The 56,878-nt window shown below is 39.3% G+C and overlaps 1 protein-coding gene across 1 annotated transcript; it reads right to left on the bottom strand.

The window, feature by feature from the left end:
• Positions 1–13,291: 13,291 nt before the first annotated feature.
• LOC134204554 (calbindin-32-like) lies at positions 13,292–42,099 on the bottom strand (the record flags this gene model as incomplete). Its single annotated transcript, XM_062679365.1, has 6 exons — positions 13,292–13,327; positions 27,646–27,691; positions 29,351–29,406; positions 29,516–29,599; positions 41,673–41,729; positions 42,013–42,099. Coding segments are annotated over 6 exons (366 nt in total), but the record flags the coding sequence as incomplete, so codon positions are not given.
• Positions 42,100–56,878: the final 14,779 nt, after the last annotated feature.

Genomic DNA, 56,878 nt, shown 5'->3' with positions numbered 1-56,878 from the left:
TCAAAATGTTGATTTTCATCATTTTCAAGATTTGTCAACCAAAGGTGTTCTAATGGTTGATTCGAAGAGTTTAGCGGATCAACAATTGCTATTATATCTAGAATGGACTATTTCAACACTACCAACATTAGGGCATATCACAACGATAGGACGTTTTACTACACGTTTTTAAATACAATTGTCATGTTTCTATGTAACATTCAATTGATCCTAATGAACAATCTTATCTCACTTAGTATGTGTCACGAAAATATACTTATAGGATCTGTGATATTGAAACAACTAAAGTGATGAGACTTTTGACCACAGTTTAACTGATTTATACGAATCAAAAAGGCAAGAGCTGCCTGACGGAATCGACCAAAATTAAGGAAGCGACTTTGCGTGAGGACTCAAAGGATAATTTTTACCCTAGAACACAGTCGTCAGCTATCGCATTAATCAATCTTCAATCACTTAATGTGGAATCGAGCTTTATCAACTAATGTTCCATTAATCTAAGTTCAATTCGAAATTAACCCTTGACGATAGTTTAAGAAAGGAATCAAACAGCTATAACATAAATCAACCTTTTTCCCAAACGATAATAATAAAATAAAATTCAAAACTTATTCTCAACTGCAGATAGATTCTAGATAACACTTGGCTGGATGCAGTCGTAGAAAACGTGCTCGCCCCAAAAACTGCGGGAGGCACCATCTCGCTGGTGAACAATGTGATGATCGCAATGTGTTTCCGGAATGCGGGATGCACTAAAAAACAAGCGATTGTAATCCTTCCACTTTCTCATACTCAGGGAGAAAGTATAGCAGAAGTAGCGTGAAGTACGAGCAAATCTGTTATATTGTTTGACTACTCCACCACATCTTCTGCCGCAGCGGAAGGGCCCCGCCTAGATTCAGGTCAAACGATAACCGACGAAAGGGTGCATGTCATCCGAGTCTGGTGTGTTGCTCCCATTCGGATTCCACTGAAATAGCGCCCGTGATGTGGAAAACGGCGGCGGTTGACAGTGTGGAAATTCCTTCTCGTAGTTGATTTTGGATTTGGGAGATGTTGAAGAGAAGGAGAATGTCGGCGTTGAAGACAATACGGTTACACATCATTGTCACAGCTTCAACGAAATTGAAATTGAAAGGTTTACAATCGACAGTTTTCTTTTATCAATTCAGGTCTGCCGATTATGATCAGACGTAGATCATTGAACTTAAAAGGCAACTAATTCTAATAATAATATTGATTTGAAATGAGTTAACTGGCTTACATTTTTTGAATCTTTACTAAAACTGGCCTAAAATAGATCTCAATCGAATGTAGGACAAAAAAATCAAGTCAATATATTTATAATAAACAGTAAAGTACCTAATGCAATATTACTATCATTTTTAATGCTAATCAATTGTTTAAGAAGTTTTCTGTTCTTCTCGCTTCTTGATCTCAATTTAATACATATGATGTTCATCAAATCCTCGTGGCAGAATGTTCCAAAAAGAGGAACAAATTATTACAATCCAATCCAATTCTATGTAATGATACACTAAAAGTCAAGTCAGATTGAAGCGTAACAGATCAAGCTAAATACAAAGTTAGTAGGTGATACTTAAATAAATGATCTCTTTCGATTATTTTGAAAACTTATGAAATGCCTGTCAATACAAAATCGTATATGATAACAAATGACAAACTGGTCAACTTCGTAATAGTGTATCATAATATAGGTTGAATGTTCTTTCCTTCAAAAGTAAAATAACTTAGATAAATTGAAGTGTTTGTATTTTGCATTTAAGTAGGGAAAGGAAGAATATGCTCAGCTAACAAAGACTGCTTTAATGTCTAATCTGTAACGATTTTCGTGTATTTTTACCTCATGCAACAGTTAAACAATATAGGGACAGCAGGTATTTCCGTCCTTCGTCGTAGGGGCTAAAACAACGAAAGCAACGACCATTTGCTAGAACTCCACTATTATAGCAGAACGTTTCTCCTGAGCTTACGATTTGGGTAAGAGTTTTACAAAAGGCGTCTTTTTATTGGTTTCGAGACTGACGAACAGACGAAAATACCTGCCGTTCCTAGTTATCTGATGCCATCTAAAATTGTAGAAAATCTCAATCATATTCATAATAATATTATCATATAATATTATCCACATTTCAAAAAGTGGTGTATATTTCGCTGCGAAAATCATGAGGCAAAACGCCTTCTTGCTGGGAGCATTATGGAACAACGCACCACGCCTTGTCGAATCAGTATTCTGGTATGGATAGTGCCAGTGCGTGGAGACGCATAGACGTTGTAGGTTAGTTGCCCTAGGGCGTTTTACCTCGCCGAAATGTTAGATGTTCGTCAAAATGTGGAAAATTTCGGTTTTCCAGCCTTTCTATCTGATATTTTGAATTCTTTCGCCTAACCTACATAATATTACGCCTAGTTTCGTTACGGCCATGCCAAATACGGTAAATATGAGGAATACCGAGCGTTTTGCCTCGGGAAGCATTTGGGCCTCTTCCCTATTTGTACTTTGGAAGCCTCAAACGACGCTACTCAAACGATAGAGAGAGAAACAAATTTACTCCACTCTTCAATTGTTTTAACAATGGCGTTTATGAAACAATTTTAACCTCATTTTATAGAAATAGGACTTCAACATAGAAGTTCAATTCCAGATTTTCAATAACTTATCTGTTTCAAAAAAGATTCAAACGTCGATTTGACGAATCTGATCACACGATGCAGAAGCCTTCCCTGTATTGATGGTGTTGGTTGCGTGGAGTGCTGTCAGATTCGTCAAATCGACGTTTGAATCTTTGTTTACGAAATCAGATAAGTCGTTTTGAAAATTTGGTATTGAATTAAAGGTTATAACCTACGACCTGTCAGAATACAAAAGTTCTCCACATCAAACTGAAATCGGTGTCATATTTACAGGCCAACATTGAGAAGGGTTTCGTAATCATGAATATGAGAACTCTGAATCCATTGAGTGGAAGTAGTATAGCCCGAATAAACGTAACGTCACTTATAGAGTTTCCATCCGGACATCCGAGCAAAAATCCGAGAGTAAAATTCGATTCTCGATTCGGATATTATTTTGAAATCCCGAAATCCGGATACCTGAGACAAAAATACAGTTTCCTTTCCGGTTCGCAAACAGTTAATTTTCTTCTTACAAAAGTTATTTGTTTAGAACGCGAAACTCAACTCTAGGTGATAAACTCATCATATTTTTATACCTTCCTCAGACATGATTTTCCAAGTTCTTATTTGGAGGCTCAGGCGAGTATACGGACAAGGTTCGAGATGCACAATCGATATCATCTTATTATTAATAGTAGAGAGGAACAGACATGAAAACATCGGAGATAGTTAATAGAACACCTTCACAAAAATATTAGGTTCCCCATACCAATAATGGAAGGCTATAGACTGATACTTTTTCAGCAGCTACAGCTCTCATTAATTAATTAAACTACAAGATCTTACAGTACGAGATCGGCTTCTATTTGGCGCCTGCCTCCCCATATCCCGTCTACAGCGAGGTTGTGTACACTAGCCGATATTCGGTCGTTAATCTCCTCGCGCCGTCCAACATTGAGTCAGTCTTCCTGAACTTCTTGCTCCAAAACAATTCTTGGTCCAATCTATGTCCTTCCAATCGACGTTCGAACAACAAACTTTCTAGCACATCCGAGTACAAGTGGTCCGACCCGGATGTTCGCTATTTTTTTTGTGTATCGCTTCGATCAAAATCAACTCTGTCAACAGGTGCAATCAATTTGTCCAATTCTCGGCTTCTGTCAAAATTATATCCAACTTTAATCGCGTAATCTATTAACCCCATTACCGTTAAATTATCGAGTTAACTTACGTTAAATTATCCAATAATAATTGAGTTGATTGATGTTTATCGCAGAGCGAATGTTGAACTCAATCAACTTTATCGGCGATAACGATAAATTAACTATTAACATCAAGATTAGGAAACGATCTGTTCAAGATTAGAAGAGCTGCAGCTCTTGGCAAAAGTATCAATTAGTAGTGCCATGGGTTGGAGGATACTCGTATAGTGTTCCCCATCTCCAATAGGTTATGGGCCTAGATCTCTACTGCGCATCTTCCATCTTTCGTCACTAGGGTATTAAATGCAATCCCAGCAACTGCTCAAACCCAATGCATATTCAAAACAATGCAAACAGTCAAGCTGAGTTCAACCGCCAGCGAACCTTCTTCTCGGACTCGGCGATCATATATTCCAACGTGAATATTATTTGTTTCTGAAGTCGATTTTTTTCGAAAGAATCGATTCAAATTAGAATTAAATTGAGTTCCAATTTGAAATCTGTATTATCTGGCCTTTCCAAAATAAGAAACTTTATTCCTGAACATTGAATAAAATCGTTTTTTAATCAAAAATAAGTTTCCTAAGGAACATCGAAAATCCGGATCCCGGATTTCCTGGATACTGAACAAGTTCATCCGAACTGGACAAAAAATGGTCGGAAATGGAAACTCTAGTCACTTAATATAACAGCGCCTTGTCCTTGATTATGAGGCGAAATTAACTCATGAAGCCTCGCTTAGACAAGTGCGTTGAGGCGATTTCAACAACAAAAGAGGAACGATGAAGGTTAGACCCGAAGAGTACCAATTGTGATAAAATGGAAAATTAATAGAAGTCCAATCAGGAACTGTTTTGAGCAACAAAGAAAGGCCTTATTCTGATGAACGAGGAGCACTTCCTTGGTTGCTATCAATCGCATATCCAAACATGTTACAACTACCATGTAGCCAGCGGAACCGGTTCTGCCAATTCCGAAAATCTAGAATTTTGTGTAACGCCCAGTTTTTAATGCGAGAGATATCGTTGTTCGAATTACTTGGTATCATTCATTAGGTCGATAACTCAAATTTGAGTAAAGATGCTACTTCAATAAAATGATGATTGCATAAACTAGGAGTCGTTTGTCGTAAAATGCACTTAGATAGATAGATAAACTGATTCGCATCTGTCGTATTAAAATTGATGGAAGGCCGTTAACTTTCGCGAAATCATCATTTTATTGAAGTAGTATCTTTACTCAAATTTTGAGTTGTCCTGTTTTTAGAAAACGAGTCGATTCCACTCAATTTGAGAATTCATTTTACGTGTAGCGATAAAAAAACTGAGAATATCTAACATTTTCTGTGAATGCAGTAGTAGGGGATTCAGATCAATTTTAGAAAGCCAATCACCTTCCTGGAATGAAAATGCGGTTTGTCGTTTGGCCGAAAGCCATCTGCTCGAAAATTATTTGTAGAATTACACATTCGAAAGTCATTCGCCCTCGCCACTGTTATTAGGCCGAAAACAGTTTGGTGACGATGTCATCCCTAGCACGCATGTCTCTGGGTCACTGCAACTCATATGTGACCAGATTCAGTCACAACGTTGCTGAAACCATTTTTGTCTGACTTGTGCTGCCGGGATATAAACAACATATTAAGTAGTTCTAAAATGTCATTCGGCCAAATTGTCCATTTTTTTTTTTTGTTCGGAGAACCACTGCGTCCATTTCATTGAACTTTTGTAGTATACCCGTGTCATTTGTTTAGTGATGTCTTTCTATCCATTTCTATTGAGAAGAAAGAAGTAGTCATTTTTATTCATATGTTTCTCAAGTTAATGTAAGGCCTCTTTAGATTAAGGTTCGCTATTTATACCCTTCGAAAACATTATACCACTCTCAAGGCGCCCTCAATCAGGTTCGGCTCAACAATAAGTGGGATAATACTGATTTTGACCATGCATCGGTACTGAAGTTCAAACATATTTTTGCTTCTTCTTATGAGTTCCGAATTGTTTTGTATAGAGATCTGATTTCATTTGTTTGGCATTTTGAATCTCACCTTTACACAGAGCTCTAATCAGTCAGAGGTTCAGCAGATCCACCAAATTCGTATCCGCTTTTTCCTAAATAATCAGCTCCTGGAGCTCGAGATTCATGTCGTCGGCTTGAAAACCAGCCTAAGGTTGAGTTGGTTTTTTACTTACTCCATTGACTCCATCAAAAGGAGCAAAAATGGGTCATCTAAAAGCAAATTATAGTCGTTCCATTCTCTTCCGACCATCACTCATAAGTATTAACAAGAATAGTAAGAACTAGAGCACATGTGGTAGATCTTAATCCGTATGCACCACGAAAAAGGTGTCTACCCAGCATTACAGGTCTCGTTAACTGCCTGGCTAATTGTTTCACCCCAGGCCATTCATCCCTCGGCACGGATCGCTGACACCTTGGGATTCGAGTTAGGGACGTCATATTGTCAGCTTCGGTGTTGTACGAGCGATATGACCGATTTAACCGTTACGCACTACTTCAGAGTATCCATATCCCAGCGTAACGGGATATTGTCCACTTAATCATTATGATTTATTGGCATTTATCTGTGTACAAAATTAACTGCTCAAACTAGGAGGGACCAAAACAATGAAGAATGGAAAGGATCCTCAGTAACATTTTGTTTTACGCTGATTTTATCACACTCTTGTAGAGTAAAATATGGACTTCAAGACCGTTATAAAATTTAAATGTTACTTGGATAGATATCGTGAAGCGACGAGTGTGAAGGGTCAAAATTTGAATATTTTCTTAGCAGAGGGTCAATCGTAAGAATATTACGCTGAAACCGCTATTATTCTACCATGCGAAGTAATATGTCGTTTGGCCGAACGGCTCATTTAATCGAAAAGTATAAAATAAGAAGTGAGGAATAAAAGTGAAAATGAGAAGTGAGAAGAGAAATAAAAGTGAGACGTGCGTGCACATAATGTAGTTTCTCAAACAAACGAAAAAATTCTGTACATGACTGGCTTGGTAGTCATATGGCTACCTTGTGCCTGCAGGAGGTCGGGTTCAATCCAGGTCCGATCCATTCTCCTACTTTGTAACTTCTCTATATTTCTCATGTTCTAGCAATCGCTAGAACTGGAAATGGACTCCATGCCGTTTCCATTTCTATACTATACCTTCAACTTGACTATTCTAGTAGAAACTGCTAGAATTGGAATGAACGAAAAGCTCGTTCTACATCATAAGAAATTCTATCTGTGCTTTCCCTATCGGTCATTAGCAGCTCGTTAACCAAGACGAACCTCTGCCCTCGAGCCAACCCAATAATTCCAACAAATTCCGCATGAACTCGTGGCAAGTGCAGAGGTATATTCGGCTTGCAGTGGGTGAGATTGCATCATCATTTCCTCCCCTTCCTACAGTGACCTGCATTCTGACGTGGCAGGCGCCAGTGTGACTCAACAAATGAGATCACCAGTACTTTGTCTGAAGATGAGAGTGCTAGTCCTAAACGTTTGTTGGTTCTTTGTGCAAGAACAGCTGATCTGGCCATAATGGAGTAGCAACTACAAGTCAATCAAGCTCAAACGAAAAAAATCTATACATTCCTGAGCAAATTTTTTATCGTATGTTTTGGCAGAATACGTATTTTCGGACAAAGATTCAGAATATGTATATAAAAATCCGCAAAAAATGTCACATATGCAGTTTCTCAAATAAATGGCTCAATTGTTCAGTAACATTGGCACATTGGCTGTCATATCCGTCCGGCAAAATGACCTGGCCAAATTGGAACACACATCCTTTATCTTAAGGAGACGACGATAGAGGGTTAGGGATGCTCTTCATAAAAGGAAGAGGATGTGGGAAGAGGTATTGTTTAGTTATCGATCAACTTAGTGTAACTCCTGAACCCCATGGCGATTTCAACCAAATTTGAAATTTCTTTAGAGGACGACGATAGGGGCTAGGGATAATAAGCAATACGTAACTGAACGGAAGTAATTGATTAAATAATTGCATCCTAATTATTGCGGTAGTGCTAAGGTCCTATTGTTGTGGTATCGCTCTCCATAAGAAATACAGGCAATACCGCAACAATAGGAATGACCGTAAAAAAATATCGCAATACTTGGCAACTGCGTCCTATTATTGCGGTAGTTTGTTTTTATTGTATTAAAAACAAAACGACATAAGTTCAGCACAATTGAAGTAATATTTACGAAACTAGAGTTTAGTGCTCAAAAATTTCATCTCCACAAAAAAGTCCCCATGCAAAATTTGAGCTCAATCGGACTTTGTTAAGTGTTTAACTAAAGCGGTAAAAGTTTGCCGGAGGAATTCTTGTAGGAATTCCCGGAAGAATTCCTGGAGGAATCCCCGGAAGAATTCCTGGGGGAATTGCTGCAGTGATTCTCGAAGGAATTCCTGGAGAGATTCCAGGAGGAATTCCTTAAGGGAATCCTTGAGGAATTCCTGGAAGAATTCCGGGAGAAATTCTCGGAGAAATTTCCGGAGGGATGTCTGGAGGATTTCATTTTCAAAATTCCCGGAGGATTCCCTGGAGAAATTTCCGGAAGAATTCTGAAGGATTTCTGGAGGAATTTCCGAAACAATTGCTGGTGGAGTTAGTGAATCAATGACAGCATACATTATTCCAGGAGTTTCCGTCGAAAGTTCCTTCCGTAATATTTTCAGATTTTTATCAGGAATTTTCAAATTCGAGGATTGTTCCTGGAATTCTTTACGAAATGCTTCCCGAATACGGCTTCCTACAGGAATTCCTTTGAAAAATCTTCTGGGAATCTCTTTGAGAATCCCTTCAGGAATCTCTGTGGAAAATCTTCTAGGAATCACCCATTCAGAAATTCGCCCAGAAATTCCTTCAAGATTTCTTCAGGAATCCCCTCGGAGATTCCTCCAGGAGTACCTCCGTAGATTTTTCGGAGATTCCTCCAGGAATTGCGGGGATGCCTCCAAGAATTCCTCCGGAGATTCCTCCAAGAATTCCTCCGGAGATTCCTCTAAGAGTTCCTCAGGAAATCCCTCTGTGATTTTTATTCAGGAATCCCTTCTGGAGGAATCTCCAGAGTAATTGTTAGAAGTATCTCAGAAAGAATTCCTGAAGGAATCGCCGAGGGAATTCCTGGAATTATCTACAGAGGATTTCCTGAAAGGATCTCCGGAGGTATTCTTGGTGAAATTTTGGGAGGAATTTCTGGAGGAATCTCTCAAGGAAATTCTTAGAGGAATCTCGGGTGGAATTTCCGGAGGGATTCCTGGCGAGGGTTCTGGAGAGATTCCTGGAAGAAGTCCTTGAGGGATTCCTAGAGGAAGTCCCGAATGATTCCTGGATGAAGTCCCGTAGGGGTTCCTATAGAAAGTCTGGTAGGAATTCCTGAAGAAGGTCTCGAAGAGATTCCTGGAAGAAGTCCCTTAGGAATTATTTGAGGAAGTCCCGGAAGGATACCTGGAGGAAGTTCTGGGGGGATTCCTGGAAGTCCCTGGAGGAAATTTTGAAGGGATTGCTGGAGGAACTCCCGGAGGAATTCCTTAAAGAATTGCTGGAGGAATTCCTTGCAGAATTCCTGGAGGATTCCTTGGAATTTCCTGGAAAATTCCCAGGATTCCTTGGATAAATTTCCGGAAGAACTTTGAAGGATTTCTGAAGGAATTTATTAGAGCATACATTTTTCCGGGAATTTCTGTCGGAAGTTCCTTCCGGAATACTTTCAGATTTTTTTTTTGGAATTTTTATCAGAAATTCCTCCATAAATAGCTTCTGAAATCGCTCGGAATTTTTTTTCTTAGAACTGTTTCTGAAAATCTTATTAAACTGCTTCAAGAATAACTCCGGAGTTTCTTCGAAATTTTTCGTCGAAAAACTATTCAAGATTTCCTCCTTTGAGAATCCCTACGGGAATTCGTTTCAAAAATCTTCTGGGAACTTCTTTGAGAGTCCCTTCAGGAATTGTTTTGGAAAATCTTTCAGAAATTTCCCATTCAGAAATTAACCAAGGAATTCCTTCGAGATTCCTCCAGGAATCCCTCCAGAGATTCCTTCACGAGTTTCATCATAGATTCCTCCGTAGATTCCTTCAGAAATTCCGAGATTCCTCCAAGAATTCTTTCGGAAATTCCTCCAAGAATTCTTTCGGAAATTTCTCCAAGAATTTCTCTAGGAATTCATCCAGAGATGCCTCCAGGAATCCCTCCGGAGATCCCTCTGTGAAATGTTTCAGGAATCTCTTCCGGAGGAATCTCCAGAGAAATTCTTAGAAGTATCTCCCAAAGAATTCCTGAAGGAATCGCTGAGGTAATTCTTGGAATAATCTCCAGAAAAAATCCCGGAGGAATCACCGGAGGAATTCTTGGAGGAATCTCCGGACGAATTTCTAGATGAATCTCCCTAGGAATTTATGGAGGAATCTGTGGCGGAATTTCTGGAGAACTTCTTGGAGAGATCCTCGAAAAAAGTCCAGGGGAAGTCCTTCAGGGATCTCTAGAGGAAGTCCTGTACGGATTTCTGGAGGAAGAGACTCTTGGAAGATGTACCTTAGGAATTATTGGAGGAAGTCGTGAAGGGTTCGAGAGGATTCCTGGAGGAAGTCCCGGAGGGATTCCTGGAGGAAGTCCAGGAGGGATTCCTGGAGGAAGTCCTGGAAGGATTCCTGGAGGAAGCCCTGGAAGGACTCCTGAAAGAAGTCCTGGAGGAAGTCCTGGAAGGACTCCTGGAAGGATTCCTGGAGGAAGTCCTGGAAGGATTCCTGGAGGAAGTCCTGGAAGGATTCCTGGAGGAAGTCCTGGAAGGATTCCTGGAGGAAGTCCTGGAAGGATTCCTGGAGGAAGTCCTGGAAGGATTCCTGGAGGAAGTCCTGGAAGGATTCCTGGAGGAAGTCCTGGAAGGATTCCTGGAGGAAGTCCTGGAAGGATTCCTGGAGGAAGTCCTGGAAGGATTCCTGGAGGAAGTCCTGGAAGGATTCCTGGAGGAAGTCCTGGAAGGATTCCTGGAGGAAGTCCTGGAAGGATTCCTGGAGGAAGTCCTGGAAGGATTCCTGGAGGAAGTCCTGGAAGGATTCCTGGAGGAAGTCCTGGAAGGATTCCTGGAGGAAGTCCTGGAAGGATTCCTGGAGGAAGTCCTGGAAGGATTCCTGGAGGAAGTCCTGGAAGGATTCCTGGAGGAAGTCCTGGAAGGATTCCTGGAGGAAGTCCTGGAAGGATTCCTGGAGGAAGTCCTGGAAGGATTCCTGGAGGAAGTCCTGGAAGGATTCCTGGAGGAAGTCCTGGAAGGATTCCTGGAGGAAGTCCTGGAAGGATTCCTGGAGGAAGTCCTGGAAGGATTCCTGGAGGAAGTCCTGGAAGGATTCCTGGAGGAAGTCCTGGAAGGATTCCTGGAGGAAGTCCTGGAAGGATTCCTGGAGGAAGTCCTGGAAGGATTCCTGGAGGAAGTCCTGGAAGGATTCCTGGAGGAAGTCCTGGAAGGATTCCTGTAGGAAAACTTGGAGGAAGTGCTGGGAGGATTCCTGGAGGTAGTCCTGAATGGATTCCTGGAAGAAGTCCTGGAAGGATTCCTGGAGGAAGTATTGGAAGGATTTCTGTAGGAAGTCTTGGAGGAAGTCGTGGAGGGACTCCTGGAGGAAGAGTATAATGAAATATTGTACATTATATTCAATATTGATAATGGCTTACGATTATTTAAGAGAAAATTTTTTTTCGGGGTTACACTAGATATCGACGTTTCATGCATTTTTAAGACATTTGGCATAAAAAAAATCAATTTTGAAATTTTTACGTGCCATATGATACATACATTTTTTCACCGATGTTTATTTTTGAAAATTTAGTATTGTTTACCGCCGAAAACAACAAACATTATTTATTCAGACCAATGATATTTTAAAGTGGTGTTTAAGTGATTGATAAGTAACCAATATATCAATTTTAATCCAACATTTTTATTTCAAGAGGCACATTTTATAGATGCTTGGCCTATGCATACAATTCATCAACTAAATTCATTGTTTTAGGCTAAATTTCCGAACATGTCCGTTTTACCTAATCACATATAGTTTCTCTCAATTCTAAATGAAGGGGTCCTACGGTTTCACAAAAGTTATCATAGATCTTTATTATCTGCCTTATGTTGCTTTACCCGGCGTAACAGGGCCCGAATATGAAGTGTTATAGGTGGGTATGCCTCGTATGAAGTGGTTACAAATTTAAAAATATAATCGATTAAAATAATTTCCAAATACCCAAGTTCTGAAATTTCAATAGAAAGGATTTTTTTTTGTTTTACGCTTCCAAATGTTTCGAGTTAAGTAAAAAGTTTATCTAGCTTTGCATAACCTTATAACCGGATTGTGGTAAATAAAATCAGGATTATAAAGTATGGGAAAAAACATTCACTTCACTAATTACACAATGTTAATTGGATTTAAAGTGATATCCAATACTCTATTGTATTGCATCTTGTACAAACATGTAGCGAGCTACCTCGTATTGTAAAATATGTTGATTCCATTCAGCAGTAAATATTTTCGGGATGATCGTGTGATAGCGAAATGAAACTCATAATTTGCTGAGTGTTGTTGAGATGAACTAGAAATCTCGATCGGGTCACAACACGGATCATAATTTATGTCACTACTCACTGGAATGATGTCATCATGGTGGATTATGGTGAATTAAGAAATTATGATGCTACTTGCTACTTGCGTAGATGATTAAATGTTGATTGAACAATAATAATCTAATTAACATTCCGGCGAATGACAAGCACATAATTTAGGTCACTAATATTAGGAACACATGCAGCTATATATATAAAGTGGATATGAAAACATCGAACAGTGGAACATTCATTGCTAAGCTACTAATGGACCGTAATTTAATGGTTCTTCATCGATATCGATGGCGCTTTAATGCATTTGATTTAATTTAACGGAGGTTATTTTCTTGTTCAACGTTGGAGTGCGAATCGATAGTGTTAATGTGTGTATGTGCTGCGTAAGTTTGACCAAACTCTACTTGGATAACGTGTTTTCATATCTCATTGAAGTAGAATCAACAGTGCCTACAATGATAAACTTTCAAAACATCGCCTTTACATTTAAGCTACCACGAAGTACAATTAAAACAAGTTTTCAAAATCCCCAATTTTCAGTTGCAAAACTCAACCGGCAGAAGCCAAATAATCACGTTTCGAAAAATGCAGCGAATCCATCGTAATCGCAAACAAGAAGCGCAGGAATGCAAATTGAAATGAAAGAACTTTTTTTTCCCAGGATTAAGAACTATGCTGCAACATGAAACAATAACAACCAGCGGATAGAGAGTAACGCCACGCTACGAGTGAACAATGGTGAATAATCAACAAAAACAAAATGGACAAAAAAAGAAAAAGGAAACGAAAGCTCGAAGTATTCGCCTATTCGCCCTCGAGAAAAGGGCCAAACGCATCAGGCAGTACTCACTTCTTCGTCTATTCTGCCCTCCTGTGTGGGTGGTGACGTGGCGTTTCAACGTGTGCATTTTCATTTTCACAGGTGCAGAATTGTTGGTTTGTGGGTTTGGTGTTGGAATATTTTTTTGTAACATTTGTTTATTCATAGCGCACGGTGGTAGTTCAACGGGAGGAAGTTGGTTCGTGTTTGAAACGGTGAGTTGTTGCAAAAAGTGTGTTCAGTAGGAGTGCAGTAGTGGTAGAAAAGGCATAGGAAAAGCAACGTTTTAGCGATTTTTTAGAGTTGTTTTTATAGGCGATATGGTTTAATATAATACAATTTGGTTTTAATTAGATTTGCAATAAATATTTTCGTCAATGTGTACATGTAGCTTAGCTTATGAAATTAAACATAAATCATTTACTTCAATATAAAGTTGATTTCTGGTGTTGGTTGCCAGAAATAGTGACGAGTTCTTTAAAAATGCAGTGTGGTTTACAAACTACTATACTGCCGAAGAGATCATTATAATAAGAAGTTCTCACATTAAAAAAAAATTAGTGCACATGACGAAAATATTACCATTCAAACCTGAATCTGAAAATTAAACGTAAATTCATTTACTGATGTTTACACGCTTCACAAGACTTAAGCACACTTACATTTTGCGCTCTCACGTGTTTATTCATTGACATTCATATATTTACAGGCAAAGGAACAGAAAGGGAAAAAAAGTCCAGGCTAGATGGATCACGAAAGCACACATGATGGAGAGTTTAATCAAAAAGTGTTTCCGTTTAACAGACTTGCCGGGCAGGTACTTAGCAGTTGGAAAGTGGTGAAGGTGGAAAGCAAGTTAACAAGAGAGGTACTTCAATGGAAATCTGGTGCACATCAAGAGAGCAAAGTAGAAGTAGATGCAGATGATCGACTGTAACCGGAACGGAAGAAGATGTGGTTGCTTGTTAAGGGTCGAACAGCACTCGGAAAGTAGTGGGTATGCAGTCAAGTGGGTGGCAATAGTAGAGAAAGCAGTACATTGAAGAGAGGGGTAAGTTAGAAGCGGATCAAAATATTCGTCGATTTTTTTTTTACTTTTGGAAAGGAAGATTCAATATTTTGTAAACTTTTTACATGATATATGGGCTTCAGTTATACATATGGTTGAAATATTATTGTACTTTATATAATTTTCTATACTTTCCATAATTTTGACATTATTTCTTTATGGATAGTTTGGATATATTTATTTAGTTCAGTAAGTTGATTCCTTTCAATACGATTTTTTAGCGGAAGTTTGCACAATTTTCGAAATTTTTATAATTACTTTTCTTCGTCGTAGCCAAAGATAATCACCAGATAGGTACTGGCCTTAGAAAAACCAACAATTTTGCTACTTAGGTAGTTTTGGTCGCTCCATGGTAGCCCAATGAATCAAATACTATGATTGCACTGCTTATGAAGCCAATCTGTAAAACTGCTTCCTTGAAAAGTTCTCATAGTAGTATTTATTCTATCGCAAAACACAATATGCTCGATGACAAGAAATACGCACGTGTGAAATTTATTTTCATCGCGCTCATGGAAGTAATTGATTATTTATTCAGTCGCTAAATGAATTATTAAGCGATCTGTTAAAAACATATAAAAAAAAATCATCTACGTTGAGCATATGACCCAGTTGAATAAAAATCAATGTTCAATAATTTGCAGAGAGATGTCCAATTTAATTTCCCAAGTCTGCAGAAACACTAACTTCCATTTCCAAAACCAATTAATTAAAATTGCATTCAGCAGTTATCATCCAATATTTATTACATTTTCCGTGGCAAACCATCTCGCACCAATTATTACATTCAATCACCGCCTTCAACAATTAACTCGTACAATGACCAACGACCAGCTCGCGGAAGCGAATGTGAGCTCTCAATATCCCGAGCACCCAGCTGACGCGCTTCCGAAACGAATTGATTGCACAAAGTGTGCAATTTGTTTTCCGAAACTCCTGCTATCCCCACTGGATCTTCCCCCCACTGATCCGCACCGACGAGAAATGAAATTTACAGCTGCAATCTTTTGTTTATGACCCCTTGCTGGGACCCCCGTTAGCGGTGGCCCGGTCTCGGCAGCAGCTCCGGGGAAGTCAGTGAAAGGATTGAACAACAATGGAGGCGCACGCTACTGCCCGCAGCTCTCGATAACAGCACTGCTGCAGCGGATGTCAGCGTGACGACTAGCGGGCGGTACCCTGGCGTGAATTGATGGCCTTTCGATTCTTAAATATTCGGACGCCTTCGCAGTGGGGGAGGAAGAGTGGAAACTTCTTTTGTTATCGACTCCCTGGGGCGGGACGATATTGAGCATTGTTGGTCGTGATTGATATTCAGTTGGGCTTCAATCGAAGGCAAATCGACATTGCTAAGTCCGGAAGCAGTTGGGCAGTGTCGATTCTTTAAAATTACCAGCGATTTGGTCTACGAATTGAAAGGAACTACACTACTAGCGTACAAGTAAATCTACTGTAATCCACACACGAATCATGGTTGGCCTCTAATTGGGAATGGGAAACAGCACATGAACACATATTTTCGTGAACAATGCATATTGACTATACAGTTATGTATTTGGCAGCAATTACCAACAAAAAGCTACTGATTTGATTCAATAGCCTGAACAATGTGCTACCTGTAGTAAAAGTGATTTACGTTCCATCTATTGACTAACGATGCTCCTATCTAGATCTGAGCACTGATGTACACAGCAATTATTTGGCTGCAAATGAACTAAGTATCGATTCCTTTTACCAATCGTGTATTATAGATTACGAGTTTGCGAGGTTTATTTTCAGTAGTTAAATATTCCGATCCACCATTGTTCCAATAATTGACAAAGTCATGGTCCTGACATCTTATAGTGGACTAGGCACTAACTATCTGTTTTCTCGAAAGTTTTATCTCGAAGTTATTTTTTTTAAATGTGACGCGATTTTTAATCGCTTCTGAACACCGTTGATACCAATCTTTTTCATATTATAACCGACACCACTACTAGCCAAGAATAAACATATAATTTGAGTGTCGATGTGATAATATAGACTGTTCCAGAAATAATAAGCACATTAAAAATAGTCGGCATTTTGCATGCATGTAATGTAATAGATAATATCCATTTAATGAACATGATGTAATTTTTCCGAACTTTTTGCGTCAAATTTAGGAAATATTTAGCTTCTATTTTGGGTCAGAATAATTGACTTGCACAAATTGACCATTTTTAGGGCGCCTTTTTTTTGAAAAATCACATGGTAAAAAAAAAATGTGGAGCTGTTAGATCAGTCGAACTTCATTGGAAGTGTATAGAAATGCTAGTCTTGTCGTCAAGAAGTGGTTGCAAATATGTTGCGAAGGTTAGAAAACCTCGAAAAACTGACAAACTTTATGTAGGTAAATAATGAAAAAATTATACCAGCGTGGCATAAAAATTCGTCAAGAATCCTAGACATAGGCCAAAACTGATTAAATAAAGTAAAAATCATGTTAAATAAATGAAAACGAGGGCTCGACACCCTGTGAATTTCAAATGCCTCTAATTCTTCTGCGGTTACAATATTTCAAGCTTTGACACGTGTAATGCTAGATAAATTAGTATAAAGACCATATTCAATGGATTTAATTTGGATATTGATGCGAAATTTGAAAAAACTACTTGAAACTGTGTTGTGCAAACACCTGAAATCCGTATGAAGGAAAAATGCATAAAACTTAACTTATATTCCATAAAATCTGCCAAACTAAACACCAGAAGAAAGTAGACAAGATAATGAACTATACGTAGCCAAACTATAAGTAGCCAAAAACAAAAAAAAAGAGAAAATTCCGACATATAAAAATCTAAGTTTGCTTATAATTTAGCCGGGCAATACTAAATACTCATCCTACTTGGTTGACATGTGTACAAAAATACATTTGCGAGAGTTAGTTCTGAAAATGTATTGCGAGAGATCGGCTGGTACCTGGTGCTGGGAATTTGATTTCATCAGTACCCGCTAAGCTGCGGTGGACGACGGAGGACCTTCGTAGCTTAGTAGGGAAAGCACCTGTCATGCGAACTGGGGTCGTGGGATCAAACCCCACCGAAGGGGCGGTTACCCTCCAATACCTTTTCCGAACTAAATCTATCACATGTTGTACATATGCATAATCAAGTCTCAGACATAGTAATTAATTTCCACTCCGGGTGGCTCATATAGGCAATTAACTTTGAATGTATAATTTTTAACTATTAAACTATTTTAGCAATAGTGTATGCTTTTGTTACACTGAAGAGAAAGACGGCGAAGATTGGCTTAACAATTACCTCCACCAAGCCAAAGTACATGGTTGCGGGTTGAAATTGACGTGGACCGTGTGGTGTTGGTGTTGAGGTAGTGCTTGATGGGGATGTGTTTGAAGTTGTTGGAGTATTTTTATTACCTTGGGACGCCTGTTACATGACATGACAATGACGTTTCCTATGAAGTGAAGAGACGTACTGCTACTGCGATTACGTAACCAGCTGAGGTCCCGCAACATGCGCCATACTGCCGTAATCTGGCAAAGTGACGTATACGCCATTTTCCAAAAAAATTGTGTTAACGAGTAGGGGAGGAGGTTCGATTGTGGGCACCCTTTTGTGTTTGGTCCATAACTTTGGCCTTGGTTGATCTTATGTCGACATTTGCATAGCAATCGAAAGCTAAACTTATAACCTTACTACTAGCAAAGAAATTAATATGATTTCATCGATTTAGAAAAAAATATTGACAATTTAGAAAATTTGACATTTTTGGACATTTTCATTTCGTGGTTCGGTTGTGGGCACCCTTGAAAACTTCTTCTTCTTCTTCTTCTTCTTCTTCTTCTTCTTATTGGCATTACATCCCACACTGGGACAGAGCCGCCTCGCAGCTTAGTGTTCATTAAGCACTTCCACAGTTATTAACTGCGAGGTTTCTAAGCCAAGTTACCATTTTTGCATTCGTATATTATGAGGCTAACACGATGATACTTTTATGCCCAGGGAAGTCGAGACAATTTCCAATCCGAAAATTGCCTAGACCGGCACCGGGAATCGAACCCAGCCACCCTCAGCATGGTCTTGCCTTGTAGCCGCGCGTCTTACCGCACGGCTAAGGAGGGCCCCTTGAAAACTTAGCTAAAAATAAAGAAGCATGAATAAAAACCACCCAGATTTAAAGACAAGGAATAGTTTATTCATTCTAAAAGCCAGGAGACGCTAAAAAAACTCAAATCAATTCACCTAGCAGTGAAGATGCCTCCCTCGGTGCATTAAGGAGGATGCCTTTTTGGAACGAGAAGAAAAAAAAATTCGCGCAATCGACATTGGGCCTCAAAATAGATTAAATTTACTGTGTAAATACGCATTAGAACTCACTTTTTGAATTAAATCCTTTAATTTATGACACTTTGAAAAAGGCCAAAAAAAAAACTTTCGTGTTGTTTTTCTTGTACGAAAAATTTATTTGTTTCTAGTTCAAAGTAGAGATGCCCATCCGGTTTGATATTGAGCATAAAACATCATGCTATTATAGCAAACAAATGACGGTTGTCAGAATGACAGCATCTCTTATCTGTCATAGGGGTGCCCATAACCGAACGGTGCCCACAACCGAACCTCCTCCAGTACCAATCGTACTCTTCAACAGAAAAATGGAAACAACATACATGTGTAAAATGGCGCATATGTCACTTTTTCAGATTACGGCAGCATATATGGTATCGATATGATGTTCGTTAGTAACGAGCTTTCAGCAACTTCAATGTGTCATCATACATGATTTTTTGTTGTTGATAATAGCAATAGCATTTACTCCGAATTACTTACGAAATTGCTTAGAGTTGCCTTTTGTTTGTTCGATCGCTTCTTTCGAAAGTCTGCTGTGTTTAGAGTCTTGTAAATCGTTTTCTTTTTTGCTCATATGCCTATTTTAATCTGCCATGAGCTTAATAGCTCGCTCCGTGTGATCTTTGATCAGAATGATTACAATTTCTCGATCACGATCCCTTTGATTTGTGATTTGTGCTCCACTTATTTACTGGTTGGTCAAAAAGCTAATCCCAAAACCCAATATTATGAAAAATTCCATAGTTTTCATGGTAGCCAGCTCATCAAGCGAAAGTGCTCAGTTGTGCCACGTTTCGTTTTATGTTTTTATGTAGAAAGGAAAAACGAAAAAAAACAATTTACAGAACTTACGAGACGAGCCAATCTTGTGCTGAAAGTTTCGTTAATAAAGGTAAAAAAAGATTTACAGAACTGAACAAAGCAGGCTTCCAAAAAGTAAGGCTAAAATAAAAACTCCCCCTAAAAAATTACAAATTTTCCAAATGTATAAACAAATAATGATAAACAATAAATAAATGTGAAATTTCCACAAATATAGCAAAAATTTCAATTATAAAAAAAAAAATCCAAAGAAAAAAAATCAAAATTAAAAATACAAAATTTCCAATAATAAATCAATTTTAGCAATAAACAATTCCAAAATTATCCACAAAATATTTTTTTCCACGAAAAATTAAAAATTTTATGCAAAAAAAAATAAAGAGCAATAATTTCTAAAAGAAATATAAAAAAAAACAATAAAAGTGAGAGTTTTTCCATAGATGACCTCTTCTTTAAAAGCGTTTAAAGTTCATGGAAAATTTTATCAATTTTATTACTTTTTTGTATTTTTTATGGAAATTTTCTTATTTTTTATTGCTGTTTATTTATTATTTTGGGGAAATTATTTAATTTTTTATGAAAAAAGATTTATATAGTGCAAAATGTTGTAATTGTTCATCGTTCATATTTATTTATTTATTAAAAAAATATATTTTCAGTGGAACATTTTGATTTATTTATGGATAATTAAACCGTTTGTTTGAGAAACTGCATATGTAACATTTTTGGCCAAAATGAGATTTTTATATATTCTGAATCCTCTTCCAAAAATACGTATTCTGGCAAAAAATACGAAATTTTTTTTTTTCAGGAATGTATGAAATTTTTTTCGTTTGTTTGAGAAACTACATATGTCCACGCACTTTGAAGAGCAATTATGGAGTACTGCTTACAGTTTTTGCACTGGAAGTGCCTCAGGGTGTTGAGTTTTGCCAAAAACTATTGATCTGTATCGAAGAAATCAGAAGGTTCGGTGCCAATTTGTCCAAAAACAGTTTTTTGATGTTTTCTCGAAATTGTGTAAAATGGACTTATGCAGTTTCTCAAACAAATGATTCAATTCTTCTTTTATAATTGCAATTTTATAATTGCAATTTTGGCTTTTCAAAGTGCTAATTTATTTTTATTTTTAGAAAATTTCTCAATTGCTTATGGAAATTTTGCAATATTTGTGGGAATTTTCTATTTAATTCTTATGCCCTGATTTCTTTATTGGCAATTTAAATTTTTTTTTATGGAAAATTTCTAATACTTCATGGAAATTTGATTTTGCTGCACTTTTGAAAGCTACTAAACAGACAAAAGGCACAACTGCGCAATGTCGCTAGCAATTCAAAGTAACCGCATTTTTTTTAAATTATTTTTGTTTACAAAAATCATAATAAGTGCTAGTTATATCATGTCAAAACCGGGGAAAACCGAATGCCACTTGATCGAAGACCGAAAGTACCATTCGGCCAAAAGAGTTATACAGCCGTAGACGTCATTTGGCCGAATAGGTAATTTGGTCGAATGAAACATTTTGCCGAATAGGTCGTTCGGCCGAATATTTTATTTGACTAAATAAGTCATTTGACATCTTGCTTCTCACTTCTCAACCATCATTTCTCACTTCTCACTGCGAAAAACGTCGTTTCTCTTCTTACTTCGCTCTTCCCACTTTTCGAGAAGTAAGAAGTAAGAAATGAGGAGTGAGAAGTGAGACGTCTCATTTCTCACTTCTCACTTCTTATTTTTCTCTTCTTACATTTCACTGTAAAAAGTAAGTAGTGCCAAATGAGAAGTGAGACGTCTCACTACTCACTGTAAAAAGTGAGAAGTGCGAAGTGGGACGTCTAACTTCTCACTTCTCACTAATCATTTCACACTTCTCACTGTGAAAATTAAGTGAGACGTCTCACTACTCATTTCGTACCTCTCACTTTTTACAGTAGGAAGTGAGAAATGAGTAGTGCAAAGTGAGAAGAACAACGTTTCACTTTTCCTTTCTCACTAATCATTTCACACTTCTTACTGTGGAAAGAGAGGAGTGCAAAGTGAGAAGTGATTAATTATGTCTCATTTCTCACTTTTCATTGTGAAAAATGAGTGTTGCTAAGTGAGAAGTGAGACACCTAGTCACTTTTCTCAGGAATAGGTGAGAAGTGAGACATTAGGAGTGAGAAGTGAGACGCCTCTTTTCTCACTCATTACTTCTAACCCGCCTTGGGAAAACTCACTCACTCCCACGAACCACACCAATTTAAAACCCCAATCCATTAGCGAACACATGATTGCAAAATGAATGCTACTCAAGCCAACAGCGAATCAACAAACGATTCATACTTACTGAGTGCCCCCAGCAGGAATAAGCGAAACCACTATATAGTGCGAGAAGAAATCGAGAGATGAGAATGAACCGATGAGTAGTGAGTGCAGCAGAAAACACTGAGTTGGATTCAGAAGATTGATTCAATTCAGACTCAATGATTCGTTTTGCAGCCTCAATCTTTCTCACCACTCAATTGCGATTTCATTCGTTAGCGAACGGAATGTAAACAAATACTCGGCTAGGCATCATTTGCTAGTTCAATCAAAGTTAATTGCCTATTTCCGGGGATTAAGCCACCCGACTTGGACGTTAATTTACAATGTTATGAAAACTCATATGTGGATATGTACGTTATGTGGAAGATATTGATTTGGAAAATGTATTGGAGGTAACCACTTTCCCTTGGATGGGACTCGAACCCATGACCCTACAGTACGCTAGACTGGTGCTTTAACCAACTAAGCTACGAAGGACCTCCGTCGGCCTTCGCAACCTAGCGGCTACTGAACGAGCTCGAGATTCCCAAATTGGACGCATAGTCAAATCACTCGTATTCCATTTCTCAAGCCATCACTTCCACATGTGTATGGTACACGTCCACATTAGAGGAGCGTGAGTATTTAGAATGTCTGGCGGCTGTACACATTCTTCATCAGCAACTGTACTGATCAAGTGAGGTTGTGTAAGCTATTTGCCAGTCGGTCGTCAAGCTCAGACCCGACCACATTGCGTAGGCAAGAGCACGCAACTCAGGCTCAGTTCAATCAAAGTTAATTGCCTATTTCCGGGGATTAAACCACCGCGAAAAACCAAACCGCGTCCAATTTGGGAATCTCGAGCTCGTTCAGTAGCCGCTAGGTTACGAAGGCCGACGGAGGTCCTTCGTAGCTTAGTTGGTTAAAGCACCAGTCTAGCGTACTGTAGGGTCATGGGTTCGAGTCCCATCGAAGGGAAAGTGGTTACCTCCAATACATTTTCCAAATCAATATCTTCCACATAACGTACATATCCACATATGAGTTTTCATAATCATTTGCTATCTGTGGGAAAGATTCGGAGATGAATTTTGTCTGTTTGTTTTTGGCATGATTCGTTACTAGCTGAATCCAAACGGCAGACAATCGGAATTGCAAATATTGGAAGGGGTCGTGTACAGTTGCCTGATTGTGTGTAGAGGTGAGTAAAAAAATAACGCTGAATGAACCGATTTTTCCCATACCTGCTTCTAACTTCAGATTTTTCACTTTTGCAGTGAGAAGTGAGAAATAATGATGGAGAAGTAAGAAGTCACACGACCTATTTGGCCTAACAATTCGGCTGAATAACCATTTTCCTGAATGACTTGTTCGGCAAAATGCATTGTTCGGCCAAATGACTTATTCGGCCAAATAACTAATTCGACCAAATGACCTTTCGGTCAGATGGGTTTCAGCCTAATGGTTTGTTCGGTCTAGTGGCAATCGGCCAAATGGTTTTCGGCCAAACGCCCCTTCTCCTCCAAAATCTCGTAATTAACGTATAGTTTACAAACACCTTGGGTTTGCTGAAAGCCCATTACTAATGAGGAGCAATAGATACCTATGATGCGTACACTAGAGCTGTGTGCATGATGCAGTAGAAGGTGACCTCTACTCCTATTGATTTAGGTTCGTTAAGGAACCGCTTAGCGTCCACCAACCAGTTTAAAAATTTGAAGGGGTTCGATTCTTCATTAATACGAACATTTTTCAGCTTCGAAACCATAACATTTTGCACTTTTTTCGATAAGGGTCGGTCTACTGGGTACGGACTTTTTGCCATCCTCAACTACTGAAGTAAGTAGTCAACGGAGGTTCCGCAAATCGCCCATTGCAGTCGCCGGATTTTCGCGGTGTGAACGATGGATGATTTTCCCAACAGCTGATGTAGCTCGTGGCTCCAAGTAGTGTCCGCCATCTGCACCCCAGCATAGATGATACGCAGCACTTTCTTTTCGAAAACTTCCAGTGCGCGTTGGCTTCCTTAAGTACGATTTTGTACGTGGTCCTGAATGACAACTGTTTCACCATTTTCCATTCTTCCTACGTTTTGATCCAAAGATCCGATCCGTATGAAAGATCCGGATCATTAGACTGAATGATACAGATCTGATCCGCTCAACGATGTGATTCGTTTTTCCCATCTCTAATATACGGTGCAGCGCTCTAGTCAGTGCCTCACCACCTTGTTCAAATAGTTCTCCTGGTAGTGGGTCAACACCAGGTGCCTTGTTGTTTTTCAGCTACCCAGTCTTCTCCTGGATTTCCTGATGATCGGGAGTTAGAAAACATATGTCCTTGGCGCGTGCTTCGAGATTAGTCACTATACCGGCATCGTTGTCTATCACATCACCATTCAGATGCACATGTACCGCAGTGCGGACGTTGGTAGTGTCGGTGAAGAATTTACAATTTACAGTCGTTTAGAACGTGATCGATTTTGTTTCCCAGTTTTTGATTAGGTGATCTCCATGTGACCTTGTGGATAGTCTTGCGAAAATGCTTCGGTCTTCCATTACACGGAAGGTTGCAAAGCTTATGCATCGTGTGATCCTTTGTCATTCGATACGGTATGCAGACTGTCCGGTCCGACCATCGATCAATGTATTTCCACCCTTCATTCCTGAGCGACGATGTCTATTTCGATGTCCCACAATGGTTTATCTCCTGTCGTCGGGTCGCCCTCCGTGTGGACAGTTCACGTTGATGATGCTGTAGTTGAAAAAAGAAAAGCCTTTCATTCTCAGCTTGTACATCCTTGGTTGCCACCCAATTACGCGTTGACTCATCTTGCTCAGCATTATGAAGCCGGTTCCCAGAATGTTGCTGCAGTTGCGACATTGAAGTTGCGGGGATGTTATTCATCGTAGATTATCATGTCACAACCTGCGGAACCTAGTGACTCGCAATTCCATGTTCCAAGCTTGTGAACGTGATATTTTATTCGTCGCCTAGATCGTTGACGATTGTATCGAGTCGTATTTTCTCTATGTAGTGCGTAAAGATTGAGTTTACGTAATTATTGGTGTAAGGAGCAGGTTCGGAATTCTCACTCATATGAATAAAAACCTGCGATTAATCCATTAAGCGGAGTGTGATTTTTCATGGTCCCCTGTGAGGAAGTATTCTCACACAACATTTTTATCCGGATAGAATGGCGGGTGATAAATTCGTGAGCGCCGGATAATTTAATTTTAATCCACAAATTTTACTTCTCGTCGCCTCACCAGATAAATTTTATAAGCATATTTACAAAAATTTGGGACCGCTACGGGATTCGAACCCAAAACAATTTTAAAATGTTTAGAGCGCCCACTACAACCACGCCACCTTATGAATTGATTGAAAGCGATGGGAAAAACTGCTGTATTGAACCGTCTGCTTATCGTGGCGCATCGTCAGATTCAATCAGCTTGGAGTAGCTTAGAGTAAGCAGCATTTGATTTTCGCGAAACATGGGAAGAAGGATAACATTTTTTTGCACCATCGCTTGTGCCGGAGTTTATCGCACTGTAATTTATCCGGTTAAAATGCATGGTGGAGTGATCTGTTGTCGGGTGAGTGAGTGAGAAATCCGAACCCTGGTAAGCAGTATTTAGATTCATACCGAGCCAGGGCTTGGGCTAGTACGCTTTGAGTGACACACTGCTTGCGAATACATGCAGCTTTTTACAGAAGTTTGACAGAGCCCACTGTCAAATCCCACCACATCCAACGAGAGGCCTTCAAGTCTCAGTGGCCTTGGGTAGGATCGTCAAGCCCTTGTGCCCCAATAAGTCTTCAAAGACTTTTAGGATTATACTTAACTTTCAGAATTGATCTCGTTACTGAACGAAATATTCAGCAGTCTCTGAATCTTATAAAGCCTTCTACCAATAGTTTTTTTAAATTATTTTTTTATTTATTATCTCTGCTTTAGATTATTGCTGATCATTGCTGAATCTTTTCTTAGCCCTCAATATAATTCAATCATTGAAGATCATTCCCTGTCATCAGTCTATCAATATAAGTTAAATTATAACAAACTGACGGCGCCAAACTCTACGCAAGGCAAGGTACGGTACGAAGTGGAGCAGGTTTGGTGCCATGTCGGGGGTAATTTTCTCCATCAGATTGATGTCGGATTGGAAATTTAATTTTATATCCTGTTCACATGCCATTCATTCCGATGGTCAACCGACCACTCAAAAGCCCGAAAATGGGTTAAACTGAACGGTCAATAGGGTGTCCTACAAAAATTCAATCATAGGGCAGTCATAATTTTCAACTTAAAGATGTGAAAAATTAAAATTTAAAAACAATGAGATAATTTAAAAATTAGAGATTTTTTGAAAAATTCATTACATTATTAAGTTTATGTCAACTGGAGTTTCAATGAGTCTAGGAGGTGAGAAAGGGTCATCGTGCTTACCGACATATAACATCAAAAAGTGTTAAACAGGTCTCTTATAGTTTAGTTTACTTCCCCGTAGAGCTTAGAAATAGGTAAGCGAGGGTGTGCTGGAAAACTATCACTGCAGTCTGCGATGATGAACATGAATTTGACTGACGGGGAAATTTCCACGATTGCTTTGATTAATATTCGGTGGCTCTCCGTTGTGATTTATATAAAGCCTACTTCGATGCTTTCAAAACTATTGGATATTGCCTTTCCACTAATCACTCCAAGTACCATTTCACTACCACACATTGCCTTCAGATGCATTGAAAATATTCCACAAGTATTCCAAAGTAGTTGAAACAGTGATCCATTCTCAACTACATTTGAACCATTCGTGCTTATTCTGTATTACATATTATCTTGAATCTATAATAAAAACTGACCCTAATTTCCGCCACCTAATTTCAAAATTACATGAATTTTGGTGCACGGGAACAATGTCAAATTAATTTCGAAAAACTTATTCGCGTATTGAACACCCTTAACTTGATTTAACTATGGGCCGAGCTGTCAACCTGTAAATTACACGGTCGTCTCGCCTAAGACGTGTCAAAATCGACAATTCTCGAGTCATCCGAGACGCAGAATAAGAATAAGTACTCCGTCGACGGTATATTTATTATTTCATTTAGATGTATTTTTTCATTCAATATTTAAAAAAAAAATTTATAACTTCACTTAGATGAATTTTTATTTTGATCAGATCAATTTGTTCCATGTCCACTCAAAATCAGTATATATGAAATCAGACAATTCTACGGAAGTCAAATGTTACCCAAACAAATAATAGTTGATCATTATTATAGTTCGAAGTAAATTATATGTTGGGAACACCCTAATAGTGGGAGACGCCTACCAGACCAGACACGCAACGCAACGGTGGTGGAGTCGGAATACAAACGACTGTCGACTGGATTAGTATGGCCACTCATTCCGGGGGGTGGATTGATGGCAGATTAACTTTTCCGGTTCATGGTGTACGCAACTACTACTGTAAATTGATCCCACCAGAGTGGACTGACAGGCTTTACGGCATAACAGGATGGATGCATGGCCAAGCGCATTAACATACGCACGTGGAAAGTTATGTATTTTAATTTGGTTGGAATTAATTTAATTGTAAATTTCCATCCGACACAGAGAGATGATATTAATGGTTTATGCAGAATGGGATGTGATTAACTACATGTTTATCATTGAAATATGTGTGTGGGATGAATCTCGATGACAATTGTTTCCGTGAATTAAATATTATGATGGATTGGAATATATTTTGATTCGAAATGTATGATATAAGTCGAAGCCAATCATAAACAGATAATTATTTCATTTTGTACTAACATCCAGTTGAGAATAATAAAGAAGATACTCTTACCTTAAACACTTGTCGACAAAGAAAGTTTTCCTTAACAGGTAACAATCTGCAAAAATATAGAAAACAAAAATTAAACAACATTCTGGACGCTTGGTATGTAATATTAAAAAAAACCGCATTTTATTTTATTAAAAAGCGTTGTTGCTCAACGTTAACACAGAAATTTGTTCACTTTTTTTAAAATTATTCGAAGATCCTTATATAAAAAGTCCAAAATTCAGCCTTACTTATATTTTTATTGGTGCATCAAAAGATTGTGGGCTTTTTTATATTTTTTACATGGAATTGTCTTCTAATTCAAAGTTCAAAAAATGGCGAGCAATAATATGTCCTTAAGACTATAATCTACACAGTATAAAAATGTTACAGCATATATGATGTAACAAAAAGGCTCCGTTCAATTCGACTCATTTTTCCATCACTTTTTAAAATTACAGGTCGTCGTTACTATGGAACTCGTATTCAATATGGCATACAATAAAAAGTTGGATGTAAAATTAGAGACTATTGAACACAAAAATATGCGTTCAAATATTTCCATAGCGTGTAATTTCCAGAATTTTTAACTGTGTACCACATTGTCATTGAAATCTATTGAAACTAAGAATAGGTTCTAAGGATAGGTTCAACAAATTTCGCGTACATTTTAATCAATTTGCTTCAGTGTGCTGGGTGAAAATTTTGTACAATTAGAATGCATTGGCTTGGATCATAAATCATATTTTAGAAACAAGCTTCGAGTTCGAGTTATTGCGTTAAGCGATCTTCGTCTACGTTACAAAATTTGAAACCTTTTAGTAACATTTCATCATCAATTGTATTATATTCCATTATAGGTGGATGCATTTTCTTACTACTTAGTCAAACAGCGAAACTTCTAATAGACTCTCCGTTAAGCGTGTTGACCTTCACAGAATCCAATCTTCACTCAGTGCAGCTCTACCAAAAGTTCAACGAGAAAAGATGATCCCCCAACCACATTCCCAGAAGTGTCAACAGTTTCTAATATCTCGACTAATGCTGCTAATTTAGCGAACACGTTAATTTAATGGACATCAATCTTGTCGTCTCCTTCGTCACGCTAAACAAGCAGCAGGGACTCGGTTTCCGGGACCTGCTGCCCCACTATGTGAAGGACAAAGTGCCGTAATAAAGTTATCATAACTCACTGGGTCCGCTTCTGCACCCTCCTTCACTCTCTGGGGCGACAATATTTCACATTCCAGTGGAAACAGTCAGCAACCGGTGGTATGCTGGGGAGGAGAGTTTGAAACATTTCTAGTGGTTTCACATGAATGGTACTTTCGCACCAGGCAAAGAGCCACATAAATTTAATCACACGTCCAATTGGGCTGCTCACCACACCAGTCTTTACCGCATTCGATTGGAGTGGTTGCGTGATTTTTTCGTATACCCACCAAAACATCGGGTGCCGAAATTCTCCTAGACGAGTCATTGAAAATGTTTATTGAAAATAAAGTTCAAAAATCGATACGAAAATTTATATCGAAATGTATTGACGATGTTAGTTTTCAATTAATTGAATGAAAATTATCTGTTGAATCGGAAATTCCTAAACTTTTTAATGCCTAGGGACAGTAACGATTGGTTTACTTATAACATAACAAATTGAAATGTGTCTTCAACAAATAACCGTGATTGCACAGTGTAATTGGCCCATCCACTTCGGGCGTGATGTACTTACTTGGCCATTTCGGAGAGCTGCAACCGACCGTCCTTGTTGGCGTCGAATACCCGAAGCTGCGGGAAAACGTGAGCAGAAATCAAAATTAAACGTGTGAATTCGCACTCTATGAAATAAAAAAACAGCAAAGCGAGAGAATTGGATGATTGTTACAGAAGTCATTACCATTGTGTCGGTGTACTCAATTAATTTATCCTCTGACACGTCGTTTATCTTCTTGGCTTCCTTCAGTAGGTCCCGGAGGAAATTCTGTGGGTGGGGGAAGAGTGATAGAATGAGTCTAACGAAGTGTGTTTTGTACGATGGAACGTAAATTTCACACCGTGCTTCACAAACCGCAAAGCTTTCATCAACGAAAGCCGCGCGCTGTCGATTCGGTGAATGACGACTGGATGAGGGAGAGTTTTCGTTCCGAGCGAACGGCTAGACTGAGTCATTGACTTTAATCGATGGGTAGGGATGTTTTGTCAGTGTTTAGTATCATGACATCTAAAGGGAGCAAAATAACAAAAGAGGTTAACCTATTTTTGATTTCTGTTGTTACTTATAAAACAATACATCTCTCTACAGAAGTTCTGTATAATGAAGGCATAATAATGTATTAAAACATAGAAAAACATAAATCCCAACAAACATTTGTGTTGAATTTGCTTTCATGATCAAAAATAGTCTTCTATAGCTTAGAAAACTAACTTATTCAGCTTCAATCGTTTGTTGGGATGTATTAAACTTCTGTGGAAGTTCATAATTTAATTTGAAGATCTTCATGATTCACAAGCAGAACATGTTTCACTATTGAAATTTTCCTGTTACGTAAAAAGTTGATTAAATCAAGTGCTAGTAATCGGAATGACGATTTTTTCTCGAGTTTGATTCCTAGGAAAATTTTCATGATTTCTCCGAGATATTTTTATTTGATTTCAACGGGAAAGTTCCATTTCTGTGAACTTGGCCTGCTCCTCAATTTGGTATTCTATTAGCATTTCCCCAGTTATTAATTGAAATCTGTAGGTACATCGTTCTGTATCATATTTAGAACAATCCGATCTTTGTTTTTGCGTGTAGACAACATAGAACAAATTCACGTTTTTAAAATCAACTCACTGAGTATCAACAGTAGTAACAATCGACGAACGGGAGGGCCTGTATACCCAAGGTGAAAGAAAACGACGGAAAAGCATGCGCTGCTGCTCAGTCTCATCTTCGTTGTTCAATAAAGCTTGACTTCCACCAATAGGTTCGCTAGTGTTCTAAAATCGAAGATGAACCACATTTCATAGCAATGATGCATATATGTTATGTGCTTTAAGGTCTTACTCCAGGTATTTCTTGGATGACAAAGAAACTTTACCACTGACACATTCTATTCTACGCATTCAAATTCGTTCGATTTTTCTTTAGTGCCTGGTGTTCTTATTGTATACCTTCAAAAGGGCATGTACCATATTTAAAATAGTCCGATTGATCTTTAGTTACACGTGTAGGTCTTAATGCCTAATTACAGAGATTTATTGGATGACCGAGAACCTCTGCTGTTGACACATTCTATTCTACACACCAAAAGGAGAATGGACCAATTTGAAAAAGTCTTACTTGTTTACCCGTGTACCCCACGGATTTCTTGGCTGGGCATGTTTTTGTAGGACAAAAAGTCGAAGGTCAAGAAGTCGAAGGTCAAAAGGTAAAAAGGGCGAAAAGTCGGAGGGTCGAAAGGTCAGAACAAAAAATCTGATTAAAAAGGTCGAAGGACAGAAGATCGAAGAAAAAGGAAAGGTTATAGGACAAAACGTCGAAGGTCAAAATCACAAGGTCGAAGGTCAAAAGGTCGAGGGGTCAAAAAGTGAGTATACCAAAAGTCGAAATTACAAAAAAAATAGACGATACGTCGAGTGTTAATCAACCATTGTCTTACACATTCATATTTATTTGTATTTCATATTTCTTTGTTGAATGTTTCCTTGTTTTAATCACAGGGTTTTCTTTCGAGTTTCGCATATTCACATGATAATATTTCTTTTTTGATTTTATTCCTTCTTTTAAACATGGGTAGTTCTTTAGAGTTCGCATATTTATATTTATTGGTGTTTTGCCTTATAATATATCATTCTAGAACTTTCCCTTTGTTATAACATTCTTCAGCGGTATATTGTCAAATCAATATTTTCATCGAAGTGTTTCTAGGCTTTATTCACTAGAATTTCAATTCCTGAAACAAGTTCTTCACTCATTTTCATCAAAATGATCATTCCAAATTTATCATTTTAGGGTTAACATACCATCTTTTAATGATAATAAATTCAATTTTAAGTACTCAAAAGGCGATACATTTTAATGAGAATAAATTTTGTTTTGAAGTCAATATACACAGATATAATAAATCTATGGACGTAGAATCACGTCTGTTCTTTCTATATTGGGGTACACTTTGCGATTGCGAAAATCGGAGACCGTCACAAAAACATGATAGACTTTAAACGTTAATATCTCAGCCATTTCTCGAAAGATTGAAAATTAGCAAGCAGTTTAGAAATAGTACAACAACCAATCCTGTGCATGCATCGCAAGCACAGACATCAAAATCAAGCAACTTACGGATTTGGATCCTCATTTCGAACAATATTTTACGCAGAGCGTATACAGCGGATCGGACACAACAGCACGAAAGCGTTGGTAGCATTTCCAACGGAAAACCATCACGTGGTCGTCATTCAACCTCAACGAACCAGATTGATTACAAAAATGTCGTCTGGCGATACTGAAAATCAATTCCAAATGGTGGCGTCTTATCGAAAAGTCATTTAATGGCCGTTGGATAATAACAGCTTTACTTACTTACTTATGGATCCTGTACACCTCCGGTGGTGCAAAGGGCCGACTTGAAAGATCTCCATCCTGAGCGTTGCCCGGCTATCGCTTTAACCTGTTGCCAGGATAGATTTCGGTCGACTTCTTTTATTTCTTTATTGAGGCTTCGCTGCCATGAGCCTCTGGGTCTGCCTCTGCTGCGATGTCCCGCTGGGTTCCAGTCTAATGCTTGTTTACAGATTTCGTTTCCGCCCCTACGTAGAGTGTGACCGACCCAGCCCCACTTCTGATCCCGAATTTCTGTTGCTATCGGCCTCTGGTGACAACGACGATGGATCTCGTTGTTTGATATCCAGTTGTGAGGCCACCAGGCCCGAATTATATACCGCAGGCATCTGTTAATGAACACCTGCAGCCGTTGAGTGTTCTCCACTGATATACACCATGTTTCGCTAGCGTATAACAGCACAGATTTCACGTTAGAGTTGAAAATTCGTATTTTGGAGCGTTCACTTATCTGCCTGTTTTTCCAGATATTTCTTAATATAACTATAACATATAACTATAACATAATATATAACAATATGCCCTAGCAAGCAAAAACTGCTTTATTGTTTTATATGTAACGCTATCCATAGGTATTTTTACATTATGCATCAGTTAAACAAGATAGCTAGTTGATGTTATTCAAAAATTGCCAAAAATCTCATGATATTGATAATATTCACTTTTCGAAAAAATGGTGATATTCTGTTGCCGAAAACTCATGAGGCAAAACGTCTTTTAGCTGGCAGCTCCTAGGGAATAAAGCACCACGCGTCGGCCAATCAGCATTCTGGTATGGACAGTGCGTGGAGACGCGTAGTACATTGTAAGGAGTTTTGCCTCGCCGAAATGTTGTTAGATGAGGAAAATTTTGGTTTGGTTTTGAGATCTCTTCCAGCGTTATGAAGCCGGATTCCAGATAGTTGCTGGTGCTACAAATTTGGTGAGATTGTTTCAATTTGTCACACTATAATTTCTTTTCAAAATTAAATACGCGCTTGATTGAAGAATCCGGCAATTTGCTTATAGATCCTGTTCGATAGCCGAAGAGCACACCACTGGTTTCTTCATGGACTCCGTCAGGTTTACGGCGGATATTTAATAATTTATAAATTGCTCCGAAACGTTCTTTTTATTTGCACCTGGACTCAATCTTGACCAACTTATTACTAAATAACAATACCAATACCAAAGCAAAAGTGTCATGGCACCTGTTGAAACCATACAGTGAATTACATGTATTACGTACTAACAATTTCAAATTATGTGGTGCGTAGAAACTTGAGGTTCTAGACTTGATGACTGCATTCACCCTCTTTTTAACCATAGTCGTTCCTCCTGCGATACCGACAATCTCCTGATGGATCGAATCATGCTTCAAATTCATTTTTTGGAACAATTTCTCACTAATGAAGCATGCTTGAGAACATGAGTCCAATAACGCACGAGCTTGGTGGCATTTTCCGTTGTTATCCACAACATTTACAACAGCGGTTATTAGTAATACTTGACCTTTTCGTTGCTCGCTGTTAGTCCCTGCAGTTGTTACATTTGCCACTACTGGAGCAACATCCCTATCATCATTTGCCTCATTCACCTGTTCTTCAATTCCTTGAGATCGAGCCTCTGTACTGATAACTGCAGACTGCATATTACCAGCGTTCTCTATGCAGAGCAGTGTGTGATGACGTAATCCGCATGTACGACATGAGAATTGAGATGGACAGTTTCTGTATGTATGACCCTTACCCAAACAATTACGACACAAACCATGCCTTCTAATCTCTTCCTCTTTCTCTGTAGAGCACAGTCCTGCAAATGTCGAACACCATCGAAGAAGATGATTACCACGGCACAAGAAACATTTCGGTTCTGTTACACGGAGCGCAGACATGCTCACTAATCTGGATTCATCATTTCGTCTGATACATGTATTCGTCTCCAGAGGAAGGGCATCCAGCATTTGTACTCGTCGTCGCAGAAATTCGAGCAGTTCAGTGATGGTATCTGTATTCCTCTTCGACGATTCTCGGGTACTTTTTCAAAACGGCGTATGTCGCAAATTGTAAACAAACCCGTTTTTAACAGCATATGGCATCAAATTCATCTAAAAATGTGTATATCTTCAAAGCTACATGAAAATGTGTTTTTAAAAATTTAAATCAATTTTTTGCAAAACGGTGTAACATCATTGTTGAAAATATTGCACATACACCGCTTAGCAGAAAATGTACTTTAAAAGTTTTTCGAACAACTAAATAGTTTAAAACGTGCGTCTGCTTATACTTTTTCATCACTGATTTCAAAATTAAGCATGTTGTTTGAATATTCTGATTTTCGTTAAAAAAAAACATTTTACGTTGTTTTTGTGCAGCAAATGTTGTTACGTCGTGTTGCATTTTTGTTTTGTAGCATGTGCGTGAAACGTTTCAACTTGACGCAACATTTCGACGTATCAACAATGCAGCGTACGGAGAAGCGTAACATTTCGACGAAAATGGCATGACCTCGGTCATGCTGACATATCAAAACGACGTATGTGATTTATCTGTTGCAGAACGTTGTAACATATATTTTTATCAAAATAACTGAAATGTTCACACGCAGTGCAGATTTCAGGGTCAGTGACGATGAACCTTTTCATAATGTATCGTTGAGGTGTATTCAATTGCAATAAAAATGATTAGTTTCTAAATAGGAATAAAATAAAATCTGAAAACTTTGAAGCTCATTTTCTCAGCTTGATCAAAATGTTACATACGCCGATTTGAAAAAGTTCCCGAGGATTCTTCTTCCCAACTGCGGCGTGTGGATGTATCCAATCTCGATGATAACAGATGTATCAGTAAAAGATGTTTATAGTCTGCATCCTGTGATACTTGATCTATGGTTTTCATCGCCTTCTCGAAGTTACCAGTGAGGTCACGTAGTTCTTCTGCATTCTCTCGTTCCAGTGTCGGTAGATCAAATAGTGCTTGAACAAGTTTGCGTTTAATTTGTTTTTTGTTCGAATATCTTTCCGTTAGAAGATCCCATGCGACAACATAATTTTCTTGTGTAAGTGGTAGTGATCTTATCACCTCTAGAGCCTCACCATCGAGTTGTGAACGAAGATAGTGCAATTTTTCGATCGTTGGCAGATCAGCTGAGCTGTGAATGAGTGCGACGTACAGATCACGGAAAGCAAGCCATTCGTGTACGTTTCCAGAAAACCTTGGCAAAGTTAAGGCTCCCCCAGACCTAAGCGATTTCATCACCGCGACGGCGACAGCTAGTCGCCGCGATTCTATCGCTGGGTCGCTGCAGGCAATGTTTGATTTACGCTTCCATACTAACGACGACAGAATCGCTGTCGCCAAGCGATAGAATCGCGTCGCGACTGTCGCATCGCGTGTGTTTGGGGAACCTTTATTCTGGGCAACTGAACTTTGGGAGCTGGTTGCTGCGCAACAAGTGAATCGTTTTGCCGAATGGATCGTTCCAAGTGTTGTGGGTCTTGATCCAACTTATTAACCAAGAACTCCTTAATTTTGTAGTACCTTTTCTCATACGCAATTTTCTCCTTAAGATACAGTGCGGCATTTTCGGGATCTTCATCGTTGATTTGCAAATCCATGAAAATAGACTTAAGGCCATCGTGAAGTTTATCCAAATTCTCCAAACGAATTCTTATTGCCGCTGAAGGTGTTTGATCATCATATTCTTGCATAAACTTGAACAGAATTTCAAAGGACGCCAACTCGTTCTCTTTCTGCACTTGTAGTCCCTTTATTTTCCTTGCGGCCGACATTTCTTTCCAGTTTGGTAATCCGCTATAAACGCATCCGGTTCGCTGGACCAATGTTCGATAGCCGAAGAGCACACCACTGGTTTCTTCCTGGACTCCGTCAGGTTTACGGCGGATATTTAATAATTTACAAATTGCTCCGAAACGTTCTTTTTATTTGCACCTGGACTCAATCTTGACCAACTTATTACTAACTAACAATACCAAAAAAAGCAAAAGTGTCATGGCACCTGTTGAAACCATACAGTGAATTACTTGTATTACGTACTAACAATTTCAAATTATGTAGCGCAAACAGATCCATTATCCAATTAATAATGGTAGCGTAAACAGGCGGGTCTTCTTCTTCTTCTTCTTGTTGGTATTACATCCCCACACTGGGACAGAGCCGCCTCGCAGCTTAGTGTTCATTAAGCACTTCCACAGTTATTAACTGCGAGTTTTCTAAGCTAAGTTACCATTTTTGCATTCGTATATCATGAGGCTAGCACGATGATACTTTTATGCCCAGGGAAGTCGAGACAATTTCCAATCCGAAAATTGCCTAGACCGGCACCGGGAATCGAACCCAGCCACCCTCAGCATGGTCTTGCTTTGTAGCCGTGCGTCTTACCGCACGGCTAAGGAGCGGGACTGTTAGTAAAAGTGACCCAATGAAATACCAGGCAGTCTGAAATAAGTCCCCGGAGCGAGTACTTTCTAACTCCCAGATTAAATCTGACTTTTCAAACAGACAGCGTTCATCCATAACATCACTGCCAGGCAGTGGGGGTTGGTTTGTACGCACGCACTCACGCACGCATTCAAAGTGTTATTGAAATGTTTATTTTATTATGAAAAAAGAAGTACAGGTAACTTTTTGATAACTTAAATCAATCTTTACTAATTTGTTCTGGCATATGCTAAGGTTATTAGGAAAATGTTTTTATCTAGTGAAAAACCTTAAGAAAACGGAAGCTTTAACTTTATCAAAAGGAATAATAACAACCTTTTTTTTCATGATGAATAAGGTGATCATAAAATTGGTTTGGACGTTAGCTGCCATCGGTGTTGTAACTTAATTCAGTCTATTAACCTACATATTGTGATGGCTCGAATTAGTTGACTTCTCAAAGGTTGCGATCATAGTGCACGTGTTTTTTCATCGAAAAATCGAAACTGAGGTACTGCAACTAGATACTGATATTTTTGCGTTTTTTCTTGGCATTTTAAAAATGTATTCGTAAATGTAGGGGATCTCTATTTGGTCTTAGGATCGAGGATGTTCTTGCGAGGAAGAGGATGCTTCAGGCTGCCATGCAGCGAAAGGTTGCAAAATTTGTATATCGTTTGCCGTTATCTTTCGAAAGGGTATGCAGATGATCCGGTCCGATCTCTGATAGGGGAACGGCTCCTGGACTTAATCTCATGGCTCCGATGTTCATCCTATCAAAAACAAAGCAATGGAAAGGTTGATGTATTTCTTATTTTTGTGATTTTTTCAGCAGTGAGCACGCATGTTTACAAAAAGAAGCGACAAAATTGGTGCCGTATTTCTTTGTTCCGCGATGAGATGAATATATTTTCAGTGAGATGGAGATCGGAACAGCTTCCCTACATGCCCTCCCTTTAGTTTTAAACTTTCAAATTTACTACGACTATTTTCGCGTCTCGCAATATGGGCATCCGTCGTTTGCCTGTTTCTACTGTGTATACTTAGAACGCTGCTCAATATTGTTGAAAATGTTGTAGTTGAAGAAACGGCCTTTGTTCCTCAGCATGCACAACCAATCACGCGTTGGCGCATATGTAGAAATAAGTATATAAAGAGTAATTATATTTATTTGTTACGACAGCCTACCAGTTACAGGACTTTTACTTAGGCCAAGGAAGTTTGATTGGGAATTACATTAACAATGGTTGTTACTTGAAGTTACAAAGTGGTATTTGAGTGGTACCCGAGCAGGAACGACGACCTCGATTACAAAAATTGGTATGAACTAGCCTTCTATAAGAGGTAAAATACCAAAAAATAATACCAAAACCTTGTATGCAGAACACTTGAGGCATAACATGCTTAGGTATTTCAATACCAAACGAATAATAATTGGTTATGTATTTGGTATTGAAATTCATTTTAATAACTGAGTTTGTTATGGTTTAAGTTTTGTGCATATATTTTTTTAGTATTATTCCTTTGGTATTTTACCTCTTATGCAGGGCTAGTTCATAACAGAGTATGGTATCAATCTGGGTATCAATAACAGAATTAGGTATTATTGAGCCAATTTCTCCTGCTCGGGTATAGCTAATTGAATTTATGTTTAGTAGTTTCCCTTGAAAACTTTAAACGTCGGTTGTTGTCGAGTAGCCAAAGGGAGATGATTCCAAGTAGAGGCTCCACTTATGAGTACACTTTTTCCACTAGATGTCGTTTGTTACGTTCTTGCTCGTTCCTTTTTGGAGATGTTGATTTAAGTACGAAGGCAGCTCTCCCACGTAACCGCGTAGAAGGAAACAACATACACTAAAATTATAGTTCTCCAGTAGATCTTTCCCCATGATCGTAACCCGTAATTCCACAGCGGTGTCCCGTTGACGAAGGCCGTAAACGAAACGTACGGCAGATTTGAACCCCTGCTGCTTCAGTGCTGTTGTCAGTCCAGGAGAGTATACTCCAACACAGTAGGTCTATAGTAGAGTAATGACCGATTGTATGAGTTTCTTTCTCGTCGGTAACGACAGTACACTCTGGAATCTACGGAAAGTCCGCAGAGTACCGTATACTCTCTTCACGACCTCGTTAACTTGTGCAGACCAGTTTAGGTGCCACCTCACAAGTCCCAAATTAATGACCTTGTCTGAGAGACAGATTGTTTCGCTGCAAAAAAAAATCAGTCGGCAGGATAATATTGCCTTCCTTACAAAAACGATCCATTCTTCAATTAAGCGTAAGTCTCGGTTGATACGGACTACCAGTCTGTTAATCTGCTCCACAGGTCCCGATTGTAAATCTTGATTGCAATTCAAAACGCTCGGTAGGCTATTGGTAAAAATGCTGAACAGAAGGGCACTCAGGCATGAGCCTTGCGGAGTTCCATCTGTAGAATTGGAGCCATTGAGCTTGACGATTTGACTGCGTTGATCAAGAAAAGAAGAGATGAGCTGGTAGGGGGTCGTTCAACACATGACACAAGTTTTGATGACACAAGTTTTCGGGGAGGAGGAGGTCTAAGATTTTGTGATAATACATATATGTACTGCCTGAATTTTTCAAACTCGTTTTACATTGAGAAATACAAAAAAATCTAATAAATTGATAAAACCTGCAATCTTCCTGAAAATTTGGCATAATATTCTTTATCTGTATACATTGCCATAGTTCCATGGCAATTGGTTAAATGGACCATAATTATATTAATTTTTTGTGCAAAAGTGTATCAAAGTCTGGAATGTGCCTGTTATCCGAATAAATATCAAGATGGGACGACACAAGTGGGTTTTGATTTTTAAATTTCTAGAACAAAGTCTATTATTTTATCTGTTTTTCATTTTTAGCTTATTCCTGGAAGAAAACCAAAATCGTCAAAAATCAACATGCGAATCGCGGCAGTATACTAGGTATACAAAAAAACGTGACAGAGTTGGGAAGGGGAGGTCCAGAAATCTCAAAAAGTAATGGACGTCATTTTTGAATCGCCCCTTTCCGGGTTGGAAAACCCAAATTCGCGACTCAATTTAGCTTAGAGGATCACATATGCTTGACGCAGTTGAATGCCAGAGATAAATCAACCAGCACCATGATAGTACAGTGTCGATTATCCAAATTGGCGTAGATGTTATTGATTGGTGCAGCTTCAAGTGTGGTTTGCGTTGTTATTACTGTTTCGTAGCGTCAGGTGCCCTTCAGTAAAAAACTGATTTAGTTGGTGATAAAATCTGCAGAGTTTGAGTTTATTTTTGTGCTGTTATGTACTCTTTCTTTTCGTAGATTGTTCCACAGTTGTTTGGCCGGAAGATCGCTCGAAAAGTTTCTTTCAGCGTATTGCTTTTGGCATTCAAGATTAGTAACTTCACTCTGTCGCGAGTACGCACGCCACTGAGCACTTCCTCTGAAGCAATTAGGATTTCGAATGTATAGCGAGTAGGCGAGATTTATAACTGCGATGGCTCGTTCGATGTTACGGGTGATCCATGGAGTATACTTATCACGAAACTGGATGGTTATCTCAGGCGCATGGACTTCCAAGAGGGACTGCAGCTTGTCTGTCATCAGTTTCACCTTGCGATTAATGTCATTTGTGTGGTAGATTGCTTGAAGATCAGCTGATTGGAAATCCGCTTGCAGTTGAACTATGTTGATTCTACGCATGTCGCGAACTTTTACCAATTAAGGTGCGACTCGAAGTACTCGGATACTGTCGATCAGAAAAATCACTTCATGCTCCGAAATAGAACCGTATTGTACTTTCGACTTGCAAATCGTACCCGGGGAATCGGTCACCAATAGCTCAATAGTTGCTGCGCTCTGTTCGGTAATACGTGTGGCGTCTGTTGGCAATACAGTGAGGTTGAAGAAGGAATGTATGCGACTTAAAGATGTTGCATTTCCACAAAGACGATTAGCAGCTAAATTGATGTTGTATTGCTTTTCATTTTTAAGCCGGTTCTCAGCTCTTTGATGTTGCCACAGCTTTGGTGGTAGCCGCGTGAGTTTAGTTTTTCTATTATTTCTGTCCAACAAACTTCATGTAGCGCCACGACGCCAACGTTAACCTAGAAAGTTCCTAGAATCTTTCACTCGCTACTTTTTTTTCTCTAGAACAAGCCTGAAGGATAAACGAAAATCGTGCCAACTTGATGAAATTCTTTTTTCGTTCCATCATTCTTACGCCTCACCCTTTTTTTGCGAAAATTTTCAATGTGTATTTATAAAAACACCAGCAAAAATGGCACTGAGTTGCGCTCACGCTAGCCACACCACCACATGGACTGCTTATTGGGGTAGGATATTTGTTCCTTAAAAGCTCCTCTTGTTTGCATTGGTGAAGGCACGGAAAGGATGAAAGAAGTGAGAAAACAAGCAACGATCCCTGCATATTTGTTATGATACACTTTTAGTTCTTATCAATTAATACATTCCAATTTCCTCTAATTATTAAGATTTTTCCACTGGTTAAATTGAACCATACAGGAATTACGATGTTTTTTTAGCCTAAACTAAACTTATTCTAATTAATACTAAGGGTACCAGGAGGTAATCGACACACTCAAAATAAATGAGTTATCTACCAGGAGTCAAAGGGTGTAAACTTGGTTAAATTTTCTCGCGAACGGTTACCGGTGGACTATTTATTATCAACGTTAAACATTTTGAGAAAGCCTCATTGTGTCATATGAAGGCAGCAGCGAAGTCTCAAGATCAACAAATTAAAAATGTCGTTTGTGGCTGAATGCTGTGCTTAGTGCTCATTCACATTACCTTTAGCTTTCTGCTCTTATTTCACTCTACCGTTCGATATAATATTAAGATCTTAACCCTCACATCAGCTTCAATTTCATTAAATAGATCACTTAAAATCCTCACAAAGTCTGTGATGAAGTAGAAAGTATCCTAAAATCCGCCACAATCTCTGCTCCACCTCCTCATCGTCAAACACCTTCAGGGAGACTTTGATTGGTTTTACCGGTTTTTTGGACAATTACCTTTAGTTCATCTGCCTCGATGTAACCACTGTTGTCCGAATCGTATTCCCGCCAGATCTGCAATCCGATGCCGAGAAATTTGCGAAGAAGAGAAAATAAAAAAAAGGAAAAGTATGAGTCGAGAGGCAAAGTTTTCCATCCATATAAGCTTCAATTGAGGATGATTGGAGTTCGGTTTCCAATCCCCCCTTCGGGCACAATCATTGCAGTAATCGAATACCTAGGAATGCTCAATAAAAGAGAAAATTCCGGATTGAGAGAAAACGTTTAAGCTTTATGAAACGACGAGATGCTTCCAATCAAGGGTCTTTAGAGATCGAATTTGAATCTAATTACTCACCTTCATGAATTCCACGCTTGATTCCAGCGGGTTGTCGAATCGGAACAGTAGCAGAAAGTTTTCCTCCATCGGCAGAAGTTGGGCGAGCTGTTTGTGTGTGTGTGTATGTGCAGCAAGAGAAAACCGGAAGTTAGAACAAACGATTAGTTTCGGAGCACAGCAACGGGACAAGCATCCTAATTACAATTGCCTAATCTTCCTTTGTAATTGGATTTTGAGGGGAAGGAAACAATTTAACTGGAAGTAATGCGATTACTCAAAGTTCAGAAGCATGATGGCGATGGATTTCGTAGCATCAAATTTATCAGATTTATTAGATTTTAAGAACCGTGTTGAAGTTGTATAAGGTTTTGACATACAGTGACCGGCATAATAAAAAGCCCACAAGCCGTTTTTCATACAAAATGGTCAACTTTGGAGATCTAGATCTCGATTGCGTGTGAATCAATTTTGCTGAAAATTCGACCAGAGCTAGGATATAACTTGAATTTTACTACACCTGAGTTTCGGCCATATCAATGCATAGGGTAAAAAAATATTGCGGTAATACCAAAATGAATTTTTTGGCAAAAATTTATTTTTTTAATATCTTGAATTCTATATGTTGTAAACTGATGACTTATTCAGCAAAAACACGTATTTTGGCAATACAAAAAAGTTTGCGGAATATACTTGTACACTAAGAGTTGTAGTTTTCAAGATATTATAAAATCATTTTTTTGTCAAAAAAAATCGTTTTGGTATTACCGCGATAATTTTTTACACTATGCATCAATATGGTCGAAATTCAGGTGTGGTAAAATTCAAGTTATATCTGAGCTCTGGTCAAATTTTCGGCAAAATTGGTTCACACGCAAACGAGATCTAGGTCTTCAAAGTTTACCATTTTGTATGAAAAACGGCAAGTGGGCTTTTTATCATGCAGGTCACTGTATATACCAAACTTCAAAAATCTCAAATCATTGCTTTATACAATATATTTATAAGTATTTGAGGTTATGGCTTTCAGTCTTCTTATGCTCAAAAACGGGTTTTACGTTTTTATCCGACGTTTCGGTTACATATATTGTACCTTTATCAAGGAGTTAACTAAGTCCCGTTTTATTGTTACATTGTGTTAGCATAGAACGTTTTGTCACAACTTTATGTTAAATCGCCCCTTCTATTTTTCGGTAGGGGCTGCGAAATTTGAATTTATCCGGGCACCAGGAACTATCGTGTAGTACGTTTTTAGCGCCACTTCTATTCTGTTTGTGATACATTTATAAGAATCTTTTTTTTTTTTTGTATACATATCTAACAGCTGTACATGACTATTATACAAAATTGAAAGAATTATTGATGGGATGTGGATATGGTTGCCTATGACCTTATAGGTACTCTTGTCATTAAGCTAGGTTATTGTAGAGAGCTAACGATCTAATAGTCTGCTCCTACTTTTTTACACCGTAAGCTGAGTGAGTAAGTGAGACAATCAATAAAGTAGAGGTACATCATGAAATTCTGAGTTGGGTGTCTATACATTAAGCTAATTAACATTAGCAATTGCTTGAAAAAGTATCGAAAATTATAAGGGTCAATTATCGCCTATGTGACTCATAGAAACAACGTATTTATGGCCTATAACTCAAGTGCTATCGTAGTCTATCCAACAGTGCAAATGCGAGTTTCAAACCCAGCAAAATTCTTACAGTTCACCGCCACCCGCATAACTCTACGTGCGGCAGGCGAGCTGCGACTTTCGTCGCTATCATTTTCAAGGGACACAAAAATGTTCATCTGAAACGTGACTGGAATGGTGGCTGCAGCTGATGCAGCTTTTAGCAGCTAGAAGAAATGGGACAACCGATTTTCTTGGCATTGGTTCGGCTGGGAAATTCCCAACGACGGCAGTTGGCGCAAATAGAACCGAGAATGAAACATTGGCAAAACGGAAATACATCCTCCGAAAGCGCCTCACGGAAGTACGAAAACGAGGAATGGTTTTTTCCTCATTGGTTCTTGGTGACGGAGAGGGAATTATTCATGAAAATTGGATGTCTAAACGATTTCGAATTGTCACATTTAAATAAACGCATTAAAAGGCAACGAGAAATGGATGAATGTATGCTTGCTAACATGATAACTTTCTATTTAAATGCGAGTAATATTACTCGACTCAGTTACGATAAATGGACAGATAAAGTTCGTGTTTATCACACTAAAGCGAAAGCAAACGATTGTATTGAGATCTAAGAAAGGCATAATAACCGTTGAGAGGATTAATCTGTTTTTGATAGCAAGAAAATTATTAAGCCCTATTAGTGGATGTCTTCACCTGTCATAAGACGAGTTTAGTACCTTCTGTTTCATTTGATTCCATGCATGCTGGGATTAAATGAAATAGTACCAAACTTGTCTTATGAGTTATGACAGGACTCATAGCATGTTTATCCCAGGCATTAGATATTCTATCCGGTGCCCAATATAAACCATTTTTAACGTTCAGTTCGAGTTTTTGTAATGTTTTGATTTTAGAGTTTCCCCAAGACTAACGTGCAGCTACAAATGAAAACCGCGGGACATATTTTGGTTAATCGTGCTGCTATTCATACTAATGGAAATTGTGAATTCAAAAGGAAGCCAACATAGTGTGATTGTTACCCATTCATTTTTATGTGCGAAAGCAGGTAAGCCCATTCAGAAACCTCCTTTTTTGAGCAAGAGAAAAAATTCTTGCACAACCTGCCGGCTCAAGTCGACAAAACATGGCTCTAACATGAATCTAACGTAATGTAACTTGAATATGTTTATACTTTTTTAAGGAATTATTGATTATTGAATGCCATTGAATGGCAAATGCCATATCGGCCTTGACGTAAATATGGGGTGACACTGGGGCGTGGCCCCTTCCGAGACCCTCTTGTTGCCCCCTCCAAAAAAATTTAAATGTTGATTTGAAATTATTTTAAACTAGTTGACCCGGCAGACGTTGTCCTGCATAGTAGGCGAGAATGTGCATTCCGAACTGCCCATGCAAAGTTCGCATAGGAATCACAATTTAAGTTATTCACGGTTTGCTCAACTTTACTCGTCATTTTCCCATTAGGAAATATCATATAAACCCGTCGGAAACTATAACGAATGTTTCTGCTGAAGAAATGAAAAAATCCATCCAGCCGTTTTCGAGTTATGCGGATACGAACACAGACCATTTCATTTTTATATATAAGCGATTATCAGTTGAATATTTCCTTTTTCAGATTTAAAATTTCATCAAATTTTTTTTACGCCTTTTGATCATAGAATTTCTATGGCTACTTGATCGCCAGAATTTCAAATTTGTGATTGCAAAATATAAAGCTCAAGTACAATTTTTTTTACGTATGACTTACGTCTTTCTTTACTATACTTGGTGTCATTCAGATTTTTGCCTTTCTCGTACAACAAATCTGTACCGGAAGGCAATCATTTCACTTCAAAATCGAACTTTTTATAGAAGGCTCGGAGACCCATGATGTTATATACCAATCGACTCAGCTCGTCGAACTGAACAAATGTCTGTCTGTCCGTGTGTATGTGTTTGTGTGTGCACATGAAAACCGAAAAACATTAGTCACTTTTTCATATAGTAATTCTTAACCGATTTTCTCGCAACAAGTTGCATTCGACAGGGGACAAAGCCTTGTTGATAACGATCGACCATTGCGTTTAAAAGTTATTAAGAAAAAGGAATCGAACTATATAAGCACCATATAAGTTTGGTGTATTGGCTAAATGCGGGAAAGGCAGTATCACCACTCGGTGAATTAAGTTGGGTTTTAGAAATCGAGATCCTTACGCTTAAAGGGAAGATTTCGAACGTTACTAACGCCTTTATCTTTCGATGGATTTTGAAAATTTATGTATCAATCGACTCGGATACTCTCTAGGAATTTGCCAACTTCATAGAAACTTAAGATTATGAACGATAAGTTATTGAAAATTTTAATTCTTGTCGAAACCATCCAAAGTTTCATATGTAATTAATCCCGTGCATTCCTAACACGGACATCAGAATTATGTGAGTCACGGGCCTTCGGGTCCACCGCAAGATTTTCTTTGTGTATAAAAGAAGCAGTGCCTGCCGTGTGCGAGTCATTACAATTTGTGACAGCAGCGCGTACTGACGTGCTTTTTGCTCGCGCATTTTTCGTTTCGTTCGTTTGTTCGTTGTATTTACCTACACAGCATGCAGTCGCCAGCGGGGGACCTGACCTGCTGGTGGGTCTGCGATTATGCATGAAAGAAGAGGGCGCAATTTTTTTTGTCATTGTATGTGCTTGATGATGATAGGAATGGGCGTTTTTCGGAAAAATATGGATACTGCAGGATCGATGTTTTTATTTGGACTGGTCATCCACGGAAAGTGATTGGTTTCATAATTCATTTGATACCGGGATGAGTACGGGTCTTGGCATATGACTGACCATATGTTAAGGTCACTAAAGTCATTATTTTTCAGAAAATGGTCACTAAAATCACTATTTTTGCATCCCCTATTGTATAAAAGCTCAAAATAAAAATCATTTGTATCTAGTACCTACTTATTATCATCAACCAAATGTGAATTTGGTGGCAAAATATAACATTTGGGAAATATGCTCTTTGGAGTCAAGCTTGTTGTGAAATTCGTGAGGTTAGGTACGTCCGATTCATGTAAACTATGAAATTATTAAAAGCGAAGTGCTGACCTAGAGTATAGAGTACAGAATTGAGGCATAGTGGGACCTGAACCATGTCTATTGGTGAGCCTTAAGGTCACTCCTCACGGAATCCATGTTTCAAAGCGCTCGCGTTTTCGGGGGCACACCACCCGATACGGAAGCAACGCACAACTGTCATTTTAATTTTTTCACGCATGCTGCGACGCAGCAAAGCTAAATCAACAAAAATGACAGTTGTGCGCCGCCTCCGTATCGAGTGGTGTGCCCTCGAAAACGTGAGCACTTTGAAACTTGGATTCTGTGAGGAGTGTCTTTAATACCCTTCGGTGGCTAGGATAGTGAACAGCTTTAGTTTCATCACAAGGTAACGTCTATGTCGAGCAATGCTTCTCAACGTCGTCAGGGTGAATAATGTACGATAAGGACAACGATTACAGAAAGTTGTTTATGATTAAAATTGTTTATGGTTGTTAAATCCGCCTTACGGTCATTCAGGATAATAGTCTCGAAGAAAAATTGTAAAAGAGCTAAGTCAGAAGTAATTCTGGCACAAGCCAGGCTAAATGTGTTTTGACCTTGCGTAAAAAAAAGGGTTTTGCAAAAAAAATGAGTTGCGAAACAAGTGCAAAGGTCGTGAAAAAAAAGTTTGATTCCTGGCTACTTCACAAAAAAAATCTGAAATTGTCCTCCGGAATTTGGATAATGACTTATTTGGATAAAAATGTGTAGCAACTATGTGAATTAACCCGCGTGAAAAAAGACTCTGATGAGATTTGTAAAGAACATGCGCGTATGAAAAAGCTCGCGAATAAAATTGCGTAAAAAAGGATCATGGTGTCAATCAAAACTTCTATTTGAAACTATTTAAGAAATAGGGAAAACCGCCAAATGTTGAAAGGCTAATTTTGTCGCCTATTGTTGAACTTCCATAAGAAATGCACGGGCGTTCAACAATAGGCGAAGAAATTATCCGTTCAACATTTGGCGAATTACCCTACCACATTTTCATAAAGAGATTCTGTTTATCAAAAATAAGGAATAGATACCCATCCTAAAAAACTGGTGTGAAGGTAAATAAATTGAACGGATTTTAAATACCTACTTCTTCTTCTTCTTATTGGCATTACATCCCCACACTGGGACAGAGCCTCCTCGTAGCTTAATGATCATTAAGCACTTCCACAGTTATTAACTGCAAAGTTTCTAAGCCAGGTTATCATTTTTGCATTCGTATATCGTGAGGCTAGCACGATGATACTTTTATGCCCAGGGAAGTCGAGACAATTTCCAATCCGAAAATTGCCTAGACCGGCACCGGGAATCGAACCCAGCCACCCTCAGCATGGTCTTGCTTTGTAGCCGCGCATCTTACCGCACGGCTAAGGAGGGCCCCATAATACCTAAGAAAAACAAAAACTAATTCAATTTTGAAGATTTTTTTTACTCAAGATTATTTGTCGTTCAAATTACCATTTTAGTATTAACTACAATGCTTAAGTGTGCCATTTAGAAATTATAGTTTACTAGGATGTCTAATAAGAGTCCTTGGTCTAATTGGTGCTTCAAAATTTCCCTCGGAATGCTACGACGTCGAGTTCAAAATCTCAAAAACTTCATATAAATTTGTTATTCAACCGTAGGTTTACTGGACAAATCGTATTTTATGTTTTTTTCATGATTTCACTTACTTTCTGGTTTTCAAACAAAATATCCAACTAAAGACTTATAAGCTATATGAGTCCAAATAATTCTCGCTCTAAGAATGAATTAGTTAATTTTACATTATTATTTTGTTGTTTTACAGAAAACTTTGAGCTCATGTTTACTCCGTGGTATTTATAAGGGTATCGCAAAGGCACTGGCCTCCCTAGAAGCACACATGTTCCACATAAGTTACTGCTACTTATATGTGACCGGATTCAGTCACAATTAAGTTGCTGCAATCATTTTTGTCTGACTTGTGCTGCTCGGGCTTTTGCTTCCATCCTCTCCCTACTTACGGCGTAGATGGGCGTGGCCAGTAGCAGTAATCCTCATGATTTTGTTATTTAGCATTTTATTGATTCCTGATAGCATTCTAGATAAGGATTTATAAAATAAAACACTGGTTTCCAATCTACGAATTACACCATAACAATGCTAATGCAACTTGTAGCTCAATACGCGATTTAAAGCTTCATACAAAAGTCCCTATTTGATCACATTTTCTGCAACTGAAAGTCACTGTTAGTGACCATTTCCGTCATCGTTGGTAGCTAAATTCACTATTTTGAACGGCATTAATCACTACCAGCCCTGCAAAAAGAAGCAACGAAATTGGTGCTGTGTTTCTTTGTTTGGAAAACGGGACAGTTCCCCTAAATCAGCACATTTTGCCCAAGTTTGAAAATTTTATTAATAGAACGGGCTTTGTCGTCATATGGCTACCGCTTCCGCCTCATACGCAGGAGGTCATGGGTTCAATCCCATACCGTTTCCATCTTATATTTCTATACCGACAACTTGATCAGTTCTAGCTGGTAACTGTTTAGAATTCGAAATGAACGAAAAATCTCGTTTCGGCATCCAATTAGAATATACACCACCCTTTCATTACTATCACAATGGCAACCCATTAACCAAGACGAACCCCAGATTCCAACAAAATTCCGTGTTCTCGGCTTGCAGTGAGCGAGTGACTGCATCATCAACTCCTTCCTATCCCTGATGATCCTGAGGACGTGGCCAGCGCCGTTATTGACCATCCAAAATACTAGGTATAGCTCTCGAACTGTGCACATTGATTTATTTATTTATCATCAGACTAAGGCCGGAGTGGCCTGTGCTGCACATAAAGACTTCTCCATTCAGCACGGTTCATGGCTGCACTTCGCCAACCACGCAGTCTGCGGAGGGTCCGCAAGTCGTCCTCCACCTGATCGATCCACCTTGCCCGCTGTGCACCTCGCCTTCTTGTTCCCGTCGGATCGTTGTCGAGAACCATTTTCACCGGATTACTGTCCGACATTCTGGCTACGTGCCCGGCCCACCGCAGTCTTCCGATTTTCGCGGTGTGAACGATGGATGGTTCTCCCAACAGCTGATGCAACTCGTGGTTCATTCGCCTCCTCCACGTACCGTCCGCCATCTGCAACCCACCATAGATGGTACGCAACACTTTCCTTTCGAAAACTCCCAGTGCGCGTTGGTCCTCCACGAGCATCGTCCAGGTCTCGTGTCCGTAGAGAACTACCGGTCTTATAAGCGTTTTGTAGATAGTCAGTTTGGTACGGCGGCGAACTCTATTCGATCGGAGCGTCTTGCGGAGTCCAAAGTACGTACGATTTCCAGCCACTATGCGTCTCCGAATTTCTCTGCTGGTATCGTTATCGGCGGTCACCAGTGAGCCCAAGTACACGAATTCTTCAACCACCTCGATTTCGTCACCACCGATACAAACTCGTGGTGGGTGGCTCACATTAACCTCTCTTGAGCCTCTTCCTATCATGTACTTCGTCTTCGACGTGTTGATGACTAGTCCAATCCGTTTAGCTTCGCTTTTCAGTCTGATGTAGGCTTCCTCCATCCTCTCAAAGTTACGTGCCATGATATCAATGTCGTCGGCGAAACCAAATAACTGGACGGACTTATTGAAAATCGTACCACTCGTGTCAATCCCTGCCCTTCGTATTACTCCCTCCAAAGCGATGTTGAATAGCAGACACGAAAGACCATCACCTTGCCGTAACCCTCTACGGGTTTCGAAGGGACTCGAGAATGCCCCTGAAACTCGAACTACGCACATCACCCGATCCATCGTCGCCTTGATCAACCGTATCAGTTTATCCGGAAATCCGTTTTCGTGCATTAGCTGCCATAGCTGGTCCCGATCGATTGTATCATATGCGGCTTTGAAGTCGATAAATAGATGATGTGTGGGCACGTTGTATTCGCGACATTTCTGCAATACCTGACGTATGGCGAACACCTGGTCTGTGGTAGAGCGTTCACCCATAAATCCCGCCTGGTACTGCCCCACGAACTCTCTTGCAATTGGTGTTAGTCGACGGCATAACATTTGGGAGAGTACCTTGTAGGCGGCGTTCAGCAATGTGATTGCGCGGTAGTTGCTACAATCCAGCTTATCGCCCTTTTTGTAGATGGGACACACGACACCTTCCATCCACTCCTGCGGCAGAACCTCATCCTCCCAAACCTTGGTAATCACCCAGTGCAGCGCTCTAGCCAGTGCTTCACCACCGTGTTTAAACAGCTCTCCTGGTAGTTGGTCAACTCCAGGGGCTTTGTTGTTTTCAGCCGGCCGATCTCCTCCTGGATTTCCTGGAGATTCGGAGCCGGAAGTCGCATGTCCTGCGCGCGTGCTCCTAGGTTCATTACCATACCGCCACCGTTGTCTGCCATATCGCCATTCAGGTGCTCTTCGTAGTGCTGCCGCCACCTTTGGATCACCTCACGCTCGTTCGTAAAAAGGTTCCCGTTTTGTCCTTACACATATCGGGCTGTGGCACGTGGCCCTTACGTGAACGGTTCAACTTCTCAGAACTTTCGTGCGTTATTAGCGCAGTACAGTTCCTCCGTCTCTTCACGGTCTCGATCTTCCTGCTGGCGCTTTTCTTCCGGAAAATCGAGTTTTATCTGTTCCGCGCCCGTTTGTATCGTGCCTCGTTCGCCCTCGTGCGGTGTTGCAGCAATCTCGCCCATGCTGCATTCTTCTCCTCAACTAACTGCTCACATTCGCCGTCATACCAGTCGTTTCTCTGATCCGGAGCCACTGTGCCTAGTGCAGCGGTTGCGGTGCTTCCAATGGCGGATCGAATATCTCTCCAGCCATCTTCAAGAGATGCTGCGCCTAGCTGCTCTTCCGTTGGGAGTCCCACTTCCAGCTGCTGCGCGTAGTCTTGGGCTAGTCTACCGTCTTGTAGCCGCCCAATGTTAAGCCGCGGCGGACGACTCCGACGCGTGTTGATCACCGTCGAGAGTTTTGAGCGCAGACATACTGCGACGAGGTAGTGGTCGGATTCAATATTCGCACTGCGGTAAGTGCGTACGTTCAAGATGTCGGAGAAGAATTTACCGTCGATTAGAACGTGGTCGATTTGGTTTTCCGTTACTTGATTAGGTGATTTCCATGTAGTCTTGTGAATATTCTTGTGGGGGAAGAAAGTGCTTTGGACTACCATTCCGCGTTAGGCTGCAAAGTTTATGCATCGTTGGCCGTCGTTCGATACGGTATGCAGACTATCCGGTCCGATGATCGATCTATACATTTTCTACCTGATCGTTAATGTCACCAATGACGATTTTGACGTCCCGCAGTGAGCATACATCGTATGTCTGGTCCAGCTGTGCATAGAACGCTTCTTTCTCGTCGTCGGATCTCCCTTCGTGTGGGCTGTGTACGTTGATGATGCTATAGTTAAAGAATCGGCCTTTTTCTCCTCAGCTTGCACATCCTTGCGTTGATTGGCTGCCACCCAATCACGCGTTGGCGCATCTTTCCCAGCACTATGAAGCCGGTTCCCAGCTCGTTGGTGGTGCCACAGCTTTGGTAGAAGGTAGCCGCTCGATGCCCGCTTTTCCACACTTTCTGTCCTGTCCAGCAGATTTCCTGCAGCGCTACGACATCGAAGTTGCGGGGATGTAATTCATCGTAGATTATCCTATCGCAACCTGCAAAGCCTAGCGACTTGCAGTTCCATGTTCCAAGCTTCCAATCGTGATCCTTTATTCGTCGCCTAAGTCGTTGCCGATTGTATCGAGTCGTATTATCTTCTATGTCGTTCGTAATAGTTGTTTTTAAAGGCGGCTTATTGGGCCTGCGCAAACCTCCTGTCTCGTCGGAGGGCCGTCGTGTCAGGGCTGTTTAGCGTCCCACCTAACACCAGGACTTGGGCTTGTGCGCTTTGAGCGGCACACGGTCGCTTTGGCGGAGCCTACTTGCGGATACATGCAGCTTTTATAGAGGTTTAACAGGGCCCACTGTCAAACCCCACCACATCCTAGGCAGGCGCCACAACTCGCAGATGGCCTGGGGAGGGATCGTCAAGCCCTTGGACATAGTCCCTGCTGCCCTGTACACATTGATGTTGGAGAGCAAATCCCATGCTTCCATCCATTGGTTCCCTGTGCAATTGCGATTGTTTTGGTAGGAGTAGTAGCAACTACGAAATGCACGGTCATCATTTCTCTAAAAAAAAGTCTGAATATTTTTAAACTTTAAATACTATCATAAATAAGAAATCTCTAAGGGGGGGGGCGTGGCCTAGTTGGCTACGTCTTATAAGCGGATGGTAATGGGTTCGATTCCCAGCCCCCCCAACTACCTTTCGTCAAGTCGCTGAAAGGTGCAGCGTGAATAACGACGCTTTGGGGAACGCTTGTGATCACAATCATCGGACAGCGACTGACAATGACCCTCTTTACAACACACGAATAATGGATACCAGATCCCCACAGCAATGAAAAACGGACTCGACAATGGACTTAAAATTGAACCACCGCGCGCACCACTGTAACAGCGTCATGGACTTCATCGATCACGTCAGCAGATGTGGACGCAGCAAAAAGGCGAAAAACAGAAGCAGCAAAAAAATAGGAAAAATGATATATAATTGACTCTGCGCTACAGTGTTGTAAAGCCAGATGTCGCTTAGAAATACGCTCACGCTGTGCCCAATGGGACGAATGAGCTTGATAGTTGGTAGTAAAATAAAGAAATCTCTAAATGCCCTACATTTGCTTGAGTAAATAGGGGCTAAATAGTTAGAAACAAAGGAATTCTAATTATGTATTTAATTATTAGTTTTATTTCCAGAAGATTTTAATAAACAAATTAATAATTCTACACAGCATACCTATACCTATAATGCAACTTAATAGATCCAAAAGTTAAAAGTTTTATGAAAATACGTTACGTTTATTCAAGTGGTTATGTTAAAAACATTACCCATTGCGCGAGTATAATGTAAATTAAACATAAATTAAACAATCTAACAATAAAATAGATAGATTTTCAAATATTAAAAAAGGACAAAGGAATATCGAGCTCTGAATTGGCATTAAATCCGCACACACTGGGACAGAGCCGCCTCGCAGCTTAGTGTTCATTTAGTACTTCCATAGTTATTAACTGTGAGGTTTCTAAGCCAAGTTAGCATTTTTTTGCATTCGTATATTATGAGGCTAACACGATGGTACTTTTATGCCCAGGGAAGTCGAGACAATTTCCAATCCTAAAATTTCCTAGACCGGCACCGGGAATCGAACCCAGACACCCTCAGCATGGTTTTGCTTTGTAGCTGCGCATCTTACCGAACGGCTAGAAGGCATTGCGTAGGAAAAAGAGTTGGATTTTCACGTAGAATATGTAAATGAAAATTATCAGGACAATAGAAATAATATTTACTAATACATTTTACCATCATCTACCCATTGCAAGTGAATAATAATATTACTCTAAATGATTATACACAATATAAATTTGGTCGTGGTAACGTCCGGTACTAAATACGCAATACACAAAGAGGTTCAAACAATAAGAATCTAATGACAATTGTATGGAAAGAAAAGCTAGAAAGTGACAAAATGATGTTGAAAATTGGAAACTTGAGCACCTAAAGACTTCCAATGACAATCCAAAAACTCTTTGTTCATTTTTAGAAAGTGCAGGCGATTAATCGATTTTCAGAGAGTAAACACACGTACTCCATTTTTCTAGCATTTTGTTTAGTGGAATGTTGTCAACAGCTTATAAAACTAATTAGGATTGTTTTAGATTGTAACCAAAATTTTCGACGTTCCGAGACACCGAAAACGAGCATACTCATAATGTGAAAATACGAATCTTAAAGATACTATCAAGTTGTGAAATTCAATCAACAAATTTGTAATTTATTTAATTTATCTAATTTTTTTTTTTTTGCCTTTAAATTATCCTATTAATATTTATCTATTTGACCTAGATTTGATCGTTTCATTTTGACCGTCCAGAGCTCGTGAAGTACGGACTATCGTATGTTAGTCCATGTTAAGTACTATTTGCTCTGAATATCCTAAAAATTTTGAGTATTTATACTCAAATAAATGAAATAGTTTGATGGACATAACATCAAAAATTTCCAAAAGCAAGTACATCTATCGCTTCACGGTTTATCGAACTATGCAATGTGGCACGGCAACATGATATCTCTGCAGCAACATAATTTATTGGCAACACACTACGAAAAATTCTTGTAACATTATGTCATTTAAGACCGACATATGCAAGCGAACCAAAAGACGCATTATTGCGTTCAAATTATTTTTTACAAGGCTCTGAAAATGTGTATCCTAATTGCGCATCTCGATTCGAACGTAATTCTATCGAGTCGAACATTACGGCGAACAACAGGCATTACGGCTTTCGATTCGATCTCGAAAACGACTCATCGTTCGAGTACTGTCGAGGAGGTACAAGAATAACGAGATGTTTTGGCATTATGGATACTCGATAGCACACTGGAAAACGACTCAAGTCGAATGAAAAACACTCGACACCTTTATAGTTTTCGAATGTTGTTCGAGAGTCATTTCTCGCTGAAAGTTTTTAATTATATTTGTTATTATTTCTCTACGGGAAGAGAATAAATGTTTCATTATTGTATCTTGAAGGAAAGAATGTCATTAGTATACCTACTTTTATAGTTTCCAGACAATATGCAATCTCCTTGGCAATCTCTAATTATCCCGAAATCCGCGTAAAAACGACTTCAACTAAAAACTTTTGTTTGCAGTTTTCACGTATTTCAAAATCGATAAACAGCGTGAAAAATCGATGGGAAAAATCTGCGTAAAAACGTGTATATTCCAAAATCTACGTAAAAATAGTTGAGTTAAATAAAATCAAACGCGCAAAAGATAACCCAAGTGCATTTAACTAAAACACATGGAAACATCAATTTGTTATCGAATCCTTCTTTAGCTTTAAGTTATTTAGCTCAAAATAGGATAAAACTCGAATAAAATTAAAACTTATAATTTGTGCCGTAACAATATCTCATTTTACAAAACATATCGTATCGGCATAATGTTTTAATCGGTTGCAACTGCTCAATAAATAATATTCCTTTTTATAGTCATTGCGCACAATTTGCTTGTTTATAAATTAACTGCCAATTCATGCCCTCAAGGATGCCTTTCCAACAGGCAACATGCTACACGCTGATGTAATTACTCTTTTTCTCTCTGTCTACTCACATTCGCCATGCGCTGAAGGTTGGCTCTCCAACGGGCGGCATACTAAACACGGAGACAGCTATCTCTTATTCTCTCTGTCTACATTTCATTTGACAGACCATACTCGATTGAGCTAGTACAGCACCATTCGAAATCTTGTACGAAATACATAATAGGGTAAAAGATCCAATAGTGGAGGAGCTAAGCACCTTCCAATGCTATTTGATCGATTGCACCAAATTTATACTTCATTTTGCTTACCTTGAGGGTGTATCCGAAAGCCCTTTAATTTTTTCTTGCACGAAGAGTGTTTAAGATGTAACAAAATCAAGTTTTGCATCCTAAAAACGTTCCTCCAATTATTGGTGCTTTGTTCCAATAGTTGCGGTATTTTGTAATTCATGTTCCTATAGTTGCGAATCTCATTGGTTTCATACGGGATTCGCAACTATTGGAACACTACCGCAACTATTGGTGCAAAGGTAAAACAAAAATAAGGTTTTAGTAATACTTTACTGACATTGAGGGAATTTGCAAGCCGTTTTCTTTTCTTTCGTGTTGTGACATGTCAACTAATTGACCGACAACGCGGGTTGCTGCGATAATATCGTAATTTCTCTAAAAACTATAGTACCGCAACTATAGGAAAACCCACAACTATTGGATCGTTTACCCTACCGCAATTTTTTCGAAACGAATCCAAAAACTTACGAATCGAGTGATTCGATTCGAGATGCGCAGTGTCACCCCAGGTCTTATGAGTGGGAGTCCCGTTCGATACCACTCTACCATTCCTGCTGCTTGGCAGAAGGGAGATCGAAGCTTACCATGTTCTACAATTTCATGAATATGGGGAAGCATCAGCCCATCCACTGCTTGTTCCTTGCAACTGCGCTGAAGGTGAAAAAGGAGAAACGAAAACAGTGCTCAGCTGGTGCGCAAAGAATCTTGTATTCATGGGTCACTTT

The sequence above is a fragment of the Armigeres subalbatus genome, unplaced genomic scaffold, assembly GCF_024139115.2.
Source record: "Armigeres subalbatus isolate Guangzhou_Male unplaced genomic scaffold, GZ_Asu_2 Contig688, whole genome shotgun sequence".
NCBI classification, from domain to species: Eukaryota; Metazoa; Arthropoda; class Insecta; order Diptera; family Culicidae; genus Armigeres; species Armigeres subalbatus.
The sequence above is the reverse complement of the archived record's forward strand: the minus strand, read 5'-3'. Positions and strand labels throughout refer to the sequence as shown.